Genomic DNA, 72,089 nt, shown 5'->3' with positions numbered 1-72,089 from the left:
AGCTAATGGTGTAGTTTGACTGATATTTATATAGAAGCAATGGACAGTGGCATCTGAAGTTCTGTGAGCAGGAGAGTGACAGTCTGGTGTTTGCTTTAGGAATATTATTTTGGCATTCTGCAGAAAATTATTTGGAAAGGTTGGGGTGGAGAGTCCTTGAGTCAAGAGGACTGATGGAAAGTCTCTTACAGTGGTCCAAGCAATAACTGAACTGAAATATAGTTAAGTAAATGGAAAGAAGAGCACACTTGAGAGATGTGGAGTTAAAATCTGAGATTTGGCAGCTGTTTTGAGTATAGCAGTGAAGAAGTAGGAAGAGTCAGTATTCATACTCTGAGTGACTGAGAAATGCCTCCAACAGAAATAAGCAAGTTTAGCTAGTGGGCAAGTTTAGAGAAGATGTTTTGGACATGTTGAGTTTAAGATGTCTTTAAACAATTCAGAAGGAAATATCCAGCAGCAGGAAATTGGCAAATGTGGGAGAGGAGTTCAGGAGAGAAAGGAGGGTCGAATCTGTGGATTTGGGAATTATGGTGCCAACTATCATAGAGATAATACACAAATTGGACGTGATCAAGGGAACTAAAAGAAGAGGGAGCAGTCAGTCATAGAACTGAATTGAAGCCCTTGAGCCTCACCCCTCTCCATGTGCAGAGGAAGCAGCTGGGGCTTGGAGTGGTTAAATGACTTGCCCAGAGTGATACAGTGAATCTGGATTTAACCCAGTTCTTTTGACTCCCGAGTCTAGTGCCTACGCTGCCTCTCATTGGTCAACAATGTTAGAAGCTGCAGAGAAGTCGAGAAAGAATGAGTCCTGAGAAAAGACATGAGATGTGGGGATGAATAGCTTTGCTGATCTTGGGGAGAGCAGTGTCAGCCCAATGGGGGGAGGGGCTGTTAGAAAATTGACTGCAGAGTTGAGAAGTGAGTGAGAGATGAAAGTGGGGATGTAGCAGGTTTGTCCCTCAGAGAGGGGAGGGGGAGAAGACAAGCTGACGGGAATCTTTAAGCCTGGGGTGGCTGAGAACATGCTGATAGGCAGTCGTGAAGGAGCAAATAAGGGGGAAGAGATTGAAGGTGGCCTTGTGTGCCGGCACAATAAGCCTGTTTAGAAGATGGGAGGGGGTCCAGGTGGGAAGGAGCGGATTTCATTGATGCTGACAAGAAACAATTTCTCCTCCTTTTTATCATCAGCTTCTTGGGAAGGATTAAACATATTGCAACAATGCCCGAAATCAACACGGATGATCTGGATGAGCAGCAAGTTCAGCTCCTGGCAGAGATGTGCATTCTTATTGATGAAAATGACAATAAGATCGGTGCAGAGACCAAAAAGAATTGCCATCTGAATGAAAACATTGACAAAGGTAGAGTCGGCATCTCTTGTTCTGCCATTGCAGTTGGCCAAGACAACCCTCAGAGACTTGGGGATGGGACGGTGTCCAGAGCAGTCGTCGTCAGCGACGTAGAGCGACCTCAGCCTTTAAGTCTGTGTTAGCATAGCAGCTCTCCCCCTCCGTTTTACTCGCGTCTTATGCAGAGGCTTGAGGCCCATTTCTTGTTAATAAAGAAGAAAAAAGCCAAATGCTGAGACCCACCTGATTCATCATGCAGAGGGAGCCATGGCAGAGCCACGGGCAGCTGCCATCCCTGAGCCAAACAGCCTTGGCGAGGGTGTGGGCCTGGCATGACAGAGCCACCAACTACTATGAGTCAGTCGCTCTGTCACCACAACCCCCCGTCCTCAGTTTCCCCATTCATGAAGGGACAGAGTTGGAACAGATGCTTCTTAGGTCCCTTCCAACTCTCAGTCTCAGTCCTATTGTCTAGTAACAACAACCTGCTCTGGGCGGCTGCAGAACCAGGCTGGGGTCAGCTTTTCACAAAGAACTAGATGTGGGAGGAGAGTACCACGGGGACAGGGATGGGCTACAAGAGAACTGTGGGAGGCCAAAAGGGGAAACACAGAAGTTTTGTGTAAGCCACGTTGCTCTGAATAGTTCTTTTTTCTTTCAGGGTTATTACATCGAGCTTTTAGCGTCTTTTTATTTAATACAGAAAACAAATTATTACTGCAGCAGAGATCAGATGCTAAAATTACTTTTCCAGGTCAGTACACTTATTTTCCATTTATATGGTCTAAATAGCATGGTAAGATGGAATGAGCCAAGCTTTTGGAACATCAAACCCTTGGGTTCAAGTCATACCTTATTAACTGACTGTGGGACCTAGGGCCAGGCATTCAACTCCCATCCTTTCATCTGCAAAATGGGGAGAGTGATCCATGGGATGTTTCATTGAGCGCTTTGAGGTTTCTAAAGCACTTTATACCCATTAATCATCTCATCCAAGCCTCAGTTTCCCCTTCTGAGCAGTGAGGCAGGGGGACTCACTGGTTTTTAAGGTCTCCATCTCTACAGTCTGTTTCTTGGAACCCCTCTGAGGGAGGCAGCACAGGTCTTAATGGGCCATTTTTACAGATAAACAGACTGCATGTTAGAGAAGGTAATTGACTTATTCATGAGTGCACTGCTATGCTAGTTAGTGCCAGAGGCGGGATTTGAAATCAGGGCTTGACTGTTGAGTCTAGCATCCCCCCCACCCCCATACTCCCTCTCATGGGATTGTCAGGAGGACCAGATGAGATGAAGGGCTTCACAAACCTGAAGGCGTGAGGGGAAATTAGCTGCTGCTCGTCTTCTTTTTTTAAGCCCAGTATTTGTGTATTGGTTCTAAGCTAGAAGAATGGTAAGGGCTGGGCAATAGGGGTGAAGTGACTTCCCCAGGGCCATACAGTGAGGAAGTGTCTGAGGTCAGATTTGAACCCAGGACTTCTTGCCTCCAAGGCCTGGCTTTCTATCCATTGAGCCACCTCACTGCCCCCAGCTGCTCTTATAATCTCTAAAGTGGGAGGGAACGGTTCTTATAACTTCATCTATCGTGACTCTCAGGAACAGTTAGGGAATGGAATTGAGTACTGAGTGAGAAAGATGCCAAAAATAATGTCTTGGTTTAAAGGAACAGAAGTATTTGTTGTTTCTAACAATTTTTTTTTCATGTTAATAGATCTTCATGGCAGGCATTAGTTTTCATGTACTTGTGCAAAGTATATGAACTTTACCAAGGTTTACTCTTTAAATTTATAAAGAAGTTATATATGTTTAAATGCCTTTACAAAGCATCTTCTGAAGCACAGTGGGATTTTTCTAACTGTAAACCATTTTTAACAAAGCCATGTTTAGAGTCCAGTGTTGGCTTTGACACTTGTGTGACAGACTAAAGCACTCTCTCAGAATCTCAGTTAACTCGTCTTCCAAATGAGGGGATTGAGCTAGATGGTCTTTAAAACTTCCACATTTAGGCTCTTGGGTTCTGTAATTCTGACCCTACAAGGGGTCATTAACTAATCAGTTAAAAAACGAAAGACAGAATACTCACCTGCCAGATTGTGCCAAGAGCAGGGATCTTGAAGCTAGTTAGAGGAGGCAAAGGAAAAGAAAACACATTTTTTAATAAAATGGAAGCGATGCCGTGCAGCTTTATAACTGTCCTTTCTGCTTTGACCATGAGGTAGCAGAGAGCACTTGAAAGAGACAGTGTAGAACAGTCCTTGTTTTTCATTCCGCCCCCCACTTCTGCAGAATCAGAATCTCTCTTTAGACCTCTTCTGTCTGCATCACAGTGTGCCCGAGGGGCATCTCTCCAAGTTAAAAGATGCCGAGTGAAGGGAGCGCCACCCCCAGAGCAGAAAGCCAGAATTTAATTCAATGATTAAGTGCTTCAGATCAGTTTGAGATCTAGAATGACGCACCCAGAGGTGTGTGTTTATTTCAGTCCTGCTCAGAATCGCATTTCCTGTTTAAATATAGTCCTTTCTATACATCCTTAGCCGTTTTAATTAAGAATTCCATTTTTATAGGAAAAATAGAACTAAATCTCTGTTCTCTACACCAATGAGGATGCTAATTGTTGGATCATATGACTGTAGACCCCTTGATGCCAGCCTGCTTCTAGTGTGAGCATGCTGCAGTTCTTTTTGTATTACTCACAAAGTGTCTAGTAAGTGTTGTGCATACAGTTACCTGAATGATTAAAAGAATAATAAAGTTGCAGTGTGAAAAAACTGCCCGGGCAACAAGGTGACTCAGTAGATAGAGAGCCAGGCCCAGAGAAGGGGAGGTCCTGGGTTCAAATCTGGCCTCAGACACTTCCTAGCTGTGTGACCCTGGGCAAGTCACAGTCTCAGTTTCCTTATCTGTAAAATGGGGTTAATAAAAATAGCACAACATTCTTGGGATGTTGTGAAGATCAAATGAGATAACACATGTAAATGCTTTGGAAACCCTAAAGTGCTACTTAAATAATATCATTATTATTTTTATCATTATTACTGAAGACAGATGTTTCTTTAGGTGATACACATGAACTAGCAGAGGTGATTCTAAGGAGAAGAACACCTTGACTTATATTTTTTGATGTATCAATGTATAAATGTCCATTGTAGTAAAGCATTCATGCTTGCATGTTGAAATTTATTTGGATAGGGAATACCTTTTTTTTTGTATTCATGTTTATGGGGTTAATGCTGCTGGTCAGAAGCAAGTAAACTGTGGCATTAGAGCCCTTTCTCATTAAGGGGAAGATGGTCTTTTCCCAAATCTCTAATTTAACACAGATTTTTAATATCTCAAAAATACAGAAATGTACATTATAAACTGATTTTTATGTTATAAAAAATGGAAAATTTTTTAAAAAATCACTTCTCTATACCATGTTCATGATCTTTCAGGTAATTTATTCTCTTAACATTTTACAGGTTGTTTTACAAACACTTGTTGTAGCCATCCACTAAGCACTCCAGTCGAATTGGAAGAAAATAATGCCATAGGAGTAAGGCGGGCAGCTCAGAGACGTTTAAAGGCTGAACTAGGGATCCCCATGGAACAGGTAACAAATGATACTATGGGATACCCACTGAGGGAGAACTAAATGGAAGTTGAATCTTGATTTTTGCAGTCAGATTACAAGATAAATTTGGATTCTTGAAGTCCCTTATTAATATACCTTTGATTGTATTATACCTTCAACTAGCATGAATAAATACAGACTAAAATTTAGAGTTTCATTTTTTCTTAATCATCAGGCATGTTGACACAGTCTGGTTTTCCTTTCCCCATGAATCCCTGCCCTTGTGTTTGGGGACTCCCATAGACATTCTAGCTCCTGCTAGATATAGGCTGTACCCCTTTCCTGGAACCTTCCCCCTCCTTCTCTTTGCCTCTCACAAGGGCCAGCTCAGGTGTCATGTCCTACTCAAACCCAACTTCATTTCCTTAGTCCTGGGTGCTCCTTCCCTCCTCAGATTATGTATTTACTCATTGGTTAATGTTTCTCTTTCCCTACAAAGTTCTTTATGGACAAGAAGTGCCTTTTTCTTTTTTGTGTTTGTATTCTCAGCACCTGGAACAGTATTTTTGCATATAAGAGAAACTGAGGTGTTTGGTTTGAATATAATGCTGTTATTTCAGAAATGTTCTCAAACATCTTTATAACAAAGTATGATATTCATACACAACTTCAAAAGGATGAAAATGTCTAAAACAATGCTTTATTCTAGATGCTAGGTCTCACAAGACTTTTTAAACTATTCAGATATTAGGTGTTTTTCCCAATAAACCTGTCTTCCAAGGATAGTTCAAACTACAACTGTCCTTTTGTTCAAGATGTTGTTGAAATGTTCCCTAAAAATTATCTTCATTATGCTAGAAATGTGAAGATTTTTTTCCTTTTCTTTACTATTAATAAAATCTCTTATTTTTGTCATAGGTTCCTCCAGAAGATATTTCCTATTTAACACGAATCCACTACAAAGCACAATCTGATGGGATTTGGGGAGAACATGAAATTGATTATATCTTGTTTGTGAGGAAGAATGTAACGTTAGATCCAGATCCTAATGAGATCAAAAGCTATTGTTATGTCACCAAGAAGGAACTAGAAGAACTCCTGGAAAAAGCAGCTAATGGGGAAATTAAAATTACACCATGGTTCAAAATCATTGCTGAGACTTTTCTTTTTAAATGGTGGGATAACTTGAATCATTTGAATCGATTTGTTGAACATGAGAAAATTCATAGAATGTAAAAATGTGGGTCTAGAAAAGTCCACATTAAAGTCATTTTAAAATTACCTTGTTCTCTTTTAAGAGGACCACTGCAGATGATAAACTATTTGAATATATAAGAAAGACCACTGGCTAGGTGACTGTAAATTGTATGCCTTATGTGTACACATGTCCAAAAGGTGTATACATGTGGAAATTTTTTTAATTTAAAATAAAACAACCACACATGCCTGCAGACACTTATTTTAATGTGTGCCTGAAAAATCTCTTTGTGGCAAATTTGCACAAATTAAGTTTTAATATGATTGGGACAGACTTTTTCAGTGTCTTAAGTTTCTATTATGGTTCAGATAAAAAGTATTTGTCTAAAGGACGACTATATTTACTTACGAGTAAAATATTGATTACCTTTTTTATCTAGTTGGCTATTTTGAAACATTGAAATAATTTTATTGTAACTATTGAACTGTTATAGAAAATTCTGAGGAAATTGGTGATGTTTCAGGTTTAGTTTCTTTACCTCTATTCCAAGGGAAAATGGAAGTTAGTCATTCTGGAAGTGGGTCTTTAAGGAAAAAGGTGGGGGGGAAGTAGTTTTAGGTTTTAGCACTACTCTGTATAAGTACTTGAACTCAAACAGCACTGTTCTAGGGAGAAATGAATAGCAAAAAAACTTTAAAATCACAATAATTACAGCCACTCAAAAATGGGGAATGTAGAACCAACAATATGAAGAGCATGATTTGACTGTAGAAGAGAATGACTCTTTTAAGATAGTGGATAGCAAGACATTCTGTGAGCCATCCTGAACCAAGTCAATAATAGGTTATTGAGGTAATAATATGCAGTTTTAAACTTCACCTTCTGACTCATCTGGGTAGATCTAGTTAACAATAAAAGATCTAACAAAAGAAGAAGAGAATATTTAAAATTTGTTTCTTAAACCTAAGGTACATAGGTAAAATGGGGAGTAGTGGAGAGAATCGTATGTCCTTAAACTTGAACATGTATTTATTTATACTTTCTATATGATAATATTGATTTTTTTTGTCCTGCTAATCTGTATACAGCATGACTTATGATGGACTTATTTTACTAAACAATGTATAAATAAAATCAATAAAAGAATTTTCACATTCTTTAACTTCATGACTATTTTTATCTATTAATCAAGATGATATTCTGTCAACTGCAGTTTGAAAAAATGGATGAGTTGAATTAAGCATTTGTTACTATGTGCCAAACCCTGTTCAGGGCTGGGATACATAGAGAAAAGTAAGACAGTTCACACTCATGAAGGAAAGACTTCAACTACAAGTTAAATGGAAAAGTCCAATGGTTTTTAAGGTGCTGAGAAAAAGCAGATGATGCAGCCTTCCTTTTTATTTTTTAAACCTTTTCTTTAATGTCATTTCCACAGATAAATTCATATCAATTTCTGATGTTGACCTAGTAAACGAAGCCAAGGTCTTTGTGACAAGATCTTTCCCTTTTGGGTCTTTAGTACCTATGGCTGTAATGCCTGCAGGAGCAGTTGCCAGACTGAATCTGCAGGAGTTGCTTCCGGAAACATTCCTCTTCTCAAACCCTGGCTCCCAGGCTGTCTCTTAGGACCTGAAGAGTAGGTGGTTAGGCTTGTTGGGCACGTGCCTTCTCCCGGCTACCTCAGCTGCCCCAGCTAGACCGGCATTTGGTAGCTGGTGGGAATGACTGGATTAGATACAATATCCTAAAACCTTCATGGTTTCAGATTGATAATTATCTTTACCATTCCTCTAGCCCATGTGATGATGGTAACCTCCTTTGGTTGCCCATTCTCCTTAACCTCAAGGAATATTAGAATGTCCAATTCCCTGGCACACATCATTTGGTAGGAGAATCATAGTAGAAATAGGACCCGTTTATCAGCTAAGGCTTGGAAGTTCTGATGATTCTGGATCAGGCCTATATTTATGAGACTGATGGACTAGAACCAGATCATGGTGGTCTTCTAAGGACAGCGAAGCAGTTTGCAGCTGCTGCTTTTGTTAAGTCTAGGTCCTAGAATATGCATTTTCCCATAGTAATGTCTTCTTAAGTAAGAAAACCCATCCCAGCCCCTTTGCTCAAGTAAAGATCCTTCATAGAGATGCCTAAATGTGGCTTCTGGATATTGTTTCATAAAATTCATATAATTTAGTGCTAACTATAAGTAGGGCTAAAAATGCATAGCTTTATCACTATTCAGTCACAGAATTTCCAAGTTGGAAAAGACCAAGATAATTCCTTACCTGAAAAGGAACCCCTTTGACAATTCAGCCAATAATTGGTTGTCCAGTCTTTCCTTTAAGAATTCTAGTGACCTAGGTTCAAATCTGGCCTCAGACACTTCCCAGCTGTGTGACCCTGGGCAAGTCACTTGACCCCCATTGCCTGGTCCTTACCACTCTTCTGCCTTGGAGCCAATACACAGTATTGACTCCAAGACAGAAGGTAAGGGTTTAAAAAAAAGAATTCTAGTGAGTTTACTATGTCCCAGGGCAACCTGTCCCATTTTTAGGTCTAATTAGTAGGAAATTTTTTGTAAGGCATAAACTTCTTTGCAATGTCCATTTACATTGTCCCTAATTCTTCCCCCTGGAGCTAAGAAGTCTTAATTCTTTGTCATAACAGCCCCTTAAATACTTGAAAGATAGATGTTATAGCTTCCTTTAAGTGACCATCTTTTAACTTTATCAAGCCACCCTCAGGGCTTGTCAGAATGATCAACAATAAAACTTGTGGAACTTCGAGTTTTCACAGGCAGCTGACCCCAAAGCAAGGCCTTCTCCCTAGCTCCCGACAGCTTTGCCTAGTCCTCTTTCACAGTTAGGAGGCTGCCCAGTCACTTGGTGTAACATGACACTAGGACTTGGCAAAAAATTACCAGATTCTGATTTCTCTTCTCCCTCCACCCATTCCTTCTCATTTCCCCATTGCTGTCAGAAGGACCAGCATCCTTCCAGATTCCTGAGTTCACAAGCTCAAGAGTCATTGGTCCCTTTCTCCATTTATACCAACCACAATGACCATTTCTCATTACTTGGGGTCTCTGCTTCTTGTCTCCCTCTTCTCTGATATAATCTCCACACAGCTGTCAGACTGAGATTCCTAAAGCACAACTCTGATCACATAAATCACTTAATCTCTGTTTGCCTCCGTTTCCTCAATTATAAAACAAACCTGTTCAAGAACCTTTCAGTGACTCCATATTGCTTCTGCCAAAAGTTAATCTCTACCTCAAAGAGCTTAAATTCTACTGGGTCATGGCAAGGAAGGTGGGGGGATAATAAATAAACTGGTAAGTAAATATATATAATAAAAATATATATAACATAAAATATACATATTATATAGTATATTATACATATATACAAAATAAATATAAAGTCATTTCTTGGGGATACTAACACTGGAAAAATCAGGAAGGTCTATTGTAAGAGGCAACATGTGAGCTGAACCTTGGAGGGAGTTAGATTCCAAGAGGTGGATCAGAAGAAAGAAAAATCCCAGATACAGAGCTGAAAGATGAGATATTGAGAATGTGAAGGAAAGTAATGTGAAATTAGTCTGGTAAAAGTTAGAGCCAAATCACAAAAAGCTTTAAATGCCAAAGGCAGTGGTATTGTAACTTTCAGCAGAAAAAACAAAGAGCTGCTGAATTCTTGAACAGGTTCATTTTATTTTTGAGGAAACTGAGGCAAACAGAGGTTAACAGACTTCCCTGGGGGGTCATGAAGGTGTCTGTAGCTGGATTGGGATTTAGGGCTTCTTGACTCAAGATCCAATGCTCTATGCCTAGGGCCATTAAGTTTGCTAATATGCATGGGATTGCAAAGGGTATAGATGACATTCTCTAGGTTTCGGATATACAGCAGTGAGTTGGAGAAGAGGGTCAATGGGAGAAATACTTTAGTGTCATTTGGATGTAGTGAGAGGCATTGTAGAGGAGTGGAAGGCCCATTGATTTGGAAGTGAGGAGCTCTAGGGTCTGTGAAGATGGGATCAACTCTCCCCTGCCCATTTTTAGATTTAATCACCAAAAGTGTATACACCCCACTTACCCTTAAGTATAAGGAGGTCTGTGGCCCATGTATGCTATAGTGAGTGATGAATCAGAAACCCACTGACTACCCCCTAGGCAGTCCTGAGCAAAACTATAGCTGCAATTGGTCCACGTAAAGTGGAAAGAAGGCACAGGAAGTGACAAAAGGAAGGGTCTTTAAAAGTGGCAAGAACTTCCTGTGACCAGTTCTTTTGCCTTGGAACTTGACCTTGAAGGAGCTCTGGCTTGGAGACCTTGGACTGCTTTTCAATTTTCTCTTAGTGGGTGAGTAAAAAAGTCTGACTCCCTTTCCTGGCTGTTCTGGAGGAACTAGACTCCAGAGAGGCCCCTCCTCTTAGAGGCAGTATAAAAATGGAGATTTGAACCCTAGACTTCAATCCCCAGAAGTCCTTGGTATTTCCCAGAATTCCCTATCATCTCACCTGAGTCTCCACCTGGCGAGATCACTTAGTATTTAACTGGCAGTAATGCCTACCTAGCTCTCTTCTATGCTCTCGCTCTTCTCTTCCATTGCAATGATGTAGTAAGTAAACTAAGTGAGGGTATTCTGAATTGGCTAATCAGCCATGGGCACATTTATTATTTTGTATCTTTGATTTCTAATAAATAAACCTCATAAAAGATATAATTTTATTACTAGAAACTAATTTAATTTCTACAGTTTTGGCAACTACTTGGACGAGAACTCAATTTTTTTTTAAAGATAGCCTAGATAATTTTTTTTAAGCCACATTTCTCTGGCCAAGGCTTTTCGCCTACCCTCACAAAGCTTCTGATTCAGCTTGCTCCTCCTGACCTTCTTGATCAAGATTGCTCACCTGGTCCTGGCTTGCCCCGGCTCCTGCTACTGCTACTGCTCTTGGCCTCCAGCCATCTCGTTCACCAGCCCTAGCCCCAGCTTCGGCCCCAGCAACTCTGGCCTCCGACCCAAATCGCTCATCACCCCAGGCCCAGTCCAGGACCCAGGCTGCTGGTAGCTGCCCATGTGTCTTTGGAATCACAAACCAGCTGGTAAAAATGGGGTTGTTCTTTCCCTAGGCTACAATTAGCCTCCATGTGGCAGGGGACCATGGGGGTTGGGGGGAGGTGAGTGAGGAGAAGGAAGAGACTTTTCCAAACAGGAAGTTACAAGTGTGGTGTATTCTATGAGAGAGCAGTGCTTTGCATATTTCAAGGGATATTTTTTGAGTGCACTTATCCTTTTATTTATCTCACCTAAGATTCAGGAGAGAAATCCATCTCCCTGCATCTTTGCCATTTGGGCCTGCCCAATTTGAGATTCCAAAAACCCATGTTCTTCCTTGCTATGGAAAATTCCACCATAGTACTGACAAAAGGCATCTCAATGGATAAAAAAACAAAACAAAACAAAAAACCAACGAACTTTAAAGAGACTGGAGGTTATGTTTTTAAGGCTTTTCAGACTCCAATGTTTTTATAAAAATCTCTGTATTTTATTGCATTTTGCTGATTGTTTTGTTTAAGATTTAATTTTCTTGGTTTTAAGTTCATATATTAATGTATTCAATGCTATTCTGTTACATTGAATCATTTTAATGTACTGGGTTTTAACTACTGTTATATTCTGTTGCTTTTCCCCTATAACTATACTGAAAAAACATTATTGAATAAGGCCATATATAAAAAAAGCCTTTTCTATTTTGACTTTGTAAATTGTCACATAAAGGATGGATGGACTTCATCAAAACTGGTTACAATTAATTTAATGAGCTAAATATCTCAAATTGATTTTAAGGGGTCTTTAGAAATGGTTTTTAGATTTTTTTCAACAACTCTGATAATTTTGCCTGCCTCTACCAGGAGGTAAGGTCCATTTTAGTAGCTGAAGTGAAATACAATTATAATTCCCACCTCCCACATTTATAAAAAATATGAATGGATGGGACATCACAGTCTCATACCAAAGGAGCTGGGAAGTTAATCCCAGGGAATGGTATCCCTGGATGGCTCCCAAAGGAGGAGCATCTATCATTTATAACTCTTCAGCTCACTTTACCCAACATCAACAGTACAGAGGTTTGGGTTTTTCCTAGACTCCTCTGCCACATTTTTGTAATGATATCTAGATTTCTTGATGATGTTCTAAACTCAAATAAGTTTTACTAAGTTTAAAAATGTATTTGCCAAGGTTGAAAGATTTGCTCCATCTGTAAAAATTATGACAAATATCCATCAGTTCATAGGCTTTTAAAAAATGTCACATAGCAACTCATGTGAAATATGATAGTGGGTTTGTTTGCTATTGTAATTAATTGGGCTATTGAAATTTTGGTGATATTGATACCTTTTGAATGTGCATTACATGTTGTACTACTGTTCTTTATAAAAAACTGTCACTTCGTGAAATTCATTTGCTTGCACTCACAGTGGATCATGGCCAGATATGAAGAGGAAATGGATCTCATTTTTGGTGAGAAACCTTGTATTCTGTATTTCCTTAGCTGACACAGTGTGTCAATGATTATAAGCTATATTTTTGAATTTTAAAACTCTTTTATTATTATATTTGTGGAAAGGAAACTAAACTAATAGTTGGTGGGGGGAGGGGAAACTGGGAGTGGAAGTTAGGTCTTGTGACTAGCACTTCCTTCCTGCCAGGTTCGGACTTCCTTCCTGGTGTGGGAGGAGAGAGGAGCTTGTTCATACCAGTCTGGAGTGGTGTGCCTCTCCTTGGTTCACCCTGAAGATTCAGGTCCAGTCATTTCTGAAGGTCAGACCTGTTCTTGTTTGCTTTCTGTCAACTGCTAAGATTCTGAATTAGATAAAGCGAGGACTGATATTGAGTAGACGGGAGTGGGAGAAACTGTCCGCCAGCCTCTGGGGCCTGGCCTCAACTGAAGCTGAGGAAAAAACTCCAATCCCAACTTATTATTAAACTTTATATTATTTGAATTCACAGTCAGATAAGTGGACTATCTTTTCTGGTCATAGAGGGAGTTGAACTTCAGTTCAGTTATTTCAGGACAAACAGTCCTTATTGGACCCCTTCTGCTTCCTCTCAGCAGGGGGCATCTCTCTCCTTTGCCTTATGGAGCAATATTCCCTCTCTCCCCTCAACTCCTCCATACCCCCATACAAATTTCCCATTATCTCCAAATTTTTCCAATCCTCCCATTTCCTTCCCAATAAATATTACATATTCTTCTTGCATGTGTGATATACTATTTCAGTTTTCATTTTTTTCTCGCCTTTTTATATTTGAAGCATGTCACCAGTATTAAGAAGTTTTAAACTTTTTTTGATTTTGCAGTAATATAAGTTTAAAATATATTTGCTATAATGTCAATGCATACCCAAACAGTTTTAATCTGTGGGAACCTGCCATTTACTAATAATTGTTATGGGACTGTGATTAATGTCTGTGTCTGATTCTAGGAAATGGGATCCAAAGGGAGCCAGACTTAAACTGAATAGTGTCAAAAGAGCGCACAGGTCAAAAAAGAAAGAAACCAATGCAGGTAGGATTGTTGCACTTCTAAGCCAATACAAAGTACTTGAACCTAGTGTGAGACTCGAGGTTGTGATGCTTGACATATATTAAGATATAGGCCTTCCTTGTATCCAAGCTCTTTGTGAAAATACTTACAGACAAGTATGAACGTTTGGCTATTATCCTGGCTCCCTCTATCCCTGATAATGAAGGTAAAATCAAATCAGGGAATGACACTTCCCTATCAAAATAAAATTCTAGTTCTTTTTCCTCTAATAATGTGGCAACTTTCTGAGGTCCTGACTACTAACTGGGTGTGACCATGAAAAATGTGGGTTTCAAGACTGTGAATTGCCAAAACTGTAAAGATAATTTTGGTGTCTTGAATTCAATAAAAAATAAGTGGTCGCCATGGGAAAAATTCCCAAATATGAAAAAGTCAGCTGGGTTTTATGGAGATTTTAATTAATACAAATGAAGTAATTAAGGGAAGGGAGAGAGACAGAGTAAGAGGAAATAGTAGGAAAGGACCTAGGCCAAATGGCCTAGGCCTGAGCCTTAAGAGAGACTACTCAGTCTTTTATCCATTCACCACAAAACTCCAAGTAAGTTCAGAGAGTCAGCTCCTCCACACTAATTCCCAAACTCCAACTAGTCGGAACACCAACTAGTCAGAACTCCCTCTAGTCCGAACTCCAACTAGCTCATTCCACCTTGAGCTCCTTCCTTTTATTCTTTTTTTCTTTATTATTTGAGCATTTCCAAACATTATTCACTGGAGACAAAGATAATTTTCTTTTCCTACCCCCCCCCCCCCCGCACCTCTCCCATAGCTGACACGCGATTCCACTGGCTATCCCATGTGTTCTTGATTTGAACCCATTTCCATGTTTTTGGTATTTGCATTAGTGTTCATTTAGAGTCTCTCCTCAGACATGTCCCCTCAACCCCTGTAGTCAAGCAGTTGCTTTTTCTCAGTGCTTTTACTCCCAGTTTGTCCTCTGCTTGTGGATAGTGTTTTTCTCCTAGAACCCTGCAGATTGTTCAGGGACATTGCATTGCCACTAAGGGAGAAGTCCATTACATTCGATTGTACCACAGTGTATCAGTCTCTGTGTACAATGTTTTCCTGGTTCTGCTCCTTTCACTCTGCATCACTTCCTGGAGGTTGTTCCAGTCTCCATGGAATTCCTCCACTTTATTATTCCTTTGAGCACAATAGTATTCCATCACCAACATATACCACAATTTGTTCAGCCATTCCCCAATTGATAGGCATCCCCTCATTTTCCAATTTTTGGCCACCACAAAGAGCACAGCTATGAATATTCTTGTATGAGTCTTTTTCCTTATTATCTCTTTGGGGTACAAACCCAGCAGTGCTATGGCTGGATCAAAGGGCAGACAGTCTTATTGCCCTTTGGGCATAGTTCCAAATTGCCCTCCAGAATGGTTGGATCAATTCACAACTCCACCAACAATGAATTAATGTCCCTACTTTGCCGCATCCCCTCCAGCATTCACTACTTTCCTCTGCTGTCATGTTAGCCAATGTGCTAGGTGTGAGGTGATACCTCAGAGTTGTTTTGATTTGCATCTCTCTGATTATGAGATTTAGAACACTTTTTCATGTGCTTATTAATAGTTTTGATTTCTTTATCTGAAAACTGCCTATTCTTGTCCTTTGCCCATTTATCAATTGGAGCATGGCTTGATTTTTTGTACAATTGACTTAGCTCTTTGTAAATTTGAGTAATTAAACCTTTGTCAGAGGTTTTTATGAAGAGTGTTTCCCAATTTGTTGCTTCCCTTCTGATTTTAGTTACATTGGTTTTGTTTGTACAAAACCTTTTTAATTTGATGTAGTCAAAATTAAAGTCTTTCCCTTCCCAAAGTTCTGACATGTATACTATTCTGTGTTTGCCTAATTTACTTATAGTTTCCTTCTTTATGTTCAAGTCAATCACCCATTTTGAATTTATCTTGGTGTAGGGTGTGAGGTGTTGATCCAAACCTAATCTCTCCCACACTGTCTTCCAAATTTCCCAGCAGTTTTTATCAAATAGGGTTTTTGTCCCAAAAGCTGGGATCTTTGGGTTTATAATATACTGTCTTGCTGAGGTCACTTGCCCCAAGTCTATTCCACTGATCCTCCTTTCTGTCTCTTAGCCAGTACCAAATTGTTTTGATGACTGCTGCTTTGTAATACAGTTTGAGATCTGGGACTACAAGGCCCCCTTCCTTTGTATTTTTTTTTCATTATTTCCCTGGATATTCTTGATCCTTTGTTCTTCCAAATAAACTTTGTTATGGTTTTTTCTAAATCAGTAAAGAAATTTTTTGGAAGTTCAATGGGTATGGCACTAAATAGATAAATAAGTTTGGGTAGGATGTTCATTTTTATTATATTGGCTCGTCCTATCCATGAGCAGTTAATGTTTTTCCAATTGCTCAAGTCTAGTTTTAGTTGTGTGGAGAGTGTTTTGTAGTTGTGTTCATATAGTTCCTGTGTTTGTCTCAGGAGATATATTCCTAGGTATTTTATTTTGTCTAAGGTGATTTTGAATGGAATTTCTCTTTCTAGTTTTTGCTGCTGAGTTGTGTTGGAAATATATAGAAATACTGATAACTTATGCGGGTTTATTTTGTATCCTGCAACTTTGCTAAAGTTGTTGATTATTTCAATTAGCTTTTTGATTGAATCTCTAGGATTCTTTAAGTAGACCATCATGTCATCTGCAAAGAGTGATAACTTGGTCTCCTCCTTGCCAATTTTGATGCCTTCAATTCCTTTATCTTCTCTAATTGCTACTGCTAGTGTTTCTAGTACAATGTCAAATAATAGAGGTGATAATGGGCATCCTTGTTTCACTCCTGATCTTATTGGGAATGCATCTAGTTCATCCCCATTGCAGATGATGTTGGCTGATGGTAATAGATAGATACTGTTTATTATTTTTAGGAACGACCCTTCTATTCCTATGCTTTCTAGTGTTTTTAATAGGAATGGGTGTTGTATTTTATCAAAGGCTTTTTCTGCATCTATTGAAATAATCATGTGATTTTTGTTGGTTTGCTTGTTGATATGGTCAATTATATGGATGGTTTTCCTAATATTGAACCAGCCCTGCATCCCTGGTATAAATCCTACTTGATCATGGTGGATGACCCTTCTGATCACTTGCTGGAGTCTTTTTGCTAGTGTCCTATTTAAGATTTTTGCATCTATATTCATTAGGGAGATTGGTCTATAATTTTCTTTCTCTGTTTTAGAATCAGTACCATGTTTGTGTCATAAAAGGAGTTTGGTAGAAATCCCTCTTTGCTTATTATGTCAAATAGTTTGTATAGTATTGGGATTAACTGTTCTTTGAATGTTTGATAGAATTCACTGGTGAATCCATCTGGCCCTGGGGATTTTTTCTTAGGGATTTCTTTTTTGACCTGTTGGATTTCATTTTCTGATATGGGATTATTTAAGAATTCTATTTCTTCTTCTGTTAGTCTAGGCAATTTATATTTTTGTATATATTCGTCCATATCCCCTAGATTGGTATATTTATTGCCATATAATTGGGCAAAGTAATTTTTAATGATTGCCTTAATTTCCTCCTCATTGGAGGTGATGTCCCCCTTTTCATCTTTGATGCTGTTAACTTGCTTTTCTTCTTTCCTTTTTTAAATTAGATTGACCAGTATGTTGTCTGTTTTGTTTGTTTTTTCAAAGTACCAGCTTCTATTCTTATTTATTAAATCAATAGTTCTATCACTTTCGATTTTATTAATTTCTCCCTTAATTTTTAGGATCTCTAGTTTGGTTTTCTTCTGGGGGTTTTTAATTTGTTCACTTTCAAGTTTTTTTTATTTGCATTTCCAATTCATTGATCTCTGCCCTCTCTAGTTTGTTCATATATGCACTCAGGGATATCAATTTACCTCTGATTACTGCTTTGGCTGCATCCCAAAAGATTTGAAAGGATGTCTCACCATTGTCATTTTCTTCGATGAAATTATTAATTGTTTCTAAGATTTCTTCTCTAACTAACCGATTTTGGAGTATCATATTATTTAATTTCCAATTAATTTTTTATTTGGTTTTCCATATACCCTTACTGATCATTATTTTTATTGCCTTGTGATCTGAAAAGGCTGAATTTATTATTTCTGCTTTTCTGCATTTGAGTGCCATGTTTCTGTGACCTAGTGTATGGTCAATCTTTGTGAATGTGCCATGTGGTGCTGAGAAGGTGTATTCCTTTTTGTCCCTATTTATTTTTCTCCATATGTCTATTAAGTCTAATTTTTCTAAGATTTCATTCACTTCTTTTACCTCTTTCTTATTTATTTTTTGATTTATCTAAATTTGATAGTGGTTGGTTCAGATCTCCCACTAATATGGTTTTACTGTCTATTTCTTCCTTCAATTCTCCTAGTTTCTCCATTAGAAATTTGGGTGCTATACTATTTGTTGATTATACATGATTATACATGATTATACTATTTGTTGATTATACATGTTGATTAGTGATATTTCCTCTTTATCTAAAGTCCCTTTTAAAAAATATAATTACCTTCCCTATCCCTTTTGATCAAGTCTTTTTTTGCTTTGGCTTTGCCAGATATCATGATTGCAACTCCTGCCTTCTCTCTATTAGTTGAGGCCCAGAAGGTCTTACTCCATCCTTTAATTCTGACTTTGTAGGTGTCTACCCGCCTCATATGTGTTTCTTGAAGACAACATATGGTAGGGTTTTGGATTCTAATCCATTCTGATATTCGGCTAAGTTTTATGGGTGAGTTCATCCCATTCACGTTCAAAGTTATGATTGTCACTTGTGGATTCCCTGGCATTTTGATATCCTTCCCTAATTCTGACCTTTCTTCTTTAGCTATAACCTTTTAAGCCAGTGATTTACTTTAAATCAGTCCCCCTATACCCCTCCCTTGATATGTTTCCCTTTCTAGCCCCTCCCTTTTTGTTCCCTTCCCCTCCCCCCCCCCGCCTTCCCTTTTAAAGAAAATTTTCTCTTGTGTCATGTCCCCTAAATTTTCACATCTACCAATCACAGTAGATGTTTTCCCCAGAACTGACCATTCTTAGTTCACATTTTTTTTTATGGGTAGATTTAAACTTCATACCTCTTTTGTTAAGCTTGCCTTTTTAAGTTGCTTGACCTTTTAGTGATTAATTTAACCTTTATCATTACTTAGCACCCTTTTGTATTAGATCTAAAAATAGACCACCTAGCTTAGGGTTTTTGCTTTACTATAAGTGCGAGTTCGGAACTTTTCATTGTTGAGTAAGGAATTTTACAACTTTATCTTCCCCTAAGGCACTGTTTGAGCAGGGTGGAGTAATTTTAAAGTTCTCAATACATTCCTGACTAAGTACCTCCATTGTTTAAAATGGGGAATAGCTAGAAAAAATCTTCTGAAGTAGAGTCTGAGCAATTTTTAAGATTAACGTGGATAAATGCTTAAATTATTAGTATATCATTTTAATTGGGCCTTGATTCAAAGACCTGTTATAGATTTATTTTTCCTTTTCTTAGAATTTTTACACACAAGGCTTTGATAGTCTATTTCATCCAGAAATTATCCTTTTTTATTTTTTATTTTTACTTTATTTTTATTTGGATTTTTTCATGTTTTTTTTTTAATTTCTCTTGCCAATTGACTCATATGCCTCATAACTCAGCTATGTATCCCTAAGTGATCCCTGTGTTTTTCAACACCCTCTTCATGGGGAAATGTATTATTATTATTTTAAATTGCAAATTTTAAATTCTTTTTGAGAGTAATTTTTGGTTAAGAAACATGATACCTCTCCAAATCCAGAAAATGAACTCTTCTTAGAAGGTACCATGAAGATGCCTTCACAGACCTCCCACAGCACCAGAAGAGCCAGAGTGAACTTTGGGATGTGGTGATTTGAACTGTGTGGGGTTTAAATGCATTTGTTTTGTATGTATACTCTTATGCCTCAAATTATTGTGGTTTCTTAGCTGGTATATTTACAAGGCCCATAGGAGAGACTAGTCTTCCTTGGGCCTCAGGGAGGAATTAACTTTAAATTACTCCACCCTCCTTAAACCTTACTTTAGGGGAAGATAAAGTTGTAATCTCCTGATTGAACAATGAAGGTACTTAGTTATCACTTTATAGTGAAGCTAGAACTTTAAGCTAAGTCTAATTTTACATCTAATACAAAAAGGGAGTCCTTTATTCTTTTTGCCAAGTTGGAGTTAACACTTTGGTTGGCAATAACTTAATGTACCCCAGCTTGGGCTTGGTAGAGGAGCTCACAAACCACTTGGAAAGTTCACACCTCACTCAGCAGGGGTCTGTGGACTCTTTTGATGGGTATTCACCTTTCCAGAGGGTGGGATTTGGAAGGTTCACACCCTTAGTTGTGAGTCTTTTTATGAAAAATTAACCTTCAGAGGCCTTTGATAAGAGTTGACAGCTTCAGAGGATGAGAGGTGTGAATCTCACAGACATTGTCCCCTGGGCAGTGCTAGCCAATTTGGAAACTGTGATTGGTCCCTGTGAAGAGGGGAGGAGATCAGAAGCCACTATAAAAGGCTCTGAAGAACCTCTGAAGAGGAAAAGAGGAAGTTAGCTTCAAGGAGAAGTTGAACTTGAACAAGGAAGTCAGCTCAAGAAAGAGGTTGGCTCAAGGAAGAAAGTTGACCTCAGGAGTCACCTTCACCTTGAGTTGTTGTCTTGATCTGCCTCTTGGAGAGAACTTGGGTGAGAGAATAGCTGGCTCTCCTTTATTGACTTTACTCAAAACCATTAATTTTTAATTCCTACAGGGGGAATGTAAAAATGAAGATTTGAACCCTAGACTTCAATCCCCAGAAGTCCTTGGTATTTCCCAGAATTCCCTATCATCTCAGCTGAGTCTCCACCTGGGCGAGATCACAATTAGTATTTAACTGGCAGTGATGCCTCGTTCTCTTCTATGCTCTCTCTCTTCTCTTCCATTGCAATGATGTAGTAAGTAAACTGAGTGAGGGTATTCTGAATTGGCTAATCAGCCATGGGCACATTTATTATTTTGTATCCTTGATTTCTAATAATCCTTAATAAACCTCACAAAAGATATAATTTTATTACTAGAAATTAATTTAATTTTTTACAGAGGCCTCATGGCTAAAACCCTTGTTTAATTAACCTCTTGGCCCCCTTTGCTGGGGCCTCAGAAGCCCTACCTGGGCAGGAGTAATTGCCTACTCTACCCTCTCTCATTACCCCTTATTTTCACTCTTTCCCTTTTTGTAAATAAATCGCCATTAAAAAGTTATTTTGACTTGAGATATGTTAATTTTGGCGACCACACTCTTATATATTTAGCCCAACTCTTTAATTTTTAACCCTTACAGGTCAAGCTAGAAGTAAAATCAAACCTGTCAGGAAACCATTCAAACAGCTAAGGGAAGTGAACAACAGAGACAATGGAAGTCAGAATGGCTCTCCATTCTTGAGAGGAATAGGGAAAAAGCTACATGCCACTCAACAGTTTAACAGAGAAGGCAGAGGCAGGTTCTACCTCATAAGTGTGAATATGTATTTGCATGGGCTCATTTGCTCTTATGTGACATCAATATGTTACACCAAAGGGGGCACATCAAAGTCCAATGCAGAAAGGAAGACTCATCTTCCTGAATTAAAATCTGGCCTCAGATACTTACTAGCTGTGTGACCCTGGCCAAGTCCTGTTTGCCTCAGTTTCCTCAGCTATAAAATGAGCTGGGGAAATAAATGACAAACCATTCCAGTATCTCTGCCAAGAAATTCTAATTGGGGTTATGAAGAGTCAGAGATGACTGAAATGACTGAAAAAAAAATCAGTAAATATGCAAAAGACTTCTGAAAACCTGAAAGTGAACTACATTAATGACTTGGCTATTCTCAGCAATACAATGAATCAAAGACAATCCCAAAGGACGCCTAGTGAAAATTGCTATCTGAGAGAACTAATGGAGTCTAAATGCAAATCAAAGCATACAATTCTTCACTTTACTTTCCTCATAGATATATATGTGTCTTCTACAATATGACAAATACAAAAATATGTTTTATATGACAGCATATGTCTAATAGCAATAGGAAAAAGGGAGGGAGAGAATTTGTAACTCCAAATGTTATAAAAGGAATGCTAAAAGTTGTTTTTACATGTACCTGGAAAAAAATTATTGAAGAGAAAAAAGAAAACCTGAAAGCACTCTACGTTTCAGCTGCTATATCTGCTTCTACAACTATATCTGCAGTAGAATGCAGTAACAGCCACTTGTAATGATGATTTGGAGTCTTCAATAAAAGGCTAAATTATATCCAAGTTCCTCTGTTTAAAAAGGAAGAAAAAAAATTCCTTTCAAAGAATAGCTAAATAAAAGTTAGAGTGTAATAGATTAAGTGTCTAAGCTATCAAGAAAAATCTCTTTTCCTCCCCAATTTGTTGGTATAAAAAGGACTTTTGCTGTATTATTCTTTGAGATTGTTATTTGTTCTTTTGCACATGTTCTTTCTTTCCAAGCCACTTGAGGAAAGAAACTGTATTATGTCCTTATCGTGTTTTGTTGTGTCAAATCCAGTAAGTGCTTGTAAGTGTTTCCTGATAGGCAGGGTAGAATAGGGAAGACGTCAGGGAAGACCTAGGTTGGAAGCCAGCCTCCCCCCCTTACTATTTGTAGGACCATGGGCAAGTAGATTAGTCCATTTTAAGAATCAATTTATTCATCTGCAAAATGTAGAAGTTGGTACTGAGCATACTTATATGTCAGGAGGCTGGTGTGAAAATTAAATGAGATGATCAATGTGAGGGAAGTCTTTTCGCACACTTTAAAGTACTGGAGACATGTCAATGATAATGGTGGTGATGGGGATGATAAAGATACTAGAATTCAGATGTAGATTTGTAGTTCATCTGGGGTCCCATTAACTGCCTGAGTCTGTCCTGATGTCTGTATACCTGTGCTCTAATGACCTTTCACATGACTCTTTTGCTCTTCTCGTTATTCAAATACCCAGTTATGCAGTCAAAGCATAAGGGCCAATTTGGGATCATTAGCCCAATAGATTAGGTCTCCTTGTTACAGAAAGTCTCAGAATGAGAGAACTGGTGATACCCTCAAAAGGGTTATTGGCGGCAACTACCGCCTTCTTGTTCCAAAGGCTCTTCAGTTCTGTTTTCCCTGACAGTGGTAATACAATTCAGTTTTATTCAATTAAACAAGTATTCATTTTGTATTTTCTGTGTGCTAGAGTTAGCCCTCTTTTGGAGTTATTGATGAATTTCTTCACCAAGTTTATTGAGGAGAGGAGGAAAACAAAGGCGTGTGGGGAAATTTTAGACCTTGTTAATACACCCTTAAAAAAGGTGACTGAAATAACTACTAACATACACCTACATTCTCATTTCCATAACAGTTTTATATGTTTATTCATGCACCCTTCAAAAGTACTGATAAAGTTTTTTAAAAATATAATCTTATTGAAAAAATATCTTTCCATTGTTGCATGATTCATGTTCTCTCCATCCTCTCTTCCCTCCCCACTTCCAGAGCTGACAAGTATATACATGTATTTATGTTGATTAAGTTTTGAGAGATACCTTCCCAAAAGGTTGTTTATCTAGATCCTTCTGGGCTTAATGTTTCCTATTAGAAGGAAATGATTGATTCAACAGCAGAAAACCCTTATCTAGTTTCTGTGGCTATATAAAAATCAGACAAGATTTCTTGGGAGTCACAATGGAGATAAGCTTGTTTAGTAACCTTCTTATCATTAACATCAAGCAAGACAAGGAACAGATGAGAATCAAGTAGAGGACCAGAAAGTCCTATGAGAAATTTGAGGAGGGAGACAATCTTTTTACCTTGAGCTTAATAGAAAGAATTAAACATCAACAGTTGGAGATAACAGGGAGTTTATTGACATTAGGGCTAACTAGCGAGAGCTGATGGGGAAACCAAGATCTGGGAAGTGAGTCAACACTGAATTAAATTATGATACTATGACACTTAAAGAAGGAAGGTTTTTAAAGAGGGGGAAGAATGAACCACCAGGCTGGTAATTATACATAGTATGCTACTCTAGAGCTTTATACTAGTTTCAGGTATCTTCAAATGACTTAGACATGGATGAGCCTCAAAAGTTTGGGACAGGCATGAGTGCATTATCAGGTTCCCCATGAAACATCCTTGATCTTGACATTTCAGTACAGGTCTTCCTAAGGACACCAACTCCTGGGAAGATAAACTGGGGAATCATGTAGTTCTCTCACCAGGAATTTGATGTACTATGACTGCTAAAGATCAGTATTCCCCATTGACTGGAAGTCAGTTCTCTAGCATTAGATGTAATTAATGAAAATGTTTTTCTGAGAATATTTAATTTTATTTTAAATTCTGAGAATATTTAATTTTTCACATATATACCAACTCTGTAATGCCTTATTATCTGTGTTCAGTGTATGATATTTGGGGTAATCATAATTATACCCATCTGGATTAAGCCCTGTCACAGCATATAACTGGAAACCTCTAATGGCAAGCACAAATTTATATTTCCATTATCTAACTGCTGTGGAAAGGAAAACTTTTTTTCCGTTTCACACTGTCGAAATGCTACATGACACAGAAAAAAATATATTGATTAACAAGACATTTCATCAGAAAAATTCCTTTAGTATTATTAGTACTAATCCCCTTAGTAAGAGGGAAAAATCAAGCAACTGAAACATTCACAGATATTGTACTTAGAATCATAGAATTCAAAAGTTAGAAAGAACCTCAGCAGCCATATAATCCAACCCACACATCAAAGGAATTTTCCCAATAACACATATGATAAAGGATCTTCTAGTCATTACTTGAAAATTCCCAAGGGAATGAACCCATCATTTCTTTTTTTAAATTTTTTAGAAAACATTATTTTATTTGGTCATTTCCAAACATTATTCATTGGAAACAAAAATCATTTTCTTTTCCTCCCTTCCCCCCCCCCCCCCGCCTCCTACCATCTCTCCCATAGCAAGTGCATGATTCCACTGGGTATCACATGTGTTCTTGACTCGAACCCATTTCTATGTTGTTGGTATTTGCATTAGAGTGTTCATTTAGAGTCTCTCCTCAGACATGTCCCCTCAGCCCCTGTAGTAAAGCAGTTGCTTTTCATCGGTGTTTTTACTCCCACAGTTTGTCCTCTGCTTGTGGATAGTGTTTTTTAGATCCCTGCAGATTGTTCAGGGACACTGCATTGACACTAATGGAGAAGTCCATTACCCTCGATTGTACCACAGTGTATCAGTCTCTGTGTATAATGATTTCCTGGTTCTGCTCCTCTCGCTCTGCATCACTTCCTGGAGGTTGTTCCAGACTCAATGGAATTCCTCCACTTTATCATTCCTTTGAGCACAATAGTATTCCATCACCAACATATACCACAATTTGTTCAGCCATTCCCCAATTGATGGGCATTCCCTCATTTTCCAATTTTTGGCCACCACAAAGAGCACAGCTACGGATATTCTTGTACAAGTATTTTTCCTTATTATCTCTTTGGGGTACAAACCCAGCAGTGCTATGGCTGGATCAAAGGGCAGACAGTCTTTTAGCGCCCTTTGAGCATAGTTCCAAATTGCCCTCCAGAATGGCTGGATCAATTCACAACTCCACCAGCAATGAATTAGTGTCCCTACTTTGCCGCATCCACTCCAGCATTCATTACTTTCCATAGCTGTCATGTTAGCCAATTTGCTAGGTGTGAGGTGATACCTCAGAGTTGCTTTGATTTGCATCTCTCTGATTATAAGAGATGTGGAGCACTTTTTCATATGCTTATCAATGGTTTTGATTTCTTTGGCTGAGAACTGCCTGTTCATGTCTGTTGCCCATTTATCAATTGGAGAATGGCTTGATTTTTTGAACAATTGATTTAGCTCTTCGTAAATTTGAGTAATTAAACCTTTGTCAGAGGTTTTTATGAAGATTGCTTCCCAATTTGTTGCTTTCCTTCTGATTTTAGTTACATTGGTTTTGTTTGTACAAAAACTTTTTAATTTGATGTAGTCAAAATTATTTATTTTGCATTTTGTAACTCTTTCTAAGTCTTGCTTGGCTTTAAAATTTTTCCCTTCCCAAAGGTCTGACATGTATACTATTCTGTGTTCGCCTAATTTTCTTATAGTTTCTTTCTTTATGTTCAAGTCAATCACCCATTTTGAATTTATCTTGGTGTAGGGTGTGAGGTGTTGATCTAAACCTAATCTTTCCCACACTGTCCTCCAATTTTCCCAGCAGTTTTTATGAAATAGTGTATTTTTATCCCAAAAGTTGGGTTCTCTGGGTTTGTCGTATACTGTCCTGCTGAGGTCACTTACCCCAAGTCTATTCCACTGATCCTCCTTTCTGTCTCTTAGCCAGAACCAAATTGTTTTGATGACCGCTGCTTTATAATAATTTTGCCTTTCTTCTTTCCTTTTTTTAATTAGATTGACCAGTACTTTGTCTATTTTGTCTGTTTTTTTCAAAGTACCAGCTTCTGGTCTTGTTTATTAGTGCAATAGTTCTATCACTTTTGATTTTATTAATTTCTCCCTTAATTTTTAGGATCTCTAGTTTGGTTTTCTTCTGGGGGTTTTTTATTTGTTCGTTCTCAAGTTTTTTGATTTGCATTTCCAATTCATTGATCTCTGCCCTCTCTAGTTTGTTCATATATGCACTCATGGATATGAATTTTCCTCTAAGTACTGCTTTGGCTGCATCCCATAAGATTTGAAAGGATGTCTCACCATTGTCATTTTCCTCAACAAAATTATTAATTGTTTCTATTATTTCTTCTCTAACTAACCGATTTTGGAGTATCATATTTGATTTGGCTCTCCATGTACCCTTACTGATCAATATTTTTATTGCTTTATGATCTGAAAAGGTTGCATTTATTATTTCTGCTTTTCTGCATTTGAGTGCCATGTTTCTGTGACCTAGTGTATGGTCAATCTTTGTGAATGTGCCATGAGGTGCTGAGAAGGTGTATTCCTTTTTGTCCCTATTTATTTTTCTCCATTTGTCTATTAACTCTAATTTTTCTAAGATTTCATTCACCTCTTTTACCTGTTTCTTATTTATTTTTTGGTTTGATTTATCTAAATTTGATAGTGGTTGGTTCAAATCTCCCACTAATATGGTTTTACTGTCTATTTCTTCCTTCAATTCTCCTAGTTTCTCCATTAGAAATTTGGGTGCTTTACTATTTGTTGATTATACATGTTGATTAGTGATATTTCCTCTTTATCTAAAGTCCCTTTTAACAAAATATAATTGCCTTCCCTATCCCTTTTGATCAGGTCTATTTTTGCTTTGGCTTTGTCAGATATCATGATTGCAACTCCTGCCTTCTTTCTATCAGTTGAGGCCCAAAAGGTCTTACTCCATCCTTTAACTCTAACCTTGTGAGTATCAACCCGCTTCATATGTGTTTCTTGAAGACAACATATGGTAGGGTTTGGGGTTCTCATCCAATCTGCTTTTTGTCTACATTTTATGGGTGAGTTCATCCCATTCACGTTCAAAGTTATGATTGTCACTTGTGGATTCCCTGGCATTTTGATATCTTCCACTAGTTCTGACCTTTCTTCTTTAGCTATATCCTTTTGAACCAGTGATTTACTTTAAATCTGTCCCCTTAGGCCCCTCCCTTGGTAAGCTTCCCTTTCTAGCCCCTCCCTTTTTATGCTCCCTTCCCCTCCCCCCTCTCCTTCCCTCCCTTTTTGTACTCCCTCCCTCCTCCCCCTCCTTAATTTCCCTTTCTTTCTTACCCTGTTGGATAAGATAGAATTCAGGATCCTACTGGATCTAGATGTTCTTCCCTCTCAGAGTTGAATTCACTGAGAGTAAGGTTTAAGTAATACCACTTCACACTCTCTTCCTCTCCTTCTCATATGAGAGATCTTACCCTCCCCTTCCCATGTGTATCTTTGTATGGGAAAAATTATTCTATTTAGTCCACCCCCCATTCCTTGAAGTAAATCTTAGTATTGTTGATGCTTCCCCCCCTCCCTTTTCCTTTCTTTGCCCTCCCTTTCACCAAATCTTCTTGATGCCCCAATCTTTCCCTATGCATGATTCTTCTAACTACTCTTATGGTGCATACAATTTTCGAGAGTTACAGAGTACATTTCCCCCACATATTAATATATATAATTTGATGTAAATGTAGTCCTTATAGAAGAGAGTTTGACTTAAAGAAAAAGATAAGATTTATCTACTTTTCCCATTCTTTCATATTTACCTTTTCATGCTTCTCTTGCTTTCTGTGATTGGATATCAAATTTTCCACTAAGTTCTGGTCTTTTCTTAGCAAATGCTTGGAAATCTTCTATTTTGTTGAATGCCCATAGTCTCCCCTGGAAGTATATAGTCAATTTTGCTGGGTAATTGATTCTTGGTTGGAGACCCAGCTCTCTTGCCTTTCTAAATATCATGTTCCATGCTTTGCGGTCTCTTAGTGTGTTAGCTGCTAAGTCATGTGTGATCCTTATGGGAGCCCCTCTATATCTGAAGCTCCTCTTCTTAGCTTCTTGTAGGATTTTCTCCTTTTCTTGGAAGCTCTTGAATTTGGTGATTACATTCCTGGGGGTTGTCTTTTGGGGATTTAGTATAGAGGGTGTTCTACGAACCCTTTCTATTTCTATTTTGCTGCCTTGCTCCAGAACATGTGGACAATTTTCTTCTATAATCTCCTGTAGTATAGCATCAAGATTTTTGTTTATCTCTGTTTTTTTGGGCAGACCAATAATTCTCACGATGTCTCTTCTTCCTGTGTTCTCCAGGTCTGTGACCTTTTTGGTGAGATATTTTATGTTTTCTTCTAATTCTACATTTTTTTGGCTTCGCTTTATTAATTCTTGCTGTTTTGTATGCTCACTGTCTTCCAGTTGCTTATTTCTGGTCTTTAGGGACTAGTTTTCCTTTTCAGCTTTGTCTGCCCTTCTATTAGATGCTTCCAGCTCTTTCTACAATTGTGAAGTTTTGTCTATCAAACTACTGATCTCTTTTTCCCATTTTTCTTTCCAGAAGGTTTCAATCTTTTGGGTAAGCTCCAATTTGAGTTCTTCTATAGCTTGTGGATAATTTCCATTTCGTGAGGCATGTTTTGAATTTGTTTGCATTTCATCCTCTTTCTCTTTTTTCCTTGGGTACTCCCACCATAAAAGTTTTCAATAGTCACCTTTTCCCCTTTCTTCCTGTAGGCTTGATTTTGGGTTGTGTGAGCCATCCCTTTGGTGGTTTTATTCCCCTTTCCTTTTTGGTCTGGGGTCTGAGTGATATGGGCAGGTTTTCTATGGATTTAGGTTGCCTCAGACTAGTTCTTCCCAGCCTCCGAGGTTTCTTAGAGCACAGGTTTCTCGGCGCAACTGCCCCTTTGCTCAGCGCGGCCTCTCCTTTGCTCAGCGCAACCTCTCCTGTATTCAGCATGGCCGTCCCTTTGCTCAGTGCAGGAGTCTCCTGGGAAACCACCCTGAGAGGTCATTTCCTTGCAGTCTTTAGCTCCCCAGGACCCTGGTGTGCCCCCCTAGACAGATACATTCCTCATTCACTCATGGTCCCAGTGAGTGCTCTGATACCTTACTCTGGTTTGGGGGTGGGGTGGGGGTGGGGGGAAGGGCAGCTCAGTTCACATTTTTGTGCAAACTTTTCCTCCTTCTTATAGTGTGAAAATGTTCAAGCCCCACGTACCTTTGTTTCTGTGGAGTACTGGAGAGTCCCTCCGTTCTTCCAAAGGTGATTTTTATGCTCTTTTGAGGTAGTCTATTTCGTTTGGTGCCGGGGAGAGGAAGCAATTCGCATCTAGATTGCAGCCATATTAACCTGGAAGTCCTACTGCCCGAACCCATCATTTCTTAAGATGGCCCACGAAATGAGCACAATCTCTCCTTTAAGGTAATGTATCAGCGGAGAAGAATTTATGCTTTAGTACAGAATGTCTTGCACCCATCATAACAGAAAAACTCTGGAGTCCTCAGTTCCTCAGTGCTTGCTCTTTCTCTCACTCTCTCACTCTCTGTCTCTGTCTCTTTATCTCTGTGTCTCTCTCCCCTTTCCTCCCTCCCTTTTTGTCTCTTTCTCCTTTTTTCTCTGCCTCTTCCCTGTCTGTCTTTCTCTCCTCTGTGTCTATCTCTTCTTTTCTCCCAATCTCTCTCATTTTTTTCTCAATCTTTTTCTGTCTCTATCTCTGTCAGTGTCTGTCTCTTTTTTCCTTGCTCACAGCTGACAGGGTTTTAAAAAAATTTTATTTAGTCAATTTAGAACATTATTCCTTGGCTACCAGAATCATTCCCTCCCAACCTCCAACCTTTTCCAAAGCCTATGCACAATTCCACTGGGTATTACATTTGTCCTTGATCAGAACCTATTTCCATGTTGTTGATGTTTGCATTAGGATATTCATTTAGAGTCTATATCCCCAATCATATCCCCCCTGACCCATGTAATCAAACAGTTGTTTTTCTTCTGTGTTTCTACTCCCACGGTTTTTCCTCTGAATGTGGATAGTGTTTTTTCTCGTAGATTCCTCCAAGTTATTCTAGATCACTGCATTGCCACTAATGGAGAAGTTCATTACATTTGATTGTACCACAGTGCATCAGTCTCTGTGTATTATGTTTTCCTGGTTCTGCTCCTTTCACTCTGCATCAATTCCTGGAGGTCTTTCCTGTTCATATGGAATTCCTCCTGTATATTATTCCTTTGAGCACAATAGTATTCCATCACCAACATATACCACAATTTGTTCCACCATCCCCCAATTGAAGGGCATCCCCTCATTTTCCAATTTTTTGCCACCACAAAGAGTGTAGTTATAAATATTCTTGTACGTGTCTTTTTCCTTATTATCTCTTTGGGGTACAAACCCAGCAGTGCTATGGCTGGATCAAAGGGCAGACAGTCTTTTAGCGCCCTTTGGGCATAGTTCCAAATTGCCCTCCAGAATATTTGGATCAATTCACAACTCCACCAGCAGTGCATTAATAGTCTGACTTTGTCACATCCCCTCCAGCATTCATTACTTTCCATAGCTGTCATGTTAGCCAATCTGCTAGGTGTGAGGTGGTACCTCAGAGTTGTTTTGATTTACATCTCTCTGATTATAAGACAGTTAGAACACTTTTTATGTCCTTATTAATAGTTTTGATTTCTTTAACTGAAAATTGCATATTCATGTCCCTTGCCCATTTATCAATTGGGGAATGGCTTGCTTTTTTGTACAATTGACTTAGCTCTTTATAAATTTGAATAATTAGACTTTTGTCAGAGTTTTTTGTAATGAAGATTGTTTCCCAATTTACTTCCCTTCTAATTTTGGTTTCATTGATTTTGTTTGTACAAAAACTTTTTAATTTGATATAATCACAATTATCTATTTTACATTTTGTGGCTCTTTCTAAGTCTTGCTTGGTTTTAAAATCTTTCCCTTCCCAAAGATCTGACATGTATACTATTCTGTGTTCACCTAATTTACTTATAGTTTCCTTTTTTATATTCAGACCATTCACCCATTCTGAGTTTATCTTGGTGTAGGGTGTGAGATGTTGATCCAACCCCAATCTCTCCCATACTGTCTTCCAATTTTCCCAGCAATTTTTATCAAATAGTGGATCAAAAAGCTCTGTTCTCTGGGTTTGTCGTATACTATCCTGCTGAGGTCACTTATCCCAAGTCTATTCTACTTATCCTCCTTTCTGTCTCTTAGCCAGTACCTTATTGTTTTGATGACCACTGCTTTATAGTATAATTTGAGATCTGGGACTGTAAGGCCACCTTCTTTCACATCCCCCCATCCCCCTTATTTCCCTGGATATCCTTGATCTTTTGTGCTTTCAAATGAAATTTGTTATGATTTTTTCTAATTCAATAAAAAAGTTTTTTGGTATTTCTGTATGTTTGAAAATCTGTTACCCTAAAAAAAGAACTACATATCCCAAGAGCCCACTGACTTCCTGTCATTAAATACTTCCTATAGACAGAGGATAAAGGGTGTGGGCTTTGGAGGCTCCAATGTAGAATCAGCAGTGATGGTGATGAGTGGGGATGGCTAAAAATGGCTAACCAGCCATGGGTATGTGGTCTTTATTTTGTATCTTTTTTATTCTTTGATTTCTAATGATCATTATTAAACCTCTTAAAATATAATATTAGTATTGAAATTTAACTTTAACTTTTACATTGATGGCAACCACCAGTTAGAGAAGAACCTCTCAATTTTTTAAGATAGCCTAGATAAAATTTTTTTAAGCCACATTTCTCCTGCCAAGGCTTTTTGCTCATCCCACCCACCCTCCCAAACTCCAACTCTATTTGGAGCTGCTGAGTTTTTCTTTCCCTACTTTTTGCCCAGTTGCTTGCTCTCCCTACTGGCCAGGCTATTTTTAGTGGGGGTTGGGGGGTGGGTGGGTGGGTGGGACTTGGTGAAGAAGAAATAAATAGCTTCTATCGTCCAACTGCTTGAGTCCTTCATTCTTCCTTCCTTCCTCCTCACTGCTGACTCTGGCATTACTGATACTGCTTCCTCCCGATCTTCTGGACCCAGATTGCTCACCTGGCCCCAGCCCTGGGTCTCCAGAAATCCTCCTCCTGATCGCCAGCTCCAATCCTAAATTGGCCTCCGCCCCTACCTGACCCTGACCACTGTTGCTGCCCTTGCTAGGCTGATTGCTACAAAAGAGAAGCTAGGAGTCCTTGGAGTCAATCCTCAGGGCAGATGGTAAAAAAAAAGAAACCAGAGTATCTTTTTCCTTTGCAAGATTAGCCTTCTAACTCTCTCTGAGGAAATTAGCATTTTACTTCAGGGGGTACGGGGAGAAGGAAGAGACTCTTCCAAACAGGAAGTTGATTACAAGCATGGTATAGTCTATGAAAGAGCAGTACACTACCGATTTCAAACAGCTTCCAGCTTTAGAATGGTTTTTCTTTCTATCATTGGTCCTTTCAATTATCTTGCCTGAGAGTCATGGGAGAAATTTATCACCCTACAACCCTTTGCCATTTGGGTCTGCCCAGTTTGAGATTCCTAAAACCCATGTGCTCCTTCACTATGGGAGATCCCACAGTACTTACAATAGGGATCTGAATTTTAGAAAAAGGAGCTTTAAAGGGTCTGGAGGTGAAATTTTAAGCCTTTTCAGACTGATTTTTTTTAAATGACAGTCTGTATCTTATTGTATTTTGCTGACTGTTTTGTTTAAGATTTAATTTTCTTGTTTTAAGTTCATATATTAAATGAATCCGATACTGTTCTGTTACACTGACTCATTTTAATCTACTGTGTTTTAACTATTAGATATATTCTGTTACCTTTCCCTTATGACTACTGAACAAAATATTGTAAAATATTGTAAAAGCCCACAAACAGCCTCACCCCCCCCATTTTGCATTTTTTAATTGTCACATAGATGATGGATGGACTCAACCTGGCTAACAATCTTTAGAGAATTTAATAAGCTAAGGATTTAATTGTAATGTTAAGGGGTCTTCAGAAATAATTTTAATTAACTAGTGTTTTCTGAATGGATGAGTTCTTTTATATTTTTATTTTAAAGAATGTTGTATTAAAGGTAGAGAAACAAAGGAATGTTGCTACCAAGATATTTCAATGAAGCAGAAAGCCAAAAAGAGTTCCTGCAAAATTCTTCAGTTTAATTTACTTCCACCAGAACAATCTAGATTTTTTGGTGATGTTCTAGACCCAAAAAAGTTTTCTTTTGTTTAAAAATATACTTGCCAAGGTTAAAGATTTGCTACATCTATAAAAATTGTGACAAATATCCATCAGTTCATAGGGTTTTTTTTTTTGGTCATACAGCAACTTATATGAAATATGATAGTGGGTTTGTTTGCTATTGTCATTAAATAGGCTCTTATAATTTTGGGGATTTTGATACTTTTTGTTTTTTTTTTGTTTGTTTGTTGGTTGGTTGGTTGGTTTTCCCAAATCCAAAATAGTTTTTTTTTTCAATTTCAAACATTGTTCCTTGGATACAAAAATCATTTTCTATTCCTCCTTCCCCTCCCCCAACCCATCCCATAGTCGATGCACAGTTTCACTGGGTATCACATGTGTTCTTGATCAGAACCCCTTTCCATGTTGGTATTTGCACTAGGATGTTCATTTAGAGTCTATATCCCCAATCATATTCCCTTCAACCCATGTCATTAAGCAGTTGTTTTTCTTCGGTGTTTTTATTCTAGCAGTTTTTCCTCTGGATGTGGATAGTGTTTTTTCTCCTATAACCCTCTGAGTTGTTCAGGATCAATGCATTACCACCAATGGAGGAGTCCATTATATTAGATTGTACCACAGTGTATCAGTCTCTGTGTACATTGTTCTCCTGGTTCTATACCTTTCGCTCTGCATCACTTCCTGGAGGTTGTTCCAGTCTCCATGGAATTCCTCCACTTTATTATTCCTCTGAGCACAATAGTATTCAATCACCAACATATACCACAATTTGTTCAGCCATTCCCAAATTGAAGGGCAACCCTCATTTTCCAATTTTTTGTCACCACAAAGAGTGCAGCTATGAAGATTCTTGTACATATCTTTTCCCTTATTATTTCTTTGGGGTACAAACCCAGTAGTGCTATGGTTGGATCAAAGGGCAGACCGTCTTTCAGTGCCCTTTGGGCATAGTTCCAAATTGCCCTCCAGAATGGTTGGATCATTTCACAACTCCACCAGCAATGAATTAATGTCCCAACTTTGCCACATCCCCTCCAGCATTCATTACTTTCTTCTGCTGTCATTTTAGCCATTCTGCTAGGTGTGAGGTGGTACCTCAGAGTTGTTTTGATTTGCATCTCTCTGATTATAAGAGATTTAGAGCACTTTATCATTGCTCATTAATGTTTTTGATTTCTTTGACTGAAAATTGCCTATTCATGTCCTTTGCCCATTTATCAATTGGAGAATGGCTTGATTTTTTGTACAATTGATTTAGCTCTTTATAAATTTGAATAATTAGACCTTTGTCAGAGTTTTTTTTTGTTATGAAGATTGTTTCCCAATTTGTTGCTTTCCTTCTGATTTTGGTTACATTGGTTTTGCTTGTACAAAACCTTTTTCATTTGATGTAGTCAAAATTATTTATTTTACATTTTGTGGCTCTTTCTAAGTCTTGCTTGGTTTTAAAATCTTTCCCTTCCCAAAGATCTGATATGTATACTATTCTGTGTTCACCTAATTTACTTATAGTTTCCTTCTTTATGTTCAGGTCATTCACTCCTACTGAGTTTATCTTGGTGTAGGGTGTGAGGTGTTGATCCAAACCTAATCTCTCCCACACTATCTTCCAATTTTCCCAGTAATTTTTATCAAATAGTGGATTTTTGTCCCCAAAGCTGGGGTCTTTGGGTTTGTCATATACTGTCTTGCTAAGGTCACTTACCCCAAGTCTATTCCATTGATCCTCCTTTCTGTCTCTTAGCCAGTACAAATTGTTTTGATGATCACTGCTTTATAATAGAGTTTGAGATCTGGGACTTCAAGGCCACCTTCCTTTGTAGAATCATGCTACCTCTCCAAATTCTTAGAAGGCACCATGAAGATGCCTCCACAGACCACAAGCTACATCAAAAAGATCCAGAATGAACTTTGGATGTGGTTGATTGAACTGAAGGTTGATTTAACATTTAATTATGCCAAAAGGGAACTGCCCCCCTAACTGGCTTTTTGTCAATGTGCTTAGTAATAATTGGTTTTGTTCTCTTTTCCTCTTATCCTCAAATTATTGCAATTTCAAAGTTGGTATGTTACAAGACCCATTGGAGTGGCCAGTCTTTTGCGGGTCTCAGGGGGGCATGTATGATTTAAAATCTGTTACCTTAAAAAAGAACTACATTTCCCAAGAGTCCACTGACTTCCTGTTGTTATGTACTTCCTATAGACAGAGGATAAAGGGCATGGGCTTTGTAGGCTCCCTCTCTCTGATGTAGAATCAGCAGTGATGGTAGTGAGTGGGTGTAAGGCTCAGCGCCAGGGTCGGCTAGCCCTGTGTGACCTCACTTGGGGTAACGAAATGAAGAGTAATGAATGGACACTATATGAAAATGCATAGCGACAAAGTTTATTGGATTTACACAAAGCATATAAAGGAAAAAACCACAGGAATGTATGACATTACAGCCCAGCACCAGCAGGAACCAATAATTGGGCAGATTCATAGGAATTCATGACGTTACCTACCAGGCACAAGGAAGAACCGAGAGGATTGCTTTAACCCTTACGGTTCTGCCTCAACTACAAGTGGGAATGGTGAACAATGACTAAACAGCCATGGGTACATGGTCTTTATTTTGTATCTTCTTTATTCCTTGATTTCTAATGATCATTAATAAATCTCTTAAAATATAATATTTTTTTTCACTTTAAACATTATTTTATTTGGTCATTTCCAAACATTATTCATTGGAAACAAAGATCATTTTCTTTTCTTCCCCCTCCCCCCCTTCCCACAACCTCTCCCATAGCCGACGCATGATTCCACTGGGTATCACATATGTTCTTGGTTCGAACCCATTTCCATGTTGTTGGTATTTGCATTAGTGTTCATTTAGAGTCTCTCCTCAGTCGTATCCCCTTCCCCCCTGTAGTCAAGCAGTTGCTTTTCCTCGGTGTTTTTACTCCCATAGTTTATCCTCTGCTTCTGGATTGTGTTTTTTAGATAAAATATAATATTATTATTGAGATTTAATTTTAACTTTTAAAGTTCAATGGGTATGGCACTAAATAAGTAAATTAATTTGGGTGGGATTGTTATTTTTATTATGTTAGCTTCTCCTACCCATGAGCAATCAATGTTTTTCTAATTGTTTAGATCTAGTTTTAATTGTGTGGAGAGTGTTTTGTAGTTGTGTTCATATAGTTCCTGTGTTTGTCTAGGTAGATAAATTCCCAAGTATTTTATATTTCTAGGGTGATTTTAAATGGAATTTCTCTTTCTAATTCTTGCTGCTGAGATGTGTTGGAGATATACAGAAATGCTGATGACTTATGTGGGTTTATTTTGTATCCTGCAACTTTGCTAAAGTTGTTGCTTATTTCCACTAGCTTTTTGGTTGATTCTCTAGGATTCTTTAAGTAGACCATCATATCATCTGCAAAGAGTGAGAGTTTGGTCTCCTTATTGTCCATTTTAATACCTTCAATTTCTTTTTCATCTCTAATTACTATTGCTACTGATTCTAGTACAATGATAAATGATAGAGGTGATAATGGGCATCCTTGTTTCACTCCTGATCTTATTGGGAAGGCTTCTAGTTTATTCCCATTACAGATGATGTTTGCTGATAGTTTTAGATATATACTGTTTATTATTTTAAGAAAATGTCTTTCTATTCCTATACTTTCTAGTTTTTTCAATAGGAATCAGTATTGTATTTTGTCAAAAGTCTTTTTCTGCATCTATTGAGATAATCATATGATTTTTGTTGGGTTGATTTTTGATATGGTCAATTAAGTGGATGATTTTCCTAAAATTGAATCATCCTTGAATTCCTGGTTTAAATCCCAACTGATTATAATGAATAACTGTGGTGATCACCACTTGCTGGAGTCTTTTGGCTAGTATTCTATTTAAGATTTTTGCATCTATGTTCATTAGTGAGCTTGGTCTATAGTTTTCTTTCTCCATTAGTGACCTGCCTGGCTTTGGAATCAGTACCATATTTGTGTCATAAAAGGAATTTGGTAGAACTCCTTTGCTTATTCTGTCAAATAGTTTGTATAATACTGGGATTAGTTGTTCTTTGAATGTTTGATAGAATTCATTTGTGAACCCATCTGGTCCGGGGGATTTTTTCTTAGGGAATTCTTTGATGGCTTGTTCAATTGCTTTTTCTGATATGGGGTTGTTTAGGCATTCTATTTCTTCCTCTGTTAGTCTAGGAAATGTATATTTTTGTAAATATTCATCCATATCACCTAGATTGCCATATTTATTGCCATATAATTGGGTATAATAATTTTTAATGATTGTCTTAATTTCCTCTTCATTAGAGGTGAGGTCTCCCTTTTCATCTTGGATACTGTCAATTTGGTTTTCTTTTTTTCTTTTTAAAATTAGATTGACCAGTACTTTGCCTATTTTATTTGTTTTCTCAATGTACCAGCTTCTAGTCTTATTTATTAAATCAATAGTTCTTTGACTTTCAATTCTGTTAATTTCTTCTTTGATTTTTAGGATCCCTAATTTAGTTTTCATCTCAGAATTTTTAATTTATTCCCTTTCAAGTTTATTGATTTGCATGCCCAATTCATTGACCTCTGCCCTCTCTAATTTGTTAATATATGAACTCAAGGATATAAATTTCTCCTGAGTACTGCTTTGGCTGCATCCCATAGATTTTGAAAGAATGTCTCATCATTGTCATTTTCTTCAATGAAATTATTAGTTGTTTCTATGATTTGTTCTTTAACCAATTTTGGAGAATTGTATTGTTTAATTTCCAATTAATTTTTTATTTGCATCTCCATGTACCCTTACTAATTATTATTTTCATTGCCTTGTGGTCTGAGAAGGTTGAATTTATTACTTCTGCTCTTTTGCACACGCTTGCAATGTTTTTATGCCTTAGTACATGGTAAATCTTTGTGAATGTACCATGTGCTTCTGAAAAGAAGGTGTATTCCTTTTTGTCCCTATTTATTTTTCTCTATATATCTACTCACTCTAATTTTTCTAAGATTTCATTCACATCTATTACCTCTTTCTTATTTATTTTTTGGTTTCATTTATCTAGTTCTGATAGAGGAAGGTTCAGGTCTCTTGCTAATATAGTTTTTCCATCTATTTCATCCTTGAGCTCCAGGAGTTTCTTCTTTAGAAATTTGGACGCTATGGCATTTGGTGCATACATGTTGAATACTGATTACCTTCCCTATCTCTTTTGACTAGATGTATTTTTACTTTGGATTTGTCCAATATCCTGATTGTGACTCCTCCCTTCTTTTTCTCAGTTGATGCCCAATAGATTTGGCTCTATTCTCTTACTTTTACCCTATACAGCATATGGTAGGATTTTGGTTTCTAATGCACTCTGCCATTTGCTTGCATTTTATGGGTGAGTTCATTCCATTCACATTCAGAGTTATGATTACCAGCTGTGTATATCCTACCACTTTGATTTCCACTCCTAGTCCTGCCCTTTCTTCCTTCATTATTTCCTTCTGCACTAGTGTTTTGTTTTTAATCAGCCCCCTTAATTCCCCACTTATTTTATTTCCCTTTCTACCCCCTCTTTTTATTCCCCTCTTATTTTCTTTATAGTCTTTTTAAACTACTCCCCCCCTTCTCCCTCCATTGTATTGCTTCCCTCCCCATCAGACCATTTGTTACCCTTTTACTTCCCTATAGGGTGCAAATCAATTTTCTGCACCAATGTATTTGATTGTTCCTCTCTCAAGTCAATTTCAATGCATGTAAGAATCGAGTATTTCCTATCTCCAACCTTTTTACCTTTCCAGTGTATTAATGTTCTCTCCCCCTCCCACCATGTGCTTCTTTGTGACATATAAATTTAACTCATTTTGTTTCTTTTCTAATTTCTCTTAGTATTAACCTCTTTTTAACTCTAGTTATGTATATATACATATAAATATATATACACATATATATTCATACACATATCTATAAACATTTATTTCTTGGCATTTCATCCTACAGAGTTTGTCACTGTTCCCTCTAAGTATAATTCTTTAAGTTACCTATGTGATAATAACAATTTTTAAGTTACCAATATCATATTTTCTTGTAGGGATACATATCATTTTAACTTATTGGGTCCCTTAAAAAAATTTGGTGTTTTTGAGGGGGCAGCTGGGTGGCTCAGTGGATTGAGAGTCAGGCCTAGAGATGGGAGGTCCTAGGTTCAAATCTGGTCTCAGACACTTCCCAGCTGTGTGACCCTGGGCAAGTCACTTGACTTCCATTGCCTAGCCCTTACCATTCTTCTTCCTTGGAGCCAATACACAGTATTGACTCCAAGATGGAAGGTAAGGGTTTAAAAAAATTTTTTTTGGTGTTTTTGTTTTGTTTGTTTTGTTTTTGTTTTCCCCCCCTTTCTTAATTAACTTTTGATGATTCTCTTGAGTTCGGTGTTTGGGCATTAAATTTTCTTTTCAGGTCTGGTCTTTTCTTTGCGAATGCTTGGAACTCTTCTATTTTATTAAATGACCATACTTCCCCCTGCAAAAATATAGTCAGTTTTGCTGGGTAGTTGATTCTTGGTTGTAGACCTAGTTCCCTTGCTTTCTGGGATATCATATTCCATGCCTTTCATGACAGGGTTTTTATGAGAATTCAGTGAGATAATTGTATAGTGCTTAGCAAAGTATCTGGCACACAGTAAGTGCTATAAAAATGTTAGCTATTACAATAGTATTGTTTTTCCGGGTTCTGCTTACTTCTCTTTGCAACAGTTTGTATAAACATTTTATGTTTTTCTGCATTTGTTATTTCTTACAGCATATTAATATTTCATTATATTCATGTGCCACAATTTGCTATCCATTTCTTAGTTGATGTAATTTACTTTGTTTCCAGTTCTTTGCTACCAAAAATGTGCTACCCTAAATATTTTGGTGTGTAGAAAGTTTTTTTTTTTTAAACCTTTATCTTCCATCTTAGAAAAAGAGTGATAAGGGCTAGGCAATATGGGTTAAATGGCTTGCCCAGGATTCACACAGATAGGAAGTGTCTGAGGTCAGATTTGAACCCAGGACCTCCTGGATCTTGGTAGAAAGATTTTTTTTTAAAAATCATTTAACTTCTTGGGTTGTATGCCTAGAAGTGGAATCTTGGATCAAAAGATCCAGACATTTTGGACTTAATGATCTTTAATGCCTTTGCCAGTTCTAATAGACTAGGATTTTATAAATTGGTTCATTTTTAATTGTCCATATCACAGCTTCATCCTAACTCAATTATAAAAATGTCATCTCCATCCCTTATTTATTTCCCAAGACCATCTTAATTAGTTGTCTCCATTATTACATATTTAGATATATAATGGGTCCAGTATTCAAACTGTCTATCCCTTAATCTCACTGAATATCAAACTCACTTCTTTTTCTTGTCATACAAATCTTGATGTTGCTTTTCATTCCACTTCTTACATAAAAGTTATTTTTGATAATATTATACCTTCAACAAAACATTCCCCATGTCTTTCTATTGTCCCAAAGGGCCATCTACAATTTTTATTCTTGTGGAAGTTGGATATACACATTGTAATATTTATTAAGGAAGAGATGATGGGATTTGGAAAAATGGGAGATAATGGGAAGTTTGTTGCAGGGTATGGATGAGTTGAGGGAAGAGAGGAAATATTGCTTAGTGATGCAAAGGAGAGAGATGCCCCCTGCCGAGAGGAAGCAGCAGGGGTCCAGTAAGGACTGTTTGTCGTTGAATGACTGAACTGATGTTCAGGTTCCCCTATTCCCCAGAAAAGATAGTCCACTTATCTGACTGCGAATTCAAATAACATAAAGTTTAATAACCAGTTGGGATTGGAGAGATATCAGGAAAAAGGGGCAAGGGAGGTCCCTAAATAAGATTGGAGTCTGTCTCAGCTTTTAGAGCTGAGGCCAGGCCCCACAGGCTGGCGGAGGGTTTCTCCCACTTTTGTCTTCTGTGCTAGTTTTGTCAATTTCAGAATCTTAGCAGTAGACAGAAAGCAAACAAGAACAGTTCTAACTTTCAGAAGTGATTGGGCCTGAATCTTCGGGCTGAAGCAAATAGAGCAACTCCACTCCAGACTGGGCTGAACCAGCTCCTCTCTCCTCCAACACCAGGAAGGAAGTCCACCTGGCAGGAAGGAAGTGCCAGTCACAAGACCAAAATGCCACTCCCAGGTGCCCCTTCCCCCACCAACTGTCAGTCTTGTTTCCTTTCCACAACATGTGTGTTGACCATGTAAGTTATGTGTGTTCAGATGGGTTTGTATACATTTCTCTGAGTAGCATGTAGGGATTTGTCTGGGATCTCAGCAGTCTGTCTTCATAAGGGACTTTTGCTTCCTGCCCAGAGTGAAGCCCCAAGAGATTAGGGCCATGAGGCTTGTTCGCTCTTCTATCTTCAAAGAGGACATTATGCAAGTATTATATCTGTCTGCTCTTCTCTGCACTCTCAAAAATGTTGCTAGTCCAAAACAAATCATTTTAAACTTTTTTTTTTAAGGTTTGTTTTTTTTTTAAATATATTTTATTTGATCATTTCCAAGCATTATTCGTTAAAGACATAGATCATTTTCTTTTCCTCCCCCCCACCCCCCATAGCCGACGCATAAATCCACTGGGCATTAGATGTTTTCTTGATTTGAACCCATTGCTTTGTTGATAATATTTGCATTAGAGTGTTCATTTAGAGTCTCTCCTCTGTCATGTCCCTTGAACCGCTGTATTCAGGCAGTTGCTTTTCCTCGGTGTTTCCACTCCCATAGTTTATCCTTTGCTTATGAATAGTGTTTTTTTCTCCTGGATCCCTGCGAATTGTTCAGGGACATTACACCGCCATTAATGGAGAAGTCCATTACGTTCGATTATACCACAGTGTATTAGTCTCTGTGTACAATGTTCTCCTGGTTCTGCTCCTCTCGCTCTGCATCACTTCCTGGAGGTTGTTCCAGTCTCCATGGAACTCCTCCACTTTATTATTCCTTTTAGCACAATAGTATTCCATCACCAACGTATACCACAGTTTGTTCAGCCATTCCCCAATTGATGGGCATCCCCTCGTTTTCCAGTTTTTGGCCACCACAAAGAGCGCAGCTATGAATATTTTTGTACAAGTCTTTTTGTCCATTATCTCTTTGGGGTACAGACCCAGCAGTGCTATGGCTGGATCAAAGGGTAGATATTCTTTTGTCGCCCTTTGGACATAGTTCCACATTGCCCTCCAGAATGGCTGGATCAGTTCACAACTCCACCAGCAATGAATTAATGTCCCTACTTTGCCACATCCCCTCCAGCATTCATTACTTTCCTTTGCTGTTATGTTAGCCAATCTGCTAGGTGTGAGGTGATACCTCAGAGTTGTTTTGATTTGCATCTCTCTGATTATAAGAGATTTAGAACACTTCTTCATGTGCTTGTTAATAGTTTTGATTTCTTTATCTGAGAACTGCCTATCCATGTCCCTTGCCCATTTATCAATTGGAGAATGGCTTGATTTTTTGTACAATTGATTTAGCTCTTTATAAATATGAGTAATTAAACCTTTGTCAGAGGTTTCTATGAAGATTTTTTCCCAATTTGTTGTTTCCCTTCTGATTTTAGTTACATTGGTTTTGTTTGTACAAAAGCTTTTTAGTTTGATGTAGTCAAAATTATTTATTTTACATTTTGTGATTCTTTCTATGTCTTGCTTGGTTTTAAAGCCTTTTCCCTCCCAAAGGTCTGACATGTATACTATTCTGTGTTTACCCAATTTACTTATGGTTTCCTTCTTTATGTTTAAGTCACTCACCCATTTTGAATTTATCTTGGTGTAGGGTGTGAGGTGTTGATCTATTCCTAGTCTCTCCCACACTGTCTTCCAATTTTCCCAGCAGTTTTTATCGAATAGTGGATTTTTGTCCCAAAAGCTGGGATCTTTGGGTTTATCGTATACTGTCTTGCTGAGGTCGCTTTCCCCCAGTCTATTCCACTGATCTTCCTTTCTGTTTCTTAGCCAGTACCAAATTGTTTTGATGACTGCTGCTTTGTAATATAGTTTAAGGTCAGGGACTGCAAGGCCCCCATCATATGTGTTTTTTTCATTATTTCCCTGGATATCCTTGATCTTTTGTTCTTCCAAATGAACTTTGTTATGGTTTTTTCTAAATCAGTGAAGAAGTATTTTGGTAGTTCAATGGGTATGGCACTAAATAGATAAATAAGTTTGGGTAGGATGGTCATTTTTATTATATTGGCTCGTCCTATCCATGAGCAGTTAATGCCAAAACAAATCATTTTAAATTTTAAGCTTCTTTCCTGGCCACTATCCCTTAATGTGGATGGAGCATCCCAAGTTATACAAATTTCTGTTACACAAAGACAATCACAGCTAGCAAATAAAGAATAAACTCATTTAACCAATCCAAGAGCAAATAGAAATAAGGCAAATTATACAGATTAGAATATAACAGACAAGGGGCAGCTAGGTGGCTCACTGGACAGAAAGCCTGACCTGGAGACAGGAGAGCCTGATCTCAGATACTTCCTACCTGTGTGACAATGTGGCATTCTATCTACTGCATCACCTAGCTGCCCAATAGAAAGCTTTATAGTGACTAGACTACTATTGATTATCTTCTCTATGGATATCTAGGTTAGTCCTGAAAACAAACAAAGGCTAAAATCAGGACTATACTTGAAATGTATTCAGCATATTAAAACTTCTAAGAGCTTTGAGAATTCAAAATCATATCTACACAATAATAAAGTTTTAGAGGACGGAAGGTAGAGAGAGTTTTATGTTGTTGCTTGGCTGTTTCAGCCATGTCTGACTCTTCATGACCCTATTTGAGGTTTTCCTGGAAAAGATACTGGAGTGAATTGCTAATTCCTTCTCCAGCTATAATTTTATACATGAGAAAAGTGGAGCAAATGGGGTTAAATGATTTGCCCAGGGTCACATGGCTAATAAGAGTCTGAGGAAGATGAAGAAGATTCTGAAAAAGATTCTCAAGAAGATGAATCTTCCTGACTCTAGACCCAACATTCTATCTCTGCACCACCTAGCCACCCAATAGAGAGCTTTATAGAGACAAGATAATATGAATGCAAACCAATATTTTCTAATGGTTTCTCAGGTTGTCTGTTTTTGTGAAGGGGTTTTGGGGAATGCTGTCTTTGGCTTAGTTTGTGGGATCTTATCACTGTTTTTATATGCCTTCCTTTTCTATAAGTCACAGAACTAGAATTGGAAAGCAACTCCAAAGCCATCTAGCCTAACTCCCTCATTTTAGAAATGATGAAACTGGTGTATGATAATTAAAGGGGTCTAAGGTCTTTTATGCCTCACTTGGGATTCAGTGCACTGAACTGAATTCAGCATACAATTTGCTCAGTTTCATTTAATATTTCTATTTTAGACTTATGCAACGTCTTGTTTTTATTATTGTGTCATTTTTCAGTCACTGACTTTTATGACTTCATTTGGAGCTTTCTTGGCAAAGACATTGGCTGGCTTGCCATTTCCTTCCCCAGCTCATTTTACAGAAGAGGAAACTGAGGCAAGTAGGATTAAGTGACTTGCCCAAGGTCACACATCTAGTAAGAGCCTGAGGCCAGATTTGAGTCTTCTTGACTCCAAGCCCAACATTCTATCCGTTGGACAATTCAGCTGGCCTATCATACTACTTAGTATACTCTATTACTTTTTCATGATGTTATAGACTTCCTAACTCATGTTAATTTGAACACATGTTAAAACTTTTCTAAAGAAAAGAAATATAATCCAACTACTACAGAATGACTCGAATTCAGCCATAAAGTAAGTAGATTTTTAAGAACACACATGGAAAGCTACATGAAATTATGAAGAGGAAGATAAGCCAGAACCAAAAGAACATTTTATATAGCAACAGAAATATTGTTTGAAGAATAACTTGTGTATGTCCACCTCCAGAGAAAGACTGATAAATAGAAATAAATAGGACATAGTTTTGTATACACATAAATCTTTTTGTCAGTCAAATGATGCCTTTTCTAAAAGGAGGGGAGAGTGCAAGGGAAATAACTGGATATTTTAATGTAACAAACAAATAAATTCAAATTTAAAAAGAACACAGTATATGTTTATGCTTTTATTGATGTTTTCATCCATGCTAAATACTACATGATTTGTGATATTAGTACAGATTTGTTTGGAAATAGAATCATTTTAAAAATAATTATTTTCCAAAATTAACACTATTCAGAATAACACTCCTATCCAATTTGTTTAAACCTATCTCTGTTGCAAGAAGTAAAAGTTAATTTCCTAAAAGGATCTTTAATTGATGTTCAGTTTCCCAAATTCCATTTAACATTTCTATTTCAGACTCATCCTAGTCAGGTGGTTTGCAGTATCTTCCAAGAGCTTCCTTTTTTATTTTCCTATTAAACCCCTTGCAATACAGTATAATATATGCATTATATTACACAGTATACCAGGACAGTATAGACCTCACAAAATATGAGTAGTACTTTTTCTCAAAGACTGATGAAAGGTCTTGCATATAATTAATATTTGATAAATTGTGTCGAATTGAAAAGATGTGAAGAGTGGCCATGCCCTCTTTGATTGACATATAGCAAAGTGGGGTTCCAATAGAAACATAATTCACAACTCTTTTTTTCTTTCTTAGAATCAATACTAAGTAATAGTTCCAAGGCAAAAGAGTGGTAAGGGCTAAGGAATTGGTGTTAAGTGATTTATCAACTGTCCCAAAGCCAGGCCTTTTTCTGATAAATGAACATCTCCAAAAGTTGACTGTATTTAATACCATTTTTTTAGTCAAATGACATTTTCTAACTTTCTAATCAGACATATTTTTAGATTCTGTATATCTTGTCAGGTTTAAGAAATTTGTTCAAATCATTTAAGTTATCCCATACCTCAAACAGAAAAAACTTTGCAATGATATGAAACCATCCAGAAAATTTTACTTTGTTTTTGGCTTCTTGTTTCAGAAGATCTTCTAGTTCTTCTTTTGTCACATAAATACAGTCCTTTACTTCTGCAGCATCTGGCATCAAAGTGACATCCTTCCTTACAAAGAGAAGGTAACCAATTTCATGTTCTCCCCAGATCTCATCTGACTGAAGTTTGTAATGCATTCTTGACACAAAGGTAATATCATCAAGGGAAAGCTGTTATTCACAAAGCATATTCTTAGAAAATGTCAGAATATTGTTTATTTCTACAATAGAAAAATGTCACATTTCTAAGCATTGGTCTCTTGTTAAGAAATTAGAGTATAGCCTTTTATGAACTTTCACCTACCCATAGTATGGTAGAGAGGAAAGAAAGTATAGAAAACAAACATCAACATATGAATGTAGAAACTCATTCTGACTCCAAGTTCCTATCTATACTCCTTTACTCCTATTATATCTATTAGAAGAACCAAGAGTCCTGAATAATTATATTATTAATAGTCAGATCCAGGGAAAACTGAAAATTGTCTAGGGATCTTTCTGCTGATATTATATATATATATATATATATAATATATATGTATGTATGTATGTGTGTATTTTAAGAAGTGACCTTTTCAAAGAAGTAACCTGTATTTTATGTAGGTCACTTTTTTGATACATCAGTCATTCAACTATCAGTGTTAAAATCCAGCTGCAAAATCGGCACCCAACTTTCACCAGATGGTTAGCTGTAAGAGTATATCATTAGAGTTTATAGTATCTAGTTTTCCTATCACAGACAATAAAACTGGTTACCTGCTCCAAGGGGATTCCTAATTCAGCATGTAAACGGCGCTGAGCAGCCCGTTTTACTCCAATTGCATCCCTTTCTTCCATTTCTAATGGGTTATATAGTGGATGACTCGAACAACTGTCTGAAAAACTCCCTAAAATGAAACATATAAAATCTTTAATAAGTCCTTGTTGCCTCAAGGAAGATGAACAGGCTCCCCATACAATGTATCTGATTTTTTTTTCTTATATGTGTACTTTTTTTTCTTATATGTGCCGAGGTAGCTAACTACAATATATCATTCTAAGAGTAAGAAGCTTGAATATTGTTCATTTCAAAATGGATATAAAATATCCCCCATCATACCAACCACCTTTGCTAAGAGGAGAGCAGCAGAGTAAGAATCATTAGGGCCAAGATCTGGGGAAGATCTAGACTAGCATTGGTTTGCATATACTCTGTCTCTGTGTACAAGTTGTATCTCTCCTATTGAGGATGTAATGTAAGAAAGAGAGATCCAGGCGGTTGCAATGAGAAGCCAGGCTGAAGGAGAGATCAGCTGAAGAGCAGCAGAGAAGAGACAGACAGAGACAAGCTCCAACTGTCAATGGTCTTCCAGTCTGGGAGGTGGAGGAGGAAAGGAGGTTTTCCTAGAAGCTGAGAAACAGCCCATCCATATGGGACCTGTTATTCCTTCTGGGACCCCAAAACACCTCCACTAAGCCTCTTCAAGAACAGCTACTGGAATTCTCAAGGGGGTTTTGGATTTGGACTCACTCTGGCCAGAGCCATCCAGATCTTTCCCTGAGATTTCTCTCTCTCCCTGACCTGTTCCTGGACTCCTGAATTAAAAGTTAGTTAGCTGAGGGATAGGAATCAACCAGAAGCTGGCCAAAAGAGTGGTCTCTAGTCATAGGGAATAGTCAGTGAAAATGCAGAATAGATAGGGAAAGACTGAAGAAGATAAGTGAGAGAGAGGGGATGACAAAGGGAGCAATCTTCTGGATAAGATGAGATGGAATGGGATTACTTGTGTAGATAGAAAAGAGTAGAGTGAACTCTTCTGTAAGGTAGAGGAAGAGACAGTGGCCCAAGATGTCTGGATAATCTGAGATGTGAAGAAGGGGAAAAGGACTCTTAATGAATGGTCTGTTTTGTTTTGTTTTGTTTTGTTTTTCCAGTGAAATAGAAGGCATGGTTCTTAGCTGGAGAAGTGGAAAGAGAACTATGGGAGGCTTAAGGTTGTATAAAAAGGTTTAGAAAAACTGCTGACATGAGTACAATAAGGAGTTAGAGAGGTAGAAAAGGGCTTAGTTGCAGAGATGATTCAGTTAAAATTATAAAGTTTAAATGTGTAGTGGATATATTACAGTTTCAAGGATTTGTTCAGCAACACATGAGTAAAAGTGGAGGCAGACAACAATGACACTAATTTAGGGCTAAGACTTGATATGGCAAGATCAGAGGTAGGAAGAAGAGATAAATCTCAAGAGAAAACAATATGAATTGAACTGATTCATCAAAGTATGAAGATGGAGACGAGCAAAGAGGGTAGTTAGTAGAGAAATGACTACTTAGGAAAGAACTACAGAGCTGAGAGACTGGAGTTTGCAGTGAGAATAAAGAACAAAGTTTTAGCAAAGAGACAAAGGACAGTTCATAGTTCATGAATATGGAATTGACACATTGGTGAGTGATAGCAATATCAAAATTATGATCACATTTGTGTGTTGCTGATGTGATGGAGAAGGTTCTGGAAAAGTAGCAAATTGAGGAACTAGAAGGTTAGGAAGGAAGTAAAAATATGTATGGTGAAGTCCCCTAGTATGAAGGTAAGACTTGGGAGCTAAAGATTGGGAGCTAAAGATTGGGAGTTAGACCCTGATCTTACTGAGGAAAGAAGGGCAGTATCCTGGGTATAGGTAAACAACCAGAATTTGTACTGGGTAGTAGATACATAATGAGTAAACCTAAAAGGGGATATTACTGGGTGATGGTGGTGGAGTGTAGACTTGGAAGTGGTAATAGAGAGCAAGGAGTATTTCAGTTCTCTGTCTTGACAAGTGCATCAGAGGGAATGAATGAATAAAAATGCAGCCAAATGCTAGAAATTATGCTGATTAACATTTTTAAATGATTATGCTCAGCACCCATCTAGATATGAATACCATCATGGAAGATATAATTTCAAACTTCCAAAAAGTTCCATGCAAGAAAATTACAAAATAAGTCACAAAATGAATTTTGATCCATTGTGCAATGAGTTATTTTTACTCACCCCTTCCTTTTCTGTTTGAGTCATGCAAATGCCATTCAAATTCATAATCATAGCTATCACTGATACAAGACTTTGAGATTGATAAAGTGTTTCTTTTCCCCAAAAAACTTTTTTAGGGGAAATTCTTCAAGTTTTACTTTCATCATTCTTCCAAAGAGACAGGATTTACTTCCTGAGATTCCAGTCTTATTGACAGAATACACAGGAAGCCACATGATTCTCACAAAGGGTCAAGGGACTCTAACAGTGTCATGAGCTAGGGATTATCAACTTAAGTCATCTGCACTCTCCCAAGTTATCACTCCTAAAAAGCACCAGAATCATGCTGTTCCAGTTTCTTCCCAACAGAACTCACATGGAATACCAGGTAGACACCATTCTTATATTGCATATAAGCATCTGGGAGATGGAATTTCTGACTCCACCAAAGGTCATTCCTTCATCACATGGACTAAAACTATTCTAATGAGGATTGTTTATGTTGGTCCTGCACCATTCAGTGTATTACCAAAATTGTTCATTGGCTTGTGAAGTAAACTACTTTATTCTGCCCGTCAAATATCAATAATCCACCCATTAGATACTTCTTGAAAAAAATATATGTATCTAAATTTCCATTTCTATTAGAATTCAAAACAAATGGACTCACCTGGAAAAGTATATTTAGTATCTGCTCTCTTTTGCAGTAGAAGTTTATTTTCTGTAGAAAACAAGACTACAGAGAAACCACGGTGCAATAACCCTGGAAAATACAAACATGATAAAATAAAGAGTTCATAGGCATGATTTTAGTGTTCTTCTATCAAGAGTCTCCATCTCTCTCAACAGCACAACTCATCACTTTGCTGGTCACTAGCAATAATAGTGAAATGAAAGACCTACAGCTGTGGCATTGAAGTACAGAAGTCAAAACTTGGGGAGCAGAAGGATCTCCAGCTCATGATCAGAGGATCACAGATTGAGAGTTGGAAGGGATCTCAGTGGCTATATAGTCCAAACATTTCATTTTACAGATGAGGACACTGAAAACTAGGGAAGGTTTAGTGACTTAAGTTACATAAGCAACAAGAGTCAGGGACAAGATTTGAACATGAGTTCTCTGATTCTTAAGCTAATACTATTCCATTGTTCTAGGGCAGCATGTGGTGCTTGGATTGAACACTGTGCCTAGAGTCAGGAAAACCTAATTTCAAATCTGGCCCCAGACACTTACTTACTATGTGACCCTGAGCAAATCACTTAACCACTGTTTCCTTCTGTTTCCTCATCTGTATGAAGATAACAATAGTACCTATCCTCCCAATTTGTTGGGAAGATAAAATGAAATAGTAATTGTAAAGCACATTTCATTGTGCCTGGCATATAGTAAATGCTATATAAACATTAGTTAGCTATTATTACTCTTCTTCCTTCTTATTACTTGATAAAATGAAGCCCAAAGGAAAAATGTTATGACTTATATTTGAAACTCAAGATAATTTAAAGTTCTTATTGTTTGTAAGATTCACATGTTTCTGAAACTACTCCAAAAAAATTAGGGGCAGAGAGGGTGTGATATGAATGAATTATTTAATTATCATCATCATATATTATATCATAGGGAGCTTAAAATGGATACTTGACCTAAATATTAAAGGTTACATCATAAAAAATTTTTTTTTAAGAAACAGATCAGGTATCATTCACACCCTCTGCTAAGGTAAGAATTTATGGTCATTCAAAGGACAGAGGTGATTACAAAAAACAGCTAGAAATCCAAAATTAAAAGGATAAAGGGAGAGGCCACTAATTAAAACTAGCATTTCCACATCAGATATCCTGATTGAAGTCTGAGAAACTCTCCAGAGAGTCAAAAGGGTCCAGGGAGAGGAATAAAAGATAGTTTTGATATTATGGGTATTTTTTAAGCTCAAAGACATCTGAATATAGCTCAGATAATTTATATTTTATGGAAATGAAAAATTTTGCATGAACATAATGTATTTTGGAAAAGGAGAGCATTTTTATGGGAAAAAATTGTATTAAGTATTTCAAATAAGGGCTGATATCCAAGATACAAATAGAGAACTAACACAAGCATATAAGACCAAGAGGGAATTAGTGGTCAAAGAAAACTGACAGTTCCTAAAAGAATATTTGTAAACTATAGATAATTATATAACAGATCACTCCAAATCACTGATAATGAAGAAACATACTGTTACCATGGGAAAATTGCCCTCCAGACGATACCCTAACAGGCCCCCTTGTCCTAAGGACTAAAACTAACATGTCTTTATTTATGTACTGCCATAAGGATATGTTATCTCAAGACTTCAGGTTTCATTGACCTGACCTAGGTCACTGGCCAGACCATATGTTAAAAGGAAACATCTGGGTACCAGGGACTAAGATTGATGTGTCTTACGACCCCCACCCCTAGCCCTTCTATATAAGCCAGACTTAGATAATGCTCAAGGTCTTCTGCTTCTTGTGGAGGCCCAAGCTATAGCTTGAATAAAGAACCTGTTGTGTATTGCATTACCGTGTGTCTCCTCCTTGGAATCTGAACCAGAATCGGACTGAACAATACTAAGAGAAATGGAAATCAATACCACTTGGAGTTTTCATATTATACTCAGAAAATTGGTAAAGATGGCAATAAATGGAATTAGTCAAATTGGGAGAATTTGTGGAAAAGACAGGCTCTTTAATGAATGGTTGGTAGAGCTAAGACTTGACCCAGTCTTTCTGGAAAGCAATATGAAATAATGCTCAGAAAATGATCAAAAGTTTCAAATTCTTTGACCTAGAGATCCTCTGCTAAGTAGATACATCAAGGAAGTTGGAATTAGGGGTAAAAAAAGGTCACATATTCACCAAAATATATTGTAATAGCAAAGGACTGAAAACAAAGTTTATGCCTCTTGGTGAGAGAATAGCAAAAAAAAAAAAAAAGCTTTGGTTCATGAATGAGTAGCAGGAATATATGGTTCTCTGGAATCTGACCATAGTCATTGATAGGTTACCCAACTCCAGTTTGCATCTTGATTTGTTGCAATATATTTAATTTATCAATCCTGAATTCCATGTCAATCTAGAGACATTCTGAATAATTTATTCCCAATTAACATATTTATACTGTTTTCTTATTACTCAACTAGCTCAAAAATCCCTCATTCCGAATCATTAAATATTCATTGTTCAGTGCAATAGAGAAGTCTCCTTTCCCTTTAGTAACTATTCTTATTTATCTATATTTAGATAATTCTTCAAATTACTATTATATATTTATTGTCATATTTTATGTTGCATTTTATATTATATTTTTGTTTCATATACTTTATTTAATATTATAGATAATATACTATTGTTTGTTATATATGTGTATATTATAAACATAGATATATTTTGTCTTTATTTTGCCTATACCACTACCAAAGTTACCCTAGACATACCAGTAATTGACCTCTCTTCATTTCTATGGAAATTATATCACAAATTATTCAGATCACTTTAAAAATTAAAGTACCATATATAGCTTTTTAATATTTCTCTTCATGATGAATTTTTTCCTTTATGTCCATTTCAGCAATAACAGTTTCTCTCAAGCTCTTTATAGAGTGTTCTTTATACATTTTATGAACTTTTTTATAAGATGTCTTCATAACATAATATTTAGAATGTTTTTTTTTAAAATAAGAGCCTTTCTCTCTCTCCCCCCCCTCTTTTCCTCCTTCTCCCCTCTCACTCCTGCCCTCTCTCTTCTCTCTATTTCTCTCTCTCTTCTATCTCCTTCTCTCTATGTCTGTCTGTCACTGTCTCCTTCCTCTTCCTCCTCCTCCTCCCTTAAAGCCCCTTTATATACTTCAGAATTGCTCATAGATTACAGAACAAACATGCACCTCTCTGATTCCATAAGAAGACAGTAAACCATTTCTCTACTGTTTCCAGCTGCCGTTTCCATTATCCCTTTTACCTCAATATTCCAATTAAGCTCTTAGGACTACCATAAACTTTTCTGAACTCCTAATTAGATAGTAACTAGTCTTTAGGACTCATGTATTTGAGAGAACCACAAATATAATGAAATATAACTACGCCATAATAAATAATGATTAACTACTACAGAGAAGCACAGAAAGAATTGCATGAATAAAGCAAAAGAAGTAGAGCTAGGAACCCAATACACACAATTACTATAACAGTTTAAATGAAAAGAACAATAAAATGCATAATTACTGTGAAAAGTCTTGAATCCAAAGAAGGCTGGAGAAAAAACAGTTCCTTTCATCTTTATGGAGGTGGGAGAATAAAGGTGAGGAATGTTATATGTTCTACCAGACTTGAGTGATGTGTCATTTCTTTCTTCAGAACTTTTTTTTGTTGCTCTTTTTAAATTCTGTGTCACAAGGTAAAGATTTCTCAGACAGAAAGGGAGGCACAGGTGGAAATGAAAGTAATGTGAAAGCAAAATAGATCAATATAAATTTTAAAAGAATATTCACATTTTTCTGAATTATCTCCAAATGAAAAGAGAAAACATAAGATAAGGATGGTATCTTATCTTCAGCACCTCAATCCACATCCCCTGATAGATCTGTCAGACTCTGGAAAGTCTAAAGAGATTCCTTCAATGTTAACAACATAGATTTTTCTGATGTTACCTTTTTCAATGTTTTTATTCAAATGGCAGTTCATCTTGGTCTCAGCACCAATCACTTGATCATTTTCATCAACAACAATTAACATCTCTTCAAGACGCTGGATTTGGTTCTTGTCCAGGTGACCCCAGTTACCTTCAGACATTGTTGTTAGTTCTAATATGACCTATATGATGGATATTTATAGTCAGTAATAATATAAACATAACTATATAGACATAAGTACAAATAAGAGTTCAGCAGAGTGATTAGGATAATTCCTACAGAATAGGAATAAAGATTTCAAGCTTCCCATTCTGTTTTTTATGTAGGAGACTTCCTCTCTGTCATTATCTCAGAACACAAAAATAACTGAAGGGCTAACAATCCGTTCTTACCAAAGGCACATCCATACTTGATTACCTTTCTCCTGCTTAGAGCTTTCATGGACAAAGTAGCCAGGTCCTTATATATGAAACACACCATGGGTTTATTATTTTTTTTATTATCAACTTACTGAAAGACTATAAATTTAAGACAGACAGAAGCATGAGTACATGTCTACTTACTAATACAATGTAACAAAAATAGGGGAGAGTTTCTGATTGGCTACTTGTAACATATTTCCAAGTCTTATATATCCCCTCAGATCACTTCTCCATGATCTCAAGAATGTTTTTAATATACTTCTGGCATTCATAACATAACCCCAACAGGTTGCTTTCTATTACCTAAGTACACTTACTTTATTATCTTAGATCTTTGACATGTTCTTAAGATTTAAGTGAACTACTGTTCCTTCTATCTTCTGGTGATTTCAGATCTTTTTGCAGACCTGGAGAATTTTAGAGGTTGAAGGCAGCCTAGGAGTCATTTACTTTATACCTGAGAAAACTAAGGTTCAAAAGTAGATTGCTTGAAAAGGCTAAAAAGAAATTAGTTCTAACTCTTCTCTCTCCTTTCCCTTCTTAAATCCCTTTAAAAATAGGCCCCCTTTTTTCCTATCTATCCCCCTCTACTAAAGACATAAAGTCTATGGTGTGATTTTGTGCCACTCAATATATTAGTGGCTCTTGTAATCAGTCTCAGTTTCTGGACTGCTATAAAAAAATGGCAAAGGCAAAGATCCCACTGTTGTTTTTTCTCTCAACCAAGCTAAGGCACCACTGACAAAAATGGACACAGGAAGATGAAAACAGTTAAGAAAAGATTTTTTAAAGGGGTCTTTGAAATAGGATAATTTCAAAGAGGCAAATTCATTCACTCACCTTTCCTGGCAACTGACAGTCATGTAAGTGTAAGTATGCAGAAAGTCAATGAACACTATATGAATTTATATCAAGATTGCTGAGCAACAACTAATTATTTAGCAAAATAAAAAGGAAGATGACCTGGAGTGTTAGGATTATCTATTATCTTTTTAAAGAAAAACAACAACAACTTACACTTACCCTTTTCTTTATTCAAATAATCTAAGGTTGGTGATTATATTACAAATTGCTTAATTCTTTGAAAGTATGTTAGGTAGGAACACCAAAACAGAAGACTCTTTAATAAATCTCAGATAACTATCCATTTTCAATTAATGGTTGGGAGGGAATGTCATGACTAACTCAAAATAAGATGACCCACTTGAAAGTTCATCACCACCCCAACTGACCCAATTTTTTATATTCAGCACTTTCTCAACTCAATTGCCTCTCCCCTCTGATGAAATCGCTAGAGGGTAGAGAAGTAAAATCCTCCTAAACCCTCTTCTAGAAGACTAATAACTTTCAGTAACTTCTCAAAGAACTTCCTACTTCCCATCAACAGCTGTTTGGTTTTAACACCACAGAACATCATGTCCCTGTGTGGGTGATCCATCCTGCCATGCAATAATACACTGGAAGTTCAAAAGGTGGAAAATAATCTCCTGCCAGAGATGATGGACTTAAAATGCAGAATTAGACATACATTTTTGAATATGACCTATGTGGGAATTTGTTTTGCTGAACTATTAATTTTTCTTGTGAGAGTTTATGGTTCAAAAGTATTCATTTGGGAAGGAGAAGTAGGAGGAAGAGATCACAAATGCTCACAAAACAAATAAATAAGTAGATTCACAAGTCAATGAACAAACTATTGAATGAATGGATGAAATTCCCCTGATACTTGATTATTCTTTGTCACTTCATTTAGCTCAATATTATCCCTTGAGAAGTAATAATACTTCTTGCATAAAAGACATTAGTAGTTAAGTGGCTTGCCCAGAGTCAGACAGTGTGAGGCTGCATTTGAATACAGGTCTTCCTGACTAAAGGTTCAGTGCTGTAGCTACAATGGAACCTAGAGGCCAGTGGTCTTCAAGAATATAGATCTTTAATATATCAAGGACTCAAAATCAACTTTAAAATCCAGGCATAAGGGGGCAGCTGGGTGGCTCAGTAGATTGTGAGCTAGGCCTAGAGACGGGAGGTCCTAGGTTCAAATTTGGCCTCAGATACTTCCCACCTGTGTAACCCTAGGCAAGTGACTTAACCCCCATTGCCTAGCCCTTACCACTCTTCTGCCTGGAGCCAATACACAGTATTGACTCCAAGACAGAAGGTAAGGGTTTAAAAAAAAATGGGCATAAAACCCTCATTCACTTTTCCCTCCTTAACTATTTTTAAACTTATGGAGTTGACCACCAATTATCTGACTTTGGGAAATATCTCCTTCATCACTTAACTGTTACAGTGGTCTGAACTATGAGGAACTAAAGTGAATGACATATTTCCATCTGCATTTGGACTCCATCTGTTCCTTCTAGGATATCGTTGGAGTTATCCTGGATTCTTACTTTATTAATAATAATTGTCATTCACAGTTGGTCATCATACATTATTGTTTTATTCCAATGCCTTCTGTTTGCCATACTTTATATAAAGCTTTGCCAGAGAAAGTATCCCTAAAGGAAAGGGAATAACAGAAGTAGAAATAAAAACAAAAAATTTTAATCGTCATTTGACCTTAAAAGACCAAAGAACATAAATATCATTTTTGCCCAGATGATGAGTCATAACAGGTCTTCATCCTTCTGAGTGAGAGAAGTATCTCCTTTAGTGGCAAATATACACCTCATGTTTAACACTAAACATTTCTTCATGAGAGGAGAGTAATGCAGTCTATTACTACTACTCCAAAGCTGGTGGTATATACTATTCCTGAACATTGAAGGAGAAAAGCATACCAGTTAGTCAGTCAACAGGCTCTTAAATAAATAAGTAAATTCTACTGAGTGCCTACCATATGTCAAGCACTTTACTAAAAACTGAAGACACACAGTTTAATTGAGATCATAGTTTAATTGAGGGTGATTACATATAAATAGCTATGTACCAAAAAAATAAAGACAGTGTAAATGTTAATTAACAAAGGAAAAGTACTTGCATCTTCAGGAAATGGGAAAAACATTTTATCTGTGACTGGTAGGAAACTAGGGTGTAAGAATTAAAATCAGGTTTGACTCAGTAGGAGAGTTATAAAAGTGAGATTGTGGTCACCCTTTATAAAATATTAGCCCTTAAAATGAGATTAGGACAATGTGACCACTTCCAAGAATCTTCCTCCAACCCTGCTCACCAAAGCAGAGTGAATGAATCAGTCCTTGGGCTTGGCTTTTTATCCCCCTTTGTCCATGTCACTTCCTGTCTCTCCCCCTCTTCACAGGAACCAATTGTAGTCTCCCAATTTGCCTAGCACTGCCCAAGGGCAGGGCAGTGCTTGCGGTCTTTGGGGGTATGAACTAGTAAGTGACTTGTGAGCTCTCTTACTTAATGGTTAGCTACGTGCTAAGTAGGGGTATTTTAAGTTCTTGCTTTGATTAACTTAAAACAGACAAGGGGAGAGTTAATTCTATCTTCACAAGGGGAACCAGAAGGTGATGAGTTGGAAGAACAATTGAGATACAAGGGAGTGAGTAAAAATATTTAAAGTGAAGAGAGAAATTGTCTTACACAAGGAACATCAAAGAAGCCAGTGTCGATGCATCTGATCTTAGAGCACATTGAGAGGATTACAGTATAAGAAAACTAAAAATGTAGGAGGGAGTCAGCTTATGAAGGACTCTGAATACTGAAGAGAATAATTTCTATTTGATCCTGGAGCTGAAATGGAGCCAGTGGGATATATCAAAAAAGAGATATGGTCAAACTTGACCTTTAGGAAGATCAACCTGATAGCTGGGTGGAGGATAGATTGTAACAGGGAGATATTTGAGGCACTGGGACCAACAAGCAGACTATTTCAACAGCCCAAGCATGAGGAGATGCCAACATGGTGATGGTATCCACAGAGAAGGAAGAACATACAAGAGATTTTTATGAAGGGAAAATTAATAGGTCTTGGCAGGTGATAACATATGATCAGAGAGAGCGAGGAGTTGAAGATGACACCTGAGTTGTTAGTCCCTGCTCACTCTAAGTTCTTTTAACAAAAAAAGTCTCACCTCCACTGCAGAGTGATGGCTCGTTCTCCCCTTGAGGACACAGAGAGGGAAGGAGGTAGGGAAATTAGAGTTATACAGAGGTTCTTGGAGTATAGTACTACACAAAGAAATACACAACTTATAACACTTTTTCCATAGTAGAAACTACTGGGATGTGAGTTACAGAGACATATCCAGATAATTTAGTAAAATCTATGTTTTCAGAATGTGAATAGTCATAAAACACTTTTTTTGTTAATATTCCCCAAAATAGAGTTTCAGGCATCATCAATCTGCTCTCACAAAACCTTCAGATACTCTAAAGAAGATTGCAGCTGACATCCTGCAATGTTCTGTCAAAGAAAGAGGAGAAGGGAAGAAATCTACCCCTTCACAATTGAAAGACCTAAGAAATATATGAAGGGAGAAGATAAAAAGGTAGGATAAATGAATGTCCTTGTCAAAGTTAATATGGATCATTTTCAGGGCACTGCTGCTCCTGTCAATAAATGTGTCCAACAGCTGACTATATTGAATTCTGGTCAAGACCAAATGACAGCAAAAAGATCTTTTCCCATTTAACTTAGAGTACTTGATGCTGCTTTTCTAATTACTGATACTTTTACATTTCTGTATATCTTCTCACGATCAAAGAATGGAGTTATATCAGGCAAGCTATCCCACAATTGAAACAAAATATTCTCTGCAATTATTCTGAACCGGTCAGAAACCTTAACTTCACCCTTGGCTCCTTTTTCCAAGAGCTCTTTTACTTCTTCCTTTGTTAAATAACAGTAACCTTTCACGTCTCTGGAATTTGGATTCAAAGTAACATCTTTCCTCATAAACAGAAGATAACCAATTTCATGTTCTCCGCAAACCTCATCCAATTTAATATTGTAGTGAAGCCTTCCTACATAGCTAATATCATCAGGGGATACCTGTGGACAAATAGATACAAGGTTAGCAATTTTGTAATAGAAAAATGTCTCATTTCTTTGCCTCATTGGACAAAATTTACATGCTCTTGAATCACTTCATTTCACTAGGAACATCTCAGCACAAATTCTTGAATTGGTGTAATCAAACATTCATGTATCAAAGCAGTCTCACCACAGCCAGCAGCAAAAATTATTCAGTTCTGTCTCCAGCTTTGGAAGAATATTTTGTGGCATATAACAGATAATTAGCCAAATTGTTTTAGCACTAAAATGAAAATCTAGCTGTGTTGCTAAGGAAACCAAATAAAAATAATGTCTTCTATTAACTGCTAACTTTCCACTAGAGTGGAGCAAAAAGATAGAGTGGATATAGAAAATTCACAAATAATCCTAAATTATTGTTGCTTCAAGTTCTGATCTCTTTAACCTTATTTAGCTTTAAAACCAAGAGACCTGGGTTATAAATACTCAACAATGACCCCGATGCCTTGACAGAGTTATGCGTGGTAGCTAAGGAGGCCACAGAGTGGCCCTTGGCAAGATGTGATTGCCCACTCAGTCCCCCTTGCATGACCTCTCTCATCAATGTCTCTTACCTATGGAATTGACATGACTATCATTCCTCCTAGTCTTAGAAGGAATAATGCAAGAACAAAATACCTGTACCTTAATTCCCTAAAACATCACCAAAAGATCAGACCCTCAAATCCAACCCCAAAAGACTATCATGGGTTAACTTTTATTTATTTAGGTACATAATTCCCAGTAAAACTGTAGCTACAAGCCAAGTGTAAAAAATATTATTTTAAATTGCAAAGTTTAAATTCCCTTTAAAGAAGAATTTTAGGTAAAGAAAGATGCTACCTCTCTGAATTCAGAAACTGAACTGTTGGAGAAGATACCATGAAGAAGCCTCCAGACCATAAGCTGCACAAGAAGATCAAGAATGAACTTTGGGTGTAGTTGATTGAACATTTATTTGTATGTATACTTTCATGCCAAAGGTGACTGCCCCCTAAGTGGCTTTTTGTCAATGCATCCACCAATTATTGGTTTTGTCTTTTTTCCTCTCTTATCCTCAAATTATTGTAATCTTTAAATTGATTATGTTTTTATGATCCTTTGGGGAAGTCCTTCTTCCTAAATGATCACATGACGAAATGTAAAAATGGGGACTTCAATCTAGGACTTCAATCCCCAGAAGTCCTTGCTCTACTTCCAGGATGCTTTGTAATCACACTGAATTCTCACCTGGGCCAAGAGCAAATTATTATTTAAAGGGTCTCTGCCTAAGGCAGGGTCTCGCTTCTCTTCCTGTCTCTGCTGGTAAGCAGCCGCGTCTCATGATGTGAGTGAAAATTGAATTGGGCCTCTCGGCCCACCTAGCACATGCCTTTATTACTTGTATTTTCCTAAATTCCTTATCTTAAATAAACCTCTAAAAATATAATATTCCTTGCAGAGGGAAACTAATTTCTACCTGCCTCAGTTTCCCCCTAATTTTTAACTATTACACAAGCCTAGAACTTTCCTGCTGGGAGCCATCAGTCCATGATGCCTTGACAGAGTCACGCGTGGTAGCTGGGGAGACCACAGAGTGGTCCTTTGTGAGATGTGACTGCCCACTCTATCACCCTTTGCATGACCTCTTTCATCAATGCCCATTACCTATGAATTGACATGATTATTATTCCCACTATTCTCAAAAGAAATAATGCAAGAGTAAAGCACCTGTACCCTAATTCTCTAAAACATCACCAAAAGATCAGACCCTTAAACCCAATCCCCAAAAGACCATCATGGATTAACTTCTATTTAGGTACATAATTCTCAGCAAAACCACAGCTACAGGCCAAGCCCAAAGAACTTCCCCATTCACAGAAACCTATTCTCATGAAACCAGCACACAAATCAATCATAGAGGCCCTCACAATAAGTACAAGTAAATCAATCTTCAGTATGCCTCAGTGACTCAATTACACAAATCAGTAACTCAGAAACTCCCTAGAAGCCACCATTCTAAATTTGAATTGTGTTCCCAGTACCCCTCAACCTCAATGATATGATTGTTGAATTGTCTCTTAAGAACTGTTGATTGTTATTCCATTTTATTAAAAGTAATAAGTAAATTTCCTTGATTGTTTGTAAGCTCAAAACTCCTCACAGGGTAATGAGAAAATTAAGCCACCTGTGACAAAATCATTTATCTTGTGTGAAACCTTTATGGTATCTGTAATCACAATACAAGAATATAGAATGTTAATCAAGTGATTTGTTAAAAGTTAATGTATCACTTTTTCAATTATCTCCATTGTTTGCTAATGTATCTGTGTGCCAAGAAAATGGGTATAAAAATTAACATCAAGCCTGGGGATGGAGGAGCAGCTATCAGATGCAAAGCATTCCCATGGCTGTAAAGATACAGCTGTCTTCCATTTGTTATTTTCTTGACTGATCATTCGCCATATGTCGAGAACCCCTGGAGTCACAAGTGAGGCTGGACCTTGCCCATGGTAGACATGTGCATTGTTGTTGATGAAAATGATTTGGTGATTGGTTCGGAGACCAAGTGGAACTGCTATCTGAATGAAAACACTGAAAAAGGTAAGAGTAGGAAGGTCTATTTTGCCCACTTTGAAAGTGACTCTCCAGTCTTCCTTAATTTTGACAGAGATGTGGGAAAAGGATTAAAAAACTTCACCTGAGAATGAGACACCCTCTTTTGTCTTATGCTATCTTTGTTCAGAGATTTTTTGGTGTGTAGTCAATAAAATGTTAGTTATTTACTTGTGAATCTTAAATTATTATGAGATTCTAATATTAACCTTTCTTAATAGATTATTGATATCTATTCTTTTCACATCATATTCATTCTAAAACATAGCCCTCTTCCCTACCCTACTCAGAGAGCAATGCTCTTAAATGCTCTGCTACCTGGTTTTTAGACACTTGTCAGTTGATAGGCATCTTTCCTGTTCTGGATTCTCTGCTTCTACAAAAAAGAGTCATTAACTGACTTTGGTGTTTAAATCATGGCAACATGATTTAGGAAGGACATTGATAAGATGAAGAATGTCAAGAGAAGGCCACCCAGGAGAGTGAAAGGCCTTGAGTTCATAACATATAAATATAGGTTGAAAGAGATGGCCTGGAGAAGAGAAAACTTGGGAGTAGAAGGAATGGATAATATCTACATTCAAGTGTTTTAGAGAATGACCATGGAGAGAAAGTGTTTGGCAGCAGAGGGCAGTACCTGGTGTGAGTGAAAGTTGTAAAGTAGTCAATTTAGGCTTGATTTCAAGAAAAAACTCCCCATCGGAACTGTCTAAAAGTGATGGATGTTTTGCCTAGAAATATAATAGCTTCCCCAACTTAGATGTCTTCAAACAGGTGCTAGAGACCCCTTTTGGGGTTTGGGGGAATGTTATAGTTATTTTCATGTATAGATTGAACTAGATAGCCTCTAAGGTCTCTTCCAACTCTCAAATCTGTGATTTTGAAATGAACTCTCTATAACTTTTTTTTCCCCAGAATATACTGCCTGGCTTATCCAATTGAAGTCAATTCTATATTACCCATGTATACATATTGGCTCTATCATAATCCTCCTGGCCCCAGGTAGGTTACCTGGCTGATGGAATAAGCAATAGTTGAATTTGCAATATAATCCATGACAAAGCAATAGGTGAGAATTTCTTCAACTTGCATCATGGGTTCATACAGGGAAATCAGACTGGCATCCAAATAGGCCACAGTATATTGAATGGGAAGATTCTTTCAGGTCCATTAATTAAAGATGATATACTCAAAGGGCATAATTAGATATTCATAAACTGATCTATGTCTAAAAGACTATTTGAATTCTTAAAAGGTTTAGATTCTCTCTCTCTCTCTCTCTCTTTCTCTCTGAACTTTAGAAATACACAGATGTTTACATCAAGATTATCACCCAAGGTGTCTAGACTTCATACACCTGAATTCCTAAGGGCTTATTTGGCTCTCAGTTTTGTTCTGCAAATAACCAGTCACCTAGTAGCACCAAAGAAGAAAACTATTGTATTATCTAGTCCATTATGTAACAGCAGCAGTAATGATTCACACTCCTGTGAAAATATATTAGCTTCATACTTCATTGTTACATTTATAATGGCATTTCAATGCACACTCATCAGCTAGCAGTTCCAGTGGGATTCTTAGACACAGTTTTAACATCTTGCATTAAATGTATTAAGTTACTGAAATTTAATTTCACACCCAAAAAATTGGCAAGGTGACAAAAAAATGGGAATAGTCACAAATAGGGATTGTGGAAAAGCAGGCAAACTAAGGCATTGTTGGTAGAGCTGAGGATTAGTTCAATCATTATGGAAAACAATTAGAAATTGACAAATAGATTAAAATGTACAGAATTTTTGACTCAGAAATTCCACTTCTATATATGCTCCAGGGAAATCATTTTGTTTTGGTAAAACAAAAGATAAAAGAAATCTTTTTTTAAGATGAGATTTCCTCAGTTAGATATTTTATTAAATGTTATTAGGGAACCCTAAGGATGCATGGTCAAGTTCTCTAGCTTTCTGCTCATATAGCATAGTCATATATTTAATAAAATCAGAAGGAATGTTGACAAAACCTATAATAAATTCCACTTGATGAAATGTCTTGAGAATGTTATTCTGTAAAAGCAGATTTTAGGGGAATACTAATACTACATACTAACATTACTTCAATACTTTAATGGATTTAGGGTCTCAGTAATGTCTGTTCTCTCTCAAATGATGCATATCAAAATTCATCCTCACCTTTTTCCTCTTGTGTGACTTGTATCTTCTTATAATTCCACATGTGGAATCTGCTTAGTGTGCTGAACTCCTTCCTCTAGGTCTCTTAACATTTCATGAGTACCAGTGGACTTCACAAAAAAAGGACAATATATTCAATGACTAAAGAAAGTGAAAGCAAAAGCAATATACATGTACATACATATATGCACTTAAGCATATATTTACATACATGTATAATCACTAAGATAATTAAAATATAGCTAACACTAAAAAGACCACAAAATTCAGCTAAGATACAATGGGCAATATCTAATATCCTATATTTAAAACTCATTCCCATTCATTTCTGCTGACAAACAGCAAACTAAAATAATGTTACATGTACCAAAAGGCATAATCGGTACCTTGGGAATTTTTATACAACTTTTTAAAATGACAAAGTACTTTGAGTATACAATGACATTTGAATAATTGGTGATATGAGGCAAGAATAAGATGTTTATGTGGAGTCATGGACTTAAATATGATTTCTTCTTGGTCCATGGACTCACTTTTTTTCAATGAACTATAAAGTGAGGTGCTCAGTTAAGAGGTATGGGGCTGGGGTTCCATAAAAGGCTTAAGGATATATGGCAAGGTTGGAATAGTGAATTAATTATGCTACAAAAGGATTATCTTGCTACAATGAGAGCCTAGTTGAGATTAGAAAACATGAATTTGTAGTGGCCACAATCAGTGTGGAGTTCATGATTTTCTCAAGTTCTATTCAGCAAAACATGAAAGGGAGTGGATAGAATAAGTAATCTAGGGCTGGGGTTTGGCAAGATGTCATTATCAATAGGACAAAGAAGCAAGGGATTTTGGAGGGAAGTTAATATAGAATTGAGTTGGTTCACTTAGAGATTGAGAAAGAAAGGGAAAAGAATGTAAGTGCCTGGGGAAGTACTTAAAGGTGAAGAAATCTGAGGTCATTACATGAACAAAAAATAGTGTCATAAGTCATAGGAAAAGAGAATGATAAAAGATTATTAGGAAAAAATCAGAATTCTTAATTAAAAAAACGGAATACTTGTGGGTCAAAGTCAAGAATATGATCATTTCTCTGTATAACTGCTATTGAGTGGAAGTATAGGTCATGGGAATTTAGTAGATTAAGAAATTTGAAAAGTTAGACTATTTGAGTGAATATCAATGTGTATACTGAAGTTCCCTAGGATGATAACAGAAGTAAGAATAAAGAGAAAGACAAGTCAGGTACAAAATTCATTGAGGAAGGAAGGATAATATCTTGGACATTGATAGAAAACAATCACCACTGCATTGCGTCATATCATAGCAGGATATGAACCTCAAATAAAGATAGATTACTTAGTGAGGTGGTAGAAGGAAAGTCTAGAAGTGACAGGGGCAACAAGGAGTATTCCAATTCCCTCACTGTTACCACTGAGTTAGGAGTTAAGAGAAAAAAGAATAGCGCGTATTGTAAGGGTAGAGGGGAAAGTGATATCATCATTAGGAAACCAGGTCTCACTGAGGGCCAGAAGAAAGAAAAATAAGTAAAAAAAAGGTTTAATGTGAAAGATTATTTGTTCATTAATGAGAAGATATTCCAAAGTTTAATAGCGAAAGGGATCAGGAAATCTGGAGTAGCACTTTAGGATTAGGGAGGGATAGGTATACAGGAAAGTCAAACTGGGGATAAAAATGAGAGTTTACACACTGACAGTTGGAATTTCAGAACTCCTGGGACAAGGGGAGTGTGAGGAGATGGGAGAGTACTAACCATTGAGGATTATGTCCAGACTTAGTACCAGTGGTTAGAGGAAAGTCCATTGAAGGATATATAAGATTGGATTGCACAGTCCCATGAGATTGAACCTAATGGTAAATAGTGATACTTTGCTTTGTTGGGCCCCAGGAGTCCTGTCTTAGAGCAAGCAAGAGCAGAGAGAGGAGTAGGACTCTGGTCAGGATCCCAAATGTGTAGCTTATTCTGAAGAAGGTTTTAGGGTGGGGAGGAGGAGAAAAGGGAGAGGAAGTGGAATAGGTGCTATTCCCAGAAAATGTCCACTTGAATGGAATTGAATTTGTAGTTACTGGCTATCAAGATAACCCTTGAACTATGAAAAGTCTATCTCAAAGGGTTACCAATAAAGTTTTAGTCTCAAATGAGCACTATAGTTTCAAGTAATCTTTATTTTCCAGGAAATTCACCCAAGGAGAGTTCCCAGTTGGACACATTTTAAGTGGATTTTATTTATATATCAGTTATTATCAGTTTTGATTCAGGATACTGTTGAGATGCCAAAAACAAACAACAAACAAGCAAATCAGTCTTTCTCTGCCCTACAGCAATTCAACTTCCTCATCATTCTATTCTTCATTACCCATTAGACTTTTTTAATCTTACTTTCAAGCCTGGAACACCAGTATTTCATTTATTAATTATAGTCAAAATGATACTGCTTACTATATTTAAATTAAAATGTCTATATTTAAATCAAAACCATTGTTCTTTTACAGGAAAAAGGATGATTGGAAAGCCACCATCACAAATAAATGGTATCTCAAGCAGAGATCTTAGATGAAAGCAACTCTTACTTATCTCTAGATTTGTTCGTATTTTCCAAAACTATTTTATGCTAACACACCTTTCTATTCTCTTGGGTTTAAACCACAACTATGGACTATCTCATGACTCTTGCTTGACTTTTATAAAATAGTTTTCTGTTTATCCTCTCAGATCATGACATAATGTTAAGCTTTCCTAAGAAAATCCTCCTCTTTGGGATCTAATGATTGCACAATCAGTTTGAGAGCAGAGATCCAACAATTCTCTTGAGATCTATTTCATGATGTCTATCCACACATCCACAAGGCAATATCCAACTATTTGGGAAGATACCATGCCTTTTTTGCCTTCAATCAGGATTTCTGTCCTCATGCTTCCAATTCCTTTTGATTCATATTTGTTGCTTATAAGAATTCTTGAAAGTTGGCCAATTAGATTTAACTTTCACAAAAGATACTAAAGAAATAGCTCAAAGGGAATGTAAAAGTACACACTGATCTTAAGAAACCCTCTACTTAGCAATTTAATTACTAGGAGAATACATCTTGGTTTTGGCTTAAAACCAAAAATCTATTTCTTAATACTAGTACGTTAATGTATGTTTATGTATAGTCATTCATTCCTTTAATAAATCTGTGATACCATCTATTTGTGTCATAATTTCAAGGGTGAAGATTATAATCTATTCATATATTCTTGCATAACTCTGAGCTACATTCTTCTATAAAGCCTCCCTAGTATGTCTTTTCAATGAACATGAGTTTAACATTAAGTCCTTTAATATCCTATAAGAACCAGTACAACCTGTAAAGTTGATGAGCCTGATGGATCCTGCTCACATAGATTATTGAAGGGCCCCCAAGATGGAGTGGGACAGATGAGAAATATACTTGGGATCAGGAGGACCAGAGACAAGCTGGTTGCTAATCAATGGTAAGATTGATTGTAGATTCTATTTTATAGAGACTCTGAAAAAGGCTGAATGCTTAGGTAAACTTTCACATATACAATGAAAAGGTAATGATTTACAGTGTAGTATGATGGGTCTGATTTACCTCATCGAGTCTAGGCAGAGAATTCTATTGGCTAATAAATCAATATGTCAATATGTAACCATCTAACCCAGATTCCCAAAGAATGTATACATCAGTGGTTTAGTAGGGGCATTCAGTTATAACAGGAAGGGTGGAGAGGAGGCAGTTTGAGGCCTCTGGTGAGAAGTGACTTATGCATCTAACTTCAGCTGAGCTATGGCTTTGGTTTTACTGAAGGTCTGTGTCCTCTAGAACTTTGTTCCATGGAGTAAGTCTCAGGCTTTTTGCCTCTCATCAGGCTGTCCCCACATAAAGTATTCTATTCATCTGTTATTTCTCACTTTCACCAGAAGATCACTTCCTGGTCATATGTATTATTTATGATACCATTTAAACCAACCCCCTTGTTCAATGATTATAGATAACAAACTCTAGTTTGTCCCTCCATTTGATTCTGTATCATTGTCTTTGAGTCAACTGCAATTTTGATAGTTAAGAAATTGTGGTGTTACAGAATCAGCAGAAGAATCTTGGTGTTTACTGATGGATCTTGTTTTTCTCTGCAACCACTCTTACCTAATACTACTATGATAGTAATGGTTAGCTTTTCATAAATCACATTAAACAAAAAGGATGAATATTGAGAGAAAGACATTAAACTTAGTGATTAAGATACACATTTCTGTTCCATTTCCCCCAAAAAACTTCAAGTCTTATAATTGAAGATTTTAGTCTTACATTATGGATTCTTATTCAACTGATTTCTCTTAAGGAGTAAGGTTAAAACTTTATGTTGTATTTACAAGTACAGAAAGAAGCCATCAGAATACAGTTCTTTGAAGTTAACAAGGTCCAAGAAATCTATAGATATCCACTTGCATCACTTCAGATAACAACCCCCTTCCACAAGTCATATCCCAAAGTCTTCAAGAATTTCAAGCACCAAGAGGCGGAGTCAAGATAATGGCATAGAATGTAAAAATGGAGATTTGAACCCCAGACTTCAATTCCCAGAAGTCCTTGGCAGTTCCCAGAATTTTCTATAACCTCACCTGAGTGCGAGATCACAAATTATTATTTAAAGGGGCTGTACCGCCTACTTGCTCTCTGCTTCTACTTCTAAGCACACACATCTCTCAATATGTAGTAAGTGAAATTGAATGGGCTTACCATAAGCCCTAGAAATTGTGGCTTATTGATTTGTGTCTTTGATTTCTAATAATCTTTAACAATCCTCTAAAAATATAACTCTTTTAGTAGAGAAACTAAATTTAATTTTTACAAGAGGCAGCGAAAGTTCAGACCTCTAAAAATGCTTCCTAACTGATTATAAACTAAATGCTCCTAGGGGACTGAAAATCAAACCTATAAACAAGACAGAGCCAAGGAACCCTCCTACAGGACTCAACGTAAAAGGTACACCCCTCAAAAGCCTGAATTTGAAAACACTCAGGTTTAAGGGGAAGGAAGGTCTCAGTCCTCCTCTCACCTCCCCAGTGCTCTAAGACTCCAGGGCAGCTGGAACCTCTGGGCAGGCAAGGGTGCTGGTCTGGAGGAAATACCTTGCAGGCAAAGCTATGCCAGTCTCAGAGTGTTGAACAAAGGCAGTGGGGAAGCAATTGGAGAAGAAACGCAGAGCTCAGAACACAGAGCAGGCAGCCTAGTTGCAGAAGGACAGACACTCTATATTGCCCCCTCTCTGGAGGTTTTGGCCTCAGGGTACATCCAGCTCAACCCAGCTGGACTTAATCCCATCAAAGCCTTAAGAGGGCAGGGAAGCTCAAGCTCCAACACCCCTTCCCCACAGACTGTGCTGAGAGATTTGCTGACTAAGCTCCAAGGGTGAAGGCTGACAGAAAATCCCACAACTCCAACAAAAAATGAGAGGAGCAAGAGTACAGGCAACTTCAGGGAGTAAAGAAGGGGAAAATATGAGCAAACAACAGAAAAAGAAAAAAAGAAATTACAATCGACAGTTTCTATGCAGGCAATGAACAAAGAGTAAATAAAATAGAGAAGGATGAGGGAACATCAAGCAAAAAAAAAATAGAAACCACAGCGAATTGCATACAGGCTTTGGAAGAATTAAAAAAAAACAATTCAAAACACAATTAAGAGAGGCTGAAGACATCTTTAAAAGCAAGATAAGTCATCTGGAAAAAGAAAACAGTGTCTTGAAAGCCAAAATTAATCAGCTTGAAAATGAGACAAAGGAGATGAAAGATGAGGCAAAGAAGATAAAAGATGATCTCTAAAGAATATAAGACCAGAAGGAGAAAATCCAAGGATGAAATCCAGTCTTTAAGAACCAGAATACAACAATTAGAATTAAGTTACCTCACAAGGCAATAGGACACTATAAAACAAAATCAAAAGAATGAAAAAATTGAGTAAAATATGAAGCACCTCATTTATAAAATAAAAGATTTAGAAAACTGTTCCAGGAGAGACAACTTAAGAATCATTGGTCTACCAGAAGACCATGACAAAAGAAAAAGCCTGGACATCATACTACAAGAAATTATCCCAAAAAAAATGCCCCAATATTCTAGAATAATAGGGAAAAGTGGAGATTGAAAGAATCCACAGATCACCTCCTGTACTCAATCCCCAACTGACAACACCCAGGAATGTTATAGCCAAATTCAAGAACTATTAGACCAAGGGAAAAATATTATAAGCTGCTAAGAAGTCATTCAGATACCATGGAGCCACAGTGAAGATAACACAGGATCTGGCTGCATCTACACTGAAGGACCAAAAGTCATGGGATATAATATTCCAGAAAGCAAGGGAACTAGGTCTACAACAGAGAATCAACTACCCAGAAAAACTGACTATGTTCTTACCGGGGGAAAGTATGGTCATTTAACAAAAAAGAAGAATTCCAAGCATTTGTAAAAAAAAGACCAGACCTGAACAGAAAATTTGATGCCCAAGTACAGAACTCAAGAGAATCATCAAAAGGTAATTAAGAAAGAGGGAAAAAAGAACAACAAAACAACAAAAATAAACCCCGCCTTTTTTTAAGAGACCCAATAAGTTAAAATTATATCTATCCCTATAAGAAAAGAGGTCATTGGTAACTCTCAAAGATTGTTATTATCACCTGGGCAGCTAGAAGAATTACACTCAGAGGGAACAGTGACAAATTGTATAGGATGAAATGCCAAGACATAAATATGTATATAGATATATGTATGCATAAATACATATATGTGTGTGTATATGTGTATATATATATACATATATATATATATACAACTAGAGATAAAAAAGAAGTTAATACTAAAAGAAATGGGAAAAGAAACAAAAGGGGGGTAACTTTATATTTCACAAAGAAGCACATGGCAGGAGAGGGGAGAACATCAATACACTGGAAGGGTAAAGAGGTTGTAGATAGGAAATGTTCAACTCTTACATGCATTGAAATTGACTCAAAGAGGGAAGAACTATCAAATACATTGGGGTAGAAAATTGATTTGCGCCCTATAGGGAAGTAGAAGGTTAACAAACGGATTGGTGGAGAGGGAAGCAGTACAAGAGAAGGAGAGGGCGGGGGGTAGTTTAAAAAGACTGTAAAGAAAATAAGAGGGGAATTAGAAGGGAGGGGGGGTAGAAAGAGAAGTAAAATAAGGGTGGTGATTAGGGGCACTGATTAAAAACAAAACATTGGTGTAGAAGGAAATAGTGAACGAAGAAAAGGCAGGAAGAGGAGTAGAAATCAAAATGCAGGGAAACACACAGCTGGTAAGCATAACTCTGAATGTGAATGGAATTAACTCATCCATAAAACACAAGTGAATAGTTGAGTGAATTAGAAACCAAAACCCTACCATATGCTGTATACAAGAAACACACATGAGGAAGACAGACACGCATCGGGTAAAAGTAAGAGGATGGAACCAAATCTATTGGGCATCAACTGATAAAAAGAAGGCAGGAGTCACAATCATATTATCTGACAAAACCAAAGTAAAAATAAATCTAGCTAAAAGAGATCAGGAAGGTAATTACATTTTGATAAAGGGCAGTATAATCAATGAGGAAATATCAGTACTCAACATGTATGCACCAAATGGAATATCATCCAAATTTCTAAAGGAGAAACTAGTGGAGCTCAAGGATGAAATAGATAGAAAAACTATACTAGTGGGAGACCTGAACCTTTCTCTATCAGAACTAGATAAATCAAACCAAAAAATAAATAAGAAAGAGGTAAGAGAAGTGATTGAAATCTTAGAAAAATTAAAGTGAGTAGATATGTAGAGAAAAATAAATAGGGACAA

General features: G+C 37.2%; 2 protein-coding genes across 2 annotated transcripts in view; one reads left to right on the top strand and one right to left on the bottom strand.

Moving 5' to 3' along the window:
• Positions 1 to 7,268, top strand: part of LOC100021638 (isopentenyl-diphosphate Delta-isomerase 1) — a 13,681-nt gene extending 6,413 nt beyond the window's left edge. The window contains exons 2-5 of the mRNA XM_007504705.3: positions 1,195 to 1,367; positions 2,017 to 2,109; positions 4,817 to 4,947; positions 5,827 to 7,268. Coding sequence (XP_007504767.1) covers positions 1,195 to 1,367; positions 2,017 to 2,109; positions 4,817 to 4,947; positions 5,827 to 6,144 — 715 coding nt within the window. The 3' untranslated portion in view covers positions 6,145 to 7,268. The remainder of the gene's footprint in view (positions 1 to 1,194; positions 1,368 to 2,016; positions 2,110 to 4,816; positions 4,948 to 5,826) is intronic.
• Positions 7,269 to 45,325: 38,057 nt separating this feature from the next.
• On the bottom strand, positions 45,326 to 54,359 carry LOC100021613 (isopentenyl-diphosphate Delta-isomerase 1-like). Its single transcript, XM_001373677.4, has 4 exons — positions 54,044 to 54,359; positions 50,047 to 50,139; positions 47,143 to 47,273; positions 45,326 to 46,557 (listed from the first exon to the last, which is right to left on the bottom strand). Exons 1-4 carry the CDS (start codon positions 54,183 to 54,185, stop codon positions 46,240 to 46,242), a joined length of 684 nt encoding a protein of 227 aa, XP_001373714.1. The 5' UTR covers positions 54,186 to 54,359; the 3' UTR covers positions 45,326 to 46,239.
• Between the last annotated feature and the right edge of the window lie 17,730 nt (positions 54,360 to 72,089).

Source organism: Monodelphis domestica, chromosome 5 (genome assembly GCF_027887165.1).
Source record: "Monodelphis domestica isolate mMonDom1 chromosome 5, mMonDom1.pri, whole genome shotgun sequence".
NCBI lineage: Eukaryota > Metazoa > Chordata > Mammalia > Didelphimorphia > Didelphidae > Monodelphis > Monodelphis domestica.
The sequence above is the reverse complement of the archived record's forward strand: the minus strand, read 5'-3'. Positions and strand labels throughout refer to the sequence as shown.

Coding starts and splice junctions, on each gene's coding strand:
- LOC100021613 (XM_001373677.4), bottom strand. CDS start 54,185: ATGTCTGAAGGTAACTGGGGTCACCTGGACAAGAACCAAATCCAGCGT. Junction 50,140..54,043: donor GAATAAAAACATTGAAAAAG/GTAACATCAGAA, acceptor TGTATTTTCCAG/GGTTATTGCACCGTGGTTTC. Junction 46,558..47,142: donor TAGGAATCCCCTTGGAGCAG/GTAACCAGTTTT, acceptor TGTGAATAACAG/CTTTCCCTTGATGATATTAC.